This window comes from Gorilla gorilla, chromosome 14, assembly GCF_029281585.2.
Source record: "Gorilla gorilla gorilla isolate KB3781 chromosome 14, NHGRI_mGorGor1-v2.1_pri, whole genome shotgun sequence".
NCBI classification, from domain to species: Eukaryota; Metazoa; Chordata; class Mammalia; order Primates; family Hominidae; genus Gorilla; species Gorilla gorilla.
The window spans coordinates 93,455,677-93,527,765 of record NC_073238.2 but is presented as its reverse complement, the minus strand read 5'-3'; the positions used below and the strand labels follow the sequence as shown (position 1 = coordinate 93,527,765).

The 72,089-nt window shown below is 36.1% G+C and overlaps 2 long non-coding RNA genes across 3 annotated transcripts; one reads left to right on the top strand and one right to left on the bottom strand.

Annotated features, from left to right (window-relative positions):
• Positions 1-11,703: 11,703 nt before the first annotated feature.
• Positions 11,704-32,101, bottom strand: LOC129526264 (uncharacterized). Its single transcript, XR_008670894.1, has 3 exons — positions 31,986-32,101; positions 30,228-30,311; positions 11,704-11,778 (listed from the first exon to the last, which is right to left on the bottom strand). It is a non-coding gene; the product is annotated as an uncharacterized lncRNA (long non-coding RNA).
• A 135-nt stretch (positions 32,102-32,236) lies between these two features.
• LOC109029361 (uncharacterized) lies at positions 32,237-44,092 on the top strand. 2 transcript variants are annotated; one of them, XR_008670893.2, is made up of 6 exons: positions 32,237-32,378; positions 32,896-33,020; positions 34,191-34,385; positions 39,417-39,484; positions 41,514-41,687; positions 42,196-44,092. It is a non-coding gene; the product is annotated as an uncharacterized lncRNA (long non-coding RNA). The 2 variants fall into 2 exon arrangements; XR_010130683.1 differs by having other exon boundaries at positions 32,260-32,349.
• Positions 44,093-72,089: the final 27,997 nt, after the last annotated feature.

Below are 72,089 nucleotides of genomic sequence, written 5' to 3'. Positions count from 1 at the left end.
AACTCAAGGTCAAAGAGTACTAGAAAGTGCCCAGAAAGCCCAGTCTACTCCAAGATCTCACTCAAGTGAACGACCTCCAGTTTACCGTTCTGCACAAATTACAGAATATGGATACTGGATTTGCAATTGGAAAAGGTCAGTCTTCAGAGGAGCCCCAGAACCCATGGAGAAAGAAAGCCTACTCTTCTAGTAGCTAGGATCGCTACCTGGGGAGCAAGAGTTCGTGCAAATGAGCTCTCAACCAGGCATGCTTCTGTTCTGGTGTGTGTATCAGCCATGTGAAGTCTTTTCAATCTTTTGGGCTAGAGCAATTTTTCTAGCCTGGTGCATAACTATGAGTCTCACCTTTTACCTGCATCAACATGATCTCTGTAAAACTTTGATTGAAAAGAAAGAACTAGAGTGGTTGAAGACTTTTCCTTTTAGATTTTGAGGATTATATTTAACATAAACTGAAATCCCGACGCTCTCTATTAAGTCAAGTGCATGGTATAAAGGACATATTCTTATTATGTGTTGAGTCTGGAGACCCAACAAGTAAAAATAATGCATAATTACATGACATTATGTCACATTTATCTTTGCTTTTTAAAAAACCTAAATACTTTATAGAGATTGCCTGTTATTTACCTGCACATCTATTATTACCTGTCCAGATGTTTTAGCATTCTTTAGTAGACAGCAGGCTTGCCAAGTCAGGCAGCTTTCAAAGACATGGAGACTTGGAAGAGTGAGGGGTGGATAATAAGTAATTAATGGGTACAATGTACATTATTTGGGTGACGAATTCCCTAAAAGCCCTGACTTGACCACTACACAATTTACGCATGTAACAAAATTGCACATGTACCCCATAAATGTGTACCTAAAAAAGACATACCAAGAATCATACAATGAATTAAAATGCTATGTAAAATGCAGTACATAATTGCCTTCAATGATAAATGCCTCCTTATAAGGTGATACAGAAGTTAGGATCCTTTCAGAAATTCCAACTACAACTGACTTTTAAAAGCTATAAATATATTATCTCACGTAACAGAGCCTTAGGTATGATAACCTCATACCTAAGACCTTCCACAGGCAGGGCTGCAGCTCCAACTTTTGGCATTTCTCTTTGTCCTATGCCTTCAGTATATGTCAGCTTTGTTTTCAAGCTGGCTTTCTTCTTGGTTGCAGGAGGGCTGCCAGCAGCAGCTGGGACCCAACCTTCCTTATTCATGTCCCGCTGAAAGAGAAAGACTGTCTTTCCCCAGCGTGGAATGAAAGCCTTTCTTTTCATTTGATTGGTCCAACTTGGTCACATGCCCACCACAGCTGGACCAATGGCAGTTGGAGTCTCTTCAAGCTAAAGATGGATTCAGCTTCCCCTGAGTTCCACGGGCTGTCAGGGGAGAAATAGATGCCTGAACAGCCCTGGAATTCTGATTGGAGGGAGGAAGAGAGGAGCAGCCACTGGGCAGGCAATCAGCAGTATTAGTTGAAGATGGCTAAAGGTAGTCTAGCTCTAAGTCCTGAAGCAAAAAACTGCCCAAAGAAGAATTTTTAAAAACGCAAATTTGACTGTGTCTATAATACTCAACAATTACATAGTTTGGAATATTTAATCACTAAAACCAATCATTTATTCATCATTTCTGTTTGTTGTATAATTGTTTATTTCCATTTTCAATAGTCCTTTCTCTTCATTAGATTTTGAACCTCTTTTTATGTCTTCTGCTTCATCACAGAGCCCCCATGGCATCTACTCCATGACTTTACATCCAGCAGGGACTAAACCATTTGACGGACTGCTAAATTCCAGCCAATTGGCTGCCTTACTGCTTGGCCTTTTGGCTAACAGCAAGCACAGCATCAGCTTAGTCAGTGTGAAGTCTTCCATCCAGGGAGTCTTCCTTGTCCTGGCAGGAGGACAAACCCTACAGGCTAATTACTAAGCATGTGGTTTTTAATTAATAATGCCCATGATTAACATGGGGAAATTTTTATATAATACAGAATATTATGTAGACTGAAAAATATAACCATATGAAAACACACTTGATTTTAGGGAATAGAGGAAGCAAATATTGAAGCAAATATCTTCAATAGTTAAAACAGAAACACACACACACACATACACACACACAAACACACACACATGAGTTATGAAATTAAGATTTTCCTGGTGTAGTGAATAAACTTTAAAAGATTCCAGCATGATCTGAGACAGTTTTTATTCTGAAGGGTTGTGAAGGGCAATGAAGCCTACTGGTAAATAAGATTAATAAAAATAATAAGTTAATAAATCCTACTCACCTCTGACAATATCCTTTTATAATAACTGTAGTTTTAGAATACTGAATAAGCACTGTGGAAGATTGTAATTAAAGCTTATTTCTGATAGATGAAGTTACAGGAGAGTGACAGTTGCTCAATTGTTTGCTATTGACTTAATGTGCTTGGATTGGTTCAGAGAACAAAGCCCTTGCATGTTTTTGCTGACTCAAATGAAATTTCCAGTAAAATTAAGAATTTGTATATGCTCCAGTGAATGAAGTAGTTTATATTCTCCACCTGGTTTATCTATTTTGTTATTAGTCTTTAAGAAGATGATTAAGTTGTCTGATTCAATCTTGCAATTCAGTTCTTAAAAAATAAAAATGAAAAAGGTATAAATTGTAATGCCATCTGCATTCTATCTTTTGAAACACATAATGCAAAGAAAGTTGTTATAAAACATTAAATGTTGCAAAATAAAATGTATTCAAGCATTCTCTAAGTGTCCCTAGGTGATGTTTTCAAGTATTTATGTTATTATTGTTCTTCTTCTCTGTTCCAACCATTTTTAGATAATAGTATTTGGTGGCTGTGCCCCAAGGTGAATTTTTTAAAGTTCATTTTTTTCATCAAACCCTACTTTATTTAGCTACTGTAAACACATCCAATTTCCTTGAGTTAAATAACAATGTCCCCACATGATCTATATTAACCCTCCAATAGAAACAGGGTTAGTACAGATAATTGAAATCCAAAAAATAAGCCCTGACTTAGTGCATATTAAAAACTCCCTAAAGCCAAATCTTTTATCAGACTTGAAAAATATTAATAACATTAATAACATTAATAGTAATTTCAACTCTTATTTGCTTTGCATAAATCACTTTATTTATTCCTCATATCAACCTGGAGTATTGTCATCTCCACTTTATACATTAGCAAACAGGCTCAGAGGCTATGCTAAGCGCTCATAATTTCTCCTCATCTGTTGTATTAAACATGATCTAGTACTCTTAACTAATAAATGGCACAATCAAGGGGGCAGTTGTTTGATGGACAGTAACTTCTGAAGAATTAGAGACAAGTGCAATACTTCACAGTTCAATAATAGAGAAACTGAGACCAGGATGAGGAAAGCAATTTGACAGCATATGGGTTTTATCTCATGTTACTAAATGCAGGCAGAAGAATCTGAGATTCAGTGAGACTCTGCAGCAGCTTTCTTGGCAAGGAGCATCTTTCTCTAGTCTGGCAGATCATAGTTTGCTACTTTACTTAAGGAGAACAGTATTTCTTCCTGGTACTTAATGAGAATGAAATCATTCAGCACATGGATCAAATATTGAAATGTAAAATAATAATTATGAAGAAGATCATGACAATGGTTAAAACCATAAAAATACTAGAAAAATACTTATATAACCTTGAGGTATGGAATGACTTTTTAAACAAGACCTTAAAAAGAGAACCATAAAGAAACAAAACAATAACTTTGATCATATAAGAATTAAAATGGGGAGGGAGAGTTAAGATAAAAGCACCATAAACAAAGTTAAAGGGAAATAGGTTAGCATAGAAAAATATTAAGCAACAGGTCTAGACAGATGGTTAATATCCTTAATGTAGAAAGACTTCATGCAAAACATGCAGGGAAAAAACCAGCCATCCCTTCAACATACACATTACACAAAGAGCTTAGAACATAAACAGGCAAAAAATAATTGTAAATGGCGAAGAAATAGAATTTTGAAATGCCCATTTTTACTTATAATAACCAAACAAATGCACAGTCTCATAAGAATATTTTGTTTATAATAATTGTATAATAAGGAAATAATGTTTAAAACTCATTTTACATGAGATTATGTCCTTTGCAGGAACATGGTTGAAGCTGGAGGCCATTATCCTTAGCAAACTAACACAAGAACAGAAAACCAAATACCGCATGTTCTTCCTTATAAGTGGGAGCTGCATGATGAGATGAGAACATGTGAGCACATAGAGGGGAACAACTCTCACTGGGGCCTATTGGAGGGTGGAGGTGGAAGGAGGGAGAGGATCAGGAAAAATAACTAATGGGTACTAGGTTTAATACCCGGTTGGTAAAATAATCTGTACAACAAAACCCCATGACACAAGTCTACCTATGTAACAAACCTGCACATGCACCCCTCTTCTCGTAACTTGTCTGCGGGTTTCTATCAACACCAATCAAACAGTTGGTTGATCGGTGTGTTTTAACAAAATATATCAACAACAAAAATAAAAGTTAAATAAAACAAACAAAAAACTTTATTCTACCTTTTTCACTTGGAGATAGAATAAACTGTTTTCATAAAGTACTTGAAGCATCAGCATGCATAATGTTGATTTAGAAATTTTACACCATAGCAATTTGAAAATACAACACATATTAATATAAACAGAGTGCCCATGTCTAAAATTATCCCTGTAAGATCTTTCTGAAATGATATCTGTTCAGCTATTTCAACCTCACAAATTTCACTGGTCTGCTTTATAAATATCCTTTAACATATATCTCTTTAAAATATGCAGTAACATTGAAACCATAAAAGTGGACATTGGATGGAACCTTCAAGTGATACCATTGTCTTTCAGGGTACCTCCAAATTTAGGGTCTGTATTCAGTGTAGTGTTCATTCATGGATTTGATTATACATTGCTTTCTTTTATTACATATGAAGTTTTACATGTATAGCTCATCTTTATTTAGAGTGAGTCTACCACAAAACCAAATATAAGCACTTCATGTTCCCTTTAATTCATGAAGACCACACAGGAAAAAGTGTATGGGCTTTGGAAAAGGGCTCAATTCAAATACTGGCTTTGCCATTCACAAGCTTTTTGGTCTTGGGTAAGGTATCTAAAACTCAGTTTCTTTGTGTGCAATTGGAGTTATAGTATATTTTTATATAGGTTTAAAAAAGCATTCAAAGTGGCACATGCTAGGCACTCACTACACAGTAGCTATTATAAATGAAGCAGGTGGAAGTTAAGGATCATTATTTATATGACTAAAGTGGATTAAACTGTATCCCCCAAAGGGATATGATAACGTTCTAATTCCCGATACTTGTGAATGTAAATTTATTTGGATACAGGATCTTTGTAGATATATTCACATTAAATGAGCTTATACTGGGTTAGATCCAGTATACTGGGCTGTAAATCCAAAGACTGGTGTCCTTATAAGAGGAGACACACAGAGAAGGCCATGTGAAGACAAACAGATTAAAGTGATGCATCTACAAGCTCAAGAATGTCAAGGATTTATAGGAGCCACCAGAAGCTAGGAGAGGCAGGGAAGAATTCTTTCTTAGAGACTTCCAAGGGAGCACTGCCCTATTGACGCTTTGAGGACGTCTAGCCCTCAGAAGTGTGACAGAATAAATTTCTATTTTTTAAAGCCACTTGACTATGGCAGCATCAAGAAACTAACACAATAATTTAGTCAAAATTCTCACTCGGACTTTACAATATCTTTTAAGACTACATAATAGTGATGTCAGTTAACAGGTTAAGTAAATTAGAAATTCCCTTTGAAAAGTCTCTAGTACAACACAATGGTAGATAGGTGAACTGGGATGAGGCTAATTGCAATAATATAGGTTAAAAAAACAGCAGCTTTGCCGGTGACATCAAAATAATTCAAGCAAATCTCAAACATTTGGGTGTTGAATTACGCACCGAATTATCTTTATTATACACCCCCCCCCCTTTTTTTTTTTTTTTTTTTTTGAGACGGAGTCTCGCTCTTTCACCCAGGCTGAAGAGCAGTGGTGCCTTCTCGGCTCACTGCAAGCTCCGCCTCCTGGGTTCAGGCCATTCTCCTGCCTCAGCCTCCCGAGTAGCTGGGACTACAGGAGCCTGCCACCGCGCCCGGCTAATTTTTTTTTGTATCTTTAGTAGAGACGGGGTTTCACCGTGTTAGCCAGGATGGTCTCGATCTTCTGACCTCTTGATCCGCCTGCCTCAGCCTCCCAAAGTGCTGAGATTACAGGAGTGAGCCGCCGTGCCCGGCCTATTATACACCTTTTTGTACGTAAATGTATACATCATTATCACATCTAGAAAGCCATCGAAAAGATGTTCAAGTTCTGACAAAGCTGTATTCTAAGAACTGATCTTATCTTTAAAATAAAGACTAATGGAAAGAAAGAATTACAACTAAGAAAAGTCAACCCCTAAAATGTCAAATGATGCTGACTGACAGAAACTAGCAAAAACGGAAAAAAAGGAAATTGACATTACAGATTCCACTTTAATAGACTTCAAAGTTTCTTTTAATAAAGCAAAATTAGAATATTCTATTCCTTTACCTATGCAATTATGTCTATGCAGCTCCATCTTATTCTGGGATGTTTCTCCCCCTACTAAAAGCCAAAATTTTGAAAGTTCGGATATTTTAGAGTAATTCTGGCAATCAATTTCTTGTTTTTAAAAAAATCCTTTAAAGGTAACTCTCTCAAAAAGATAATCTTTGAGTCCCAGACTAATTAAGTGTCCTGCTGAGTTTAAGCAGCAACAGTTTGGACTTTAGGAAAATGTTAATACCAGCACTAAAATTTATTCTGTTAATTGCTCTAATAATCAATAAGTAATTTTCATTCTAAACTATGTTCTTTATGTGACTTAAATAAATGAACTGAAGATCATTTACATTTCAATAACAATTCCTAATAATGTCACATTATTAAATTCCACCCTGGTTCTCAATAACATTGGTTAGAGACCAATAAAGGGACTTATTACCTTGGTCAGGTCCTCAGGGGCACAGAGTGAACCAGTGGGTGAAGGATTTTATTGTTGCACAACGTTTCTGAGTGAGCCTTTCTTCTCTTTGAACTTTTGCCACAGTTTAGTTACCGACTAGCTTTTTTCTTTCCTCCTCTCTGCTTCTTTCCCTCCCTTCCTTTCTCTTTTCTCCTCCTCTCCTTTTTCTCTCTTCTGTTTCTCTAAAATAGTTTTGATCCTAGTACTGGCAGAAGATTTATAAAGGGAAGAAACTTCTGCATCTTAATTTTATGGCAAATGATTAATAGAAAAAGCAAAACAGTTTAAGAAAATCTCTGTAGAGTGAATTCAAGGTTCTTTACACTGAAAAATTTGGGAATTACTTATATATGTAGATTTATATACGTATATATGAGATAGATATATATATCCTATTTAAACATTATTTCTAAGATAAATATTTTGGACCTATATTTCTAGGTTGGTTATTTACATCGACCAAATTCAATCACTTACTTCTTCATGTTGTGCTGTGTTGTTGCAGTGAAGTAGAATCCACTGTGTATTAGTGAAAAGTGTTTCTATAGCTAAATTGTGTATGACTAAAATAATGAAAATCATTACCATTTTAAAATACATTCTTAACAATGCTTTTGTGATACCAACACACTTGCTGATGATATTGAAATTTTTCTGTTAATTAAACAACCCCTAACCACTCGGTACATTTCGGATATGTACACTTCATAATTACCTCCATTATTGAAATGGTTGGCTTGATTTATCCATATCACAGTAACACTGTAGCTTCTGTTACTTTTGTCTTTAGAAAAACATAGGTCCCAGCGAGGGAATATAAAACTATTACTGTAAATTAAATATTAAAGCTAACTTATTCCTGCATAAGAATGCTGTCAAATAATGGTGATAACTGTTGCTAAGATAGAAACTATTTTTTGGCTTTTTTTTTGGAAGCACAAATTAAAATCCAATTTTTAGTTCTTTTGGTAAATTGCATGTAGTTAGTGTGTGTGGTTTTACTGATGGTAGTAGCTTAAGGGGGAGCTATTATATTCTTAGTTTAGCGATTAAGAAATACAACATTTGTTGAAGGACTAAGGCCTTTTAGTCTAGAATGGATTAGCACTTGATCCTTCCTTAAGCATTTTTATACAGGAGTGCATTATCCTTGGAGCCACCCTGGGCTCCATGCCTCATTAGCTTGGGTGTTAGATAAATCAAAGGCAACCTCTGAGACAAAGATAAGCAAACTGCAGGCCAGCAAGATGATGATGTATGGATCCAGGAGGCTAATAGGAAAGTATTGACAGGAAAATGGTGTGCTTATCCTGCAATCACTGCATATTGCAATGAGAGCTCCCAAAAGCAGATGGGATACACTACAGGGAATGTACAACTACAAGACTGTTAGGCAGAAATGGATCCTTGTGTTTTAAATTCTAACAAGAACTTGGTTTCTTTCTAGCAGCACTTCAAATGCATCAAAATGTGTAATGGCACAGACCACGGCCAACTCTAAAAAAGAATCTCATTTTAGAAAATGGAGCATCGGAATTATTTTCAGTCCAGAATATTTTTTTTCTCACCAATATAATCTTTACAAAGCAAAAAATAAACAATCATGCATGCCTTCCATGATTATAACCATCCTATCTGTCTTTAATACATGATAAAGTTTGCTACCATTATATCTGTTTTATCAGTCTTTAATATATTAAGAAGTTTGCTTCTTGATACTTCTACAGGATTCAAAATGAACACCATAGGAGCAAATTTTAATGTGGAAAAATGCACACATACACAAACACACACACATATTAGACGTGTTTTGAAGCTAAATAACATTTTTTGGTTCTCATCCATGATCAATCTCTTTATTTATTTATAATAAATTAGACTTTGAGGATTCTGTCCAGGATTTTAGGCTTATTCTTCTACTTTTGGGGGGGGTATTTTTTTTCTTTTGGAGATTATGCATTTTGTACATTTCTTAAGCCAATTCAGCCATTTGTAAAATCTAAAATTTTAGCATAAAACTGATAATACTATGATGATTCTACCCACTCAGATCGCACATTCAGAAAAACATTCATTAATACTCATTTGACCTATGCCTATTGGGGTACTGCTGAGGGTTGAAGGTTAACTAACAGAATTGATTATTCAAATCATGATGTACTCCTTCAATCACCTCTTTCCTGGCTCAAAATAGGACTCCCTGATTTCCTCTAAATAATGGACAGTCAACTGTTCTGAAATGAGAGCAGCTATGAGCCCTCTGGTTCACTTCCTTTATTTCTGGGACCATGCATGGAAACTAAATATATTTATCCAGATGATGACCCAGGAGTTAAGAGAGTTCTGCAGCCCCATAAAGGCCTGGTTATTTCTTCACAGAGGATACATTCTAACTCATGCCCTCCTGTTGTGAAGGAGGTGGGTCTGCTTTGGACTCAGGTCACTGTATTACAATGATAAGTGAGGGTCCTCCTGCAGTCAGGAAATAAGCAAGAATCTCCCAGATAGGCTTCAAGAAGAAATGACAGGAGAAATATGGTTATGGTTCCAATCAAATACTTTCTCCAAATTTGGGTATAGGTCCAAAATACTTCTCTTATAAATAATGTTCAAATAGGATATATATTATGTATTTTTATATATTTTTATATATTATATATTTTTACAATATTATATATTTTTATATATTTTAATATATTTTATATTAATATATTATATATTATATATTTATATATTATATATAAATTATATATAAATACGTAAATATATATTTATATTTATATGTTTTATAATATTCAAATAGGATATATATAATATATAAATTTATACACTCTATTTGAACATTATAAGAGAAGTATTTTGGTTCTATATATATAAAATATATATATAATTATGTATGGTAGATTTATATATATATGAATTTATAAATCTACATAGATAAATAATTCCCAAGTATCTACTCTTCCTATTCATGATTACAGTTCCTGCAAATTAGGAACCACAATTTATTGTAATTGATATATTAATTTTACAGTTGCTGGAATGCTCTGTTGTTATTATCTAAAAATCTAAGATTTTCCTATGTTTGAGCCACTAGGGTACTTCATCTCATATACTACACACATGAATTTAGTATAACTCTTACTAATGGAACACGTAGCATACTTTAATTCATTACAACATTTTATGTAGATTTCTGAATCCCTTGTTCAAAGGCAAATAGAGAAACAGGAAGATTTTTGTAGTTTAATTGCATTTGAGGGGAAGGAGCAAAAAATCGATGAAACTCTATTGCTAAGTCTACTTTTTACAGATTAGAAAAGGAGATCTCCTTTACCCTCAAATGAAACTGCTTGCAAAGCCCAAACAATTAGCAATTGGCAAAGCAGAACTAGATTCTTAAGTTTGCTGACAATTAGTTTGATGTCTCTAATATGCTGCCACTTTAATAAGCATAGAATTTAGGGGTGGGAAGGAATATTACTATACTAAAGTTACTAAAAGTGAAAAAGCAGCAAGTAAATTTTTTTTTCTTTTTTTGAGACAGAGTCTGTGTCGCCCAAGCTGGAGTGCAGAGGCGCGATCTCGGCTCACTGTAACCTCCGCCTCCCGGGTTCAAGCGATTCTCCTGCCTCAGTCTCCAGCATAGCAGGGACTACAGGCGCGTGCCACCAGGCCCGGCTAATTTTTTGTATTTTTAGTAGAGACGGGGTTTCACTGTGTTAGCCAGGATGGTCTCTATCTCCTGACCTCGTGATCTGCCCATCTTGGCCTCCCAAAGTGCTGGGATTACAGGCGTGAGTCACCACGTCCGGTCAGAAGCAAGTAAATTTTTTAAAAATAAAACTGAATGAAAATGAAAACATAGCTCTCTCAGGCCACTAGCTATCTCTAATACAATTTCACCATTGCAAAGAAAATACTGTTCCTACTACAGTCCAAGTGACTGGTTAGACAGGAAGCTCATCACGCGGTGCCACTCAGGCCTGACACTTAGGAGATGCTCCTGGTTTGACAGAATAGAAACTGTGTTCTGCCTATTTGGCCCAGCTGGAATTAATTGTTCTACTTAGTACTTGCTTCCACCTTTCTTCCTTTTTCTCCCAAAATTTCTGACTTAAAACTTTTTCTAACAACCATTAAAGCTATTATTTTGAAAACTGTGAAGGAGATTATAAAAATCTTTCTGAATAAAAATGATTTAAACAAATCACCTCATCAACTGGGCCAATACAATTGCTATAAAAATACAAAAGAAAATGTCAGTTGGTTTACCTCCCTCTAAATCATTATTCCTGAAAGCTGTGGAGTATTTTAAGCTCATGGAAATAGTTGGGTCATATATTTTCATTTCTGCTTTTAAAGTTTTGCTGCTCTTGGCTAGAAGGATGTTCTCTCTTTCTTTTTTTCTCTCCTTTTCTGTCTCAGAAAGGAAGGAACAGTCAAGGGGAGCCACGCTAGTTAGGTTACTCTTTTTTAAAAAAATGAAGATCTATTTGATAAATCAATTAAATTGTAATTTTAAGAATAATATATAATGCATTGCAAATAAGGATTTTAAAACTATAGTTAATTATGTCACCTGTTATATCTCAGGAGTTACCTCCAACATTATTTTTTAAATTATAACCAGCCAACCAGCCACTTACTAGAACTCATATCGAGCCTGCAGTGTTGTTCCTCAAAGAGGATGCCCTTCACCCCTGAGCTGAGCTCCTTAGGAAGCTGCAAGGAAATCAAACATCCAAATGAAGTATATCCAGACCCATTTTGCAAAGGATGCTACCTCAACCTGCTACCTAATCATGCCTTCCACCTGCAATTTGTGCTCATGGTAGCTATTATTTATTTTATTTCTCCTTCCAAAAACCAACCCTGGAAACCCTCAGCTAGCAAATGTGCCCTCTTCATCATGTTCTGCCTTTGTTCTGCGGGTCCAGGCTGCTTTCTCGGCATTGCCCAGTAGCCCAGGGAACATTGTGATTAATGCACCCACTCCCTGCCCCAGCCAACAGGCCCGTCCTGTGGCTGCTCTCTGAACAGTCACCGGTGTCCCTGTGCCTTTAACTGCCTTCCCTTTATCTGCCCGCCGCGGGCCTGCAGCTGGGCCTCCCTGTGGCCTGACCGACTGCCTCCTGCACCCCGGGACTCAGGAAGGGTGCGTTCATTACTCATCTGTGACAATAACCCATCGAGTAAGATGTAGAACTCAATTCCAGCAGAAAGACCTATAATGCTGGAGTCAGGAGGTTATCGCTGAGGGACCTGCACCTTGCTCCTCGCCTCTCTTATCGAGAGCTTTACAGGCTCTGCTGGGGCCAGCATCTTGTAAAGCTGAGGGCGGCAGATTTGGCCTCAGATTAGCATACATCTTCCTAAGTGGTACTACATTTAATTAAAAAGTAAACCTTAGTTTTTGTTGTTGTTGTTGTTACTGTAGTATGGGAAAACAGGAGATGTGGATTATAAAATCTGGGCTGACAGTGGACAGAAAAAGAAAGTAGATCCCTGAACACTTCTGACCCTGGCTGTCTGTAACCCCCTTTCCTCCCAGTGGAGGCAAATTACTCATTAGTGCCTAGGAATCCTCTCCCTGAGTCTGGCAAAGCTTGTTCCAGCACTGACACCATCGAAGGATCCCAGACCACACCTGGTGCTTAGCCCTGGAATATGCTTTGCTGCTATGTAGTCAAATCCATCTCCCCCATTCTGGCCTTTTATATTTTCCTTTGAGGGCCTGTGTGTTCAAGCTAGTGACCAAAGTTTTGATGTGTGCATCATCCAATGGAACATTTACTACCTCCTGGAAGTGCTGATTTGATGACAATTAGAAAACTTAAAGAGCCAAAGTGCAAGAGGTAGAATCAGAATAGAGAAAGGGGCATCCCTGGAATATGCATTTTTATCATTTTATCATCTTCTAGAACCATTTACATAACAATATTAAGGTAAAACCTAAGTGTTAGAATCACTTCAACTTCATTAAACAGGTATTCATCAAATTGCAATAATTAACCAGACATCAGAGAAGATTTGTTATACTTGATAAGAAAATTCAGGTCACGACCACAGTATCATTGAAAACCACTCAAGCAATGAAATGCTGTAATCTTAAAATATTTTTCAGTGATTTCAAAAGGCTTGTTAATCAACAGATAATATTATAAAACCAAATGTTGGAATATTGGAGGATATGAGGAAATAAGAGAAATTTTAATTAGAAATAGTTTAAGATAGAGTATAACCAGCAAAAAATATAAACAGTATATTCTTTTGTATTAGTGTAATAGTAGTTGTGTATATCTTTTCTAAAAACTTTGTAATGTCATCATCCTTCTGTAATTTCACAAGGGCTTAACTTATACTTTCAGCATATTCCCCTCTTTTCTAAACAATACAATCTCCTACAGCTTTGCCATTTTCTGGTTCTGTACTTTATGCTATTTCACAAACTGCTCAGCTTCTACCATTCCCACCATGCCAAGCGTGTGTCACTTTCGTTAGAAATATTCCAAAATATATGCCTGATGTCACCATCCTCCATGCCTCTCCCTGTGAAAAAGAGTACTCTGGAACTTATACAGATGTTTGTTTAGAAGGTAGAGATATATCCTAAATCAGCACCTCCACAGAGTTCCACAAACCTTAGTTCTTTGAAGTATTTATTGTTATTATTATTTTTTTAATTGTAGTTGCTATTTGGGAAAAGTCTTGAGTTTAAAAAATCTCTACAAGTCTTCTTAGAACCTGCAAATGTTACCATACACTGCAGTACTCTAAGATGCAAAAGCATTACTTATTTCTCAAATATATTTGACTACAGCATTCTTTTTAGGTAGCGCCTATGAGGGGTAGCTTCCCATAGAAGAATACACTTGGAGAAGCCCATACCCTCACTTTTTCTCAATAGCATATGAGGAGATTTGCTTATATTGCAACTTCCTGTAAAGAGTCATGTGATAGGAGGCAGAATTATACAATGAAGAGAAAATTCAAAAAATATGTGAAACTCTCAGTACACCTCATGGACTGTGGAAGATGGTGTTAGGTATTATTACTCTAAAAAGCCACCTTCCCTTTGATGCCTTTTGCAGCACCCCAGGCAGAGTGTTACTTCCCTCAAGCTTCCCTAGCAGTAAGCACCTATCTCTAGCAGAGCATCCACTACATCACTTTAAGCACTGTACATAAATGTCTCTCCACTTGCTTCTTAGCAGAGGGCCAATGTCTAATTCATTCTTCCATCTCCATTTCCTAGTATTGTATTGGGCACACAGTTGGGATTCAGAGATGTTTGTTGAGAGAATGAATCAGCCAGTGACAAAAATTTTGTATTTGCATAGTAAAATATAACACATTTTAAAAATGATAACAGATTCAAGACTTGCGCTCTATAACTTCCAAAATATCCAGGGCAACTCCTCAGCAATATTACAGCAAAAACAGTATCAATAACTGCATCCACTGTGCATCAGGGTAATTTTTCTGCCAGGCATTGTGTGTTTATATATATTGTCCTCCCAATCTTTGTAACAGCTCTTGAGGTAGATAATATTATCTCCACTAGATAAATGAGGGAACTGAGGCTGGCAGGGCTAAGTAACCTACCCACAGTCATGCAGAGGGTACAAGGTGGAGCAGACGGATTTGAATCCAGGCTGGTGGGAGTCCATCCTCATATATTAGCTATTCCACCCTACCGATGAGGAAATGAAATATGTATTGTAAAAGAGCACAGTGCCGTGCGATTCTTTTTTATTATTCTTATACTTTAAGTTCTGGGATACATGTGCAGAATGTGCAGGTTTGTTACATAGGTATACACGTGCCATGGTGATTTGCTGCTCCTTGCTTAGATAGATATGCACTAGCTGGAAAACAAACAAACAAACAACAACAACAACAACAAAAACCACCACTCACTTGACCTTACTAGTCTCATCCTGTAAGAGACAGTGGAGCATAGTACAAAGTCACCAAATTTTAGTGGCAGATGCTTTGTTTTTGCAAGACCAATTTACTCAGTTTCTCTGAGTAATTTGAGTAACTAATATAATGCCCATTATAATAAAGAAAACTAGGAGGTTTCATTATTATGTTTTATAATAATAAAACTAGGAGTTTTATTACAATGGATATTACAATACTTAATTGTTTTGTCAGTTACATGTAAAAAGTCAAGTACAATACCTAGTAGATACTCAAAACATCAAGTGTTTGATATGATATGATTATGATGTATTTTCCTCCTTCCTTTCAGAGCTGTACCTTCCAAAGAAACAGAGCCTTTTGATATTTCCTCCCTATTCACTTTGCAATCCCTTTTGTTCAACTTCTGACACTGTCTACCTAAATCTGCACTCTCAACTTCTATCACTTACCTTCTAGTTCTAAAATACAATGCTCTTGTCTCAATTTTTACTTTCATGTCTTCTATATTACTTACAACTGTTTTAAGAATAATGTTTACTGGGGATTTTTTCATTTAAAAAGCAACTCCTATTCTGTATATAAAAGTTTAAAATTACAAGAAAAATGTAAAGAATAAAATCATTTACTGCTCATTATTTTAAAAATAAAGCTATTAATTTTTTGGTTTGTTTTCTTTAACATATCTTTAATTATGTATACACGCACACACACACATACGCATGTATAAATTTGGGATAACATTATGGAAAGTTTGAATCCATGTATATTTACTTAACAACATAGGCATTAACCTATGTATTTAAATTTCATTTTAAACCAATATTTAACAGCCATGGAATATATCATAACTTATCTGACTCTTCCAATTTTGTTTAGAATGCAAGTGTTAAAATACACGTTCTTGAGTAGGAATCTTTTACTATTTTACCATGAAATATAGTTCTTGAATTAAAAGAATATTAATATTTTCAGATTCTTGATACATGCCATTAAGTTGCTTTCCAGAACACCTAAGCCTATGTTTTCCAATGTGATAGTTTCCAATAGGATAGCCACGTGTGACTATTTAAGTATAAATTTAAATTTATTAGACTCAGCCAGGCTTGGTGGCTCATACCTGTAATCCTAGCACTTTGGGAGGCTAAGCTGGGCAGATCGCTTGAACCCAGGAGTTTGAGACCAACCTGGCCAACATGGCAAAACCTCATCTCTACTAAAAATACAAAAATTAGCTGGGCATGGTGGCACATGCCTGTAGTCTCAGGTACTTGGGAGGCTGACATGGGAGGATCGCTTGAGCCTGGGAGGTGGAGGGTGCAGTGAGCCGAGATTGCACTATTGCACTCCAGCCTGGGTAACAGAGCAAGACTCTGTCTCAAAATAAATAAATAAATAAATAAATAAATTTATTAGACTTATAAAAGTTACAAATTCAGCTCTGCAGTGACACTAGCTATATATCAAGTGTTTGATAACCATAGATATAGAACTCTTAATCATTGCAGAGACTTATATTGAACAATGATGAGGCAAGAATGATCCAGAAGGAAAATGGAACCATTTGCATTTCTGCTTGATCCTGCAAAAGGGAGCAGATCAAAACTGGTGACCTTCTCAAGCTATGCAGATTGAATAGCTGTGTAGCAGAAAAGAGGCAAGATATGAAAAGTTCAACTTGTATTTAACACAAAATTCAATTGTATTTATGTTTACTGATTTTTCCCAGGGCAGAAAGACTATTTAGCCCATGTAATAATACATGTATGTTAGTACATTAGTACATGTATTAGTACTAATTACTAATTAGAACTAATGTAATAATGCAACAACCAATGTACTAATATATGTACCATGTACGTTATAACCCATGTACCAATACATAAGTTAAATAGTCTCTCTCCTCCTAAAAAGTACTTATGTTGCTAAAGGCTTGTTTTAAACTCTCAGAGTCAATATTTTTTAGTCTTGCTAGGGTCTTGGACTCTGGACTAGTGTCCATCAAGCCCCACTGTGGGGGAAAAAAAGAAGCATTAGGAGGCTTTTGTAAGAGAGGAACCAGAAGTGGGTAGAAACCCCAAAGAAATTGTAAGAAGAAAGAAAGAGCCAGCCAAGAGGGCATTCACTTGCTTTGAAGTTTCAAATGCCTAAGTAAGGCCCCATCTTGCAGCATGGTCTGAGAGTATGTATATTTCAGTGAAGTACCAGGAGAAGCACCACTAAGGAGCTTCATTTCTCAGACAACATGCTAAAGTGTAATAATGCTCCCCATAGCTCAAGAACCCAGCTGTTTCTCCAGTTGACTTAGTGATTTTTATCTTAAAAGAATTGTAGATGGAATTCAGTGTGCTTGGCAGAAACATAAATAAAAATCTTACCCAGACAGTTGATAAGGCATATTAGACTAGTTGAACCTCCCACTTTGCCTCATCTATAAAAATAGTGAAACAAACAACATATAGAACAATGAAACAAACATAATGAAGTAAAACATTACTTTAAGGTGCAGGTCAAGATCTAAGCCCACTGAGACTTAAATAATCTAGTCTACTGAGCCATCTCTCTCTTTTTGTCCCAGGGCCTTTTATTGCATAACACTGGCCCCATCAATAGGAGCTCACAGTCTAGATTAGAAATATTTTAATTCACAAACACCCATGATGAACACTTATATATTTAAAATATATGAGGCTGGGCATGGTGGCTTATGCCTGTAATCCTAGCACTCTGGGAGGCCAAGGCTGGCAGGTTGCCTGAGCTCAGGAGTTCAAGACCAGCCTGGCAAACATGGAAAAACCCTGTCTCTACGAAAAATACAAAAAATTCGCCGGGCATAGTGGCGCACACCTGTAGTCCCAGCTACTCGGGAGGCTGAGGCATGAGAATCACTTGAACCTGGGAGGCGGAGGTTATAGTGAGCCAAGATTGTGCCACTACACTCCAGCCTGGACGACAGAGTGAGACTTTTTCTCAAAAAATAATAAATAAATAAATACGTAAAGGATATGAAAGAGAAAAAGATTATTAAATTAACATTTAATACCTCTAACACTTCTTGATTTTTGTTTGTCTAGTTTATTTCATGAGGAGTTCAGCTTCTTTACTCTCATTTAAACCACTTTGTCCCTGAAAATTTAATTAAGAAAGAATGATACTTATATGCTGATTTTCATTATGGTCAGTTGAGGAATACACCTATTTTTTACAAGCACATGTAACCCAAATATCAAAGTGTCAAATATGAATATGCTTAGTTAAAAAACTTAATCAAAAAAGTTTGAAAAGTTCTATTATGTTGGCATGCTTAAATATTGATATGTTAATATGCATTCTTTCATCAGCACTTAAAAATTATAGAAAATATAGAAGATGTCTGTGTATGCTGAAATAACTCATCTCAAATTTATATGAATATGTCAGAAAAGACTGTTTTCAAAATAAACTGGGGAGTTATAACAAATACAACTGAGTTTTTTTAAAAAACAGAGTTTACTCAAAGAAATAATAGCAGAAAACTTTCCAATCCTGAAGACAGATACAAATATCTAGGTGCAGGCAAGCCAAAAGTCTCCATCAAATTCAATCCAAATAAGACTATCCTGTGACATAATCAAACTGTTGAAAATTAAGGATCGGCAATACAGAAAAAGCCAATAATATGTAAGGAAGTTCCAAAATGCCTAGCAGCAGACTTCTCAGCAGAAATCTTATAGACCAAGAGATAGCGGGATGATATATTCAAAGTGGTGAGAAGAAAAAACAAAACATAGCAAAACTCTCCTTCAGAAATGAAGGCAAGATAAATACTTTCCTAGACAAACAAAAATTGAGGGAGTTCATCTACAATAGACCTATCTTATAATAAATGCTTAAGAGAATTCTTCATGGTAAAAGAAAGGCCTGCTAATGAGTAACATACAAATATATGAAAGTATAAAACTCACTAGTAAAAGTAAGTAGACAGTCAAATTCAGAAAACTCTAGTACTGTAATAGTGATACGTAAATCACTTATACCTTTAGTATAAACATTAAAAGACAAAATTGTTTAATTAATAACTGCAGGTATATGCAATATAAAAAATATAAATTGTAACATCAAAAATTCCAAATGGAAGGAGTCAAGTAAACTGTAGAGTGCTTCTTATGGTGATCAAAATGAAGTTGTTACCAGCCTTAAATACACTGCTATAACAATAAGTTGTTCTTTTAAGCCTCATAGTAACCACAAAGTAAAAACCAATAGTAGATACACCAAAAGTAAAAATCAAGGAATTGAAACATACCACTGAGAAAATCACTTAACAACAAAGAAAGACAGCAAAAGAGGAAGAAACTAAAATATACAAAACAACTAGAAAGAGTTAGCAAAATGGCAGTAGTAAATCCTTACCTATCAGCAATTACCTCAAATGTAAGTGGATTAAATTCTCCAATCAAGAGACATATAGTGGCTGAATGAATAAAAAAAAAAAAGACCCAACTACATGCTGCCTACAAGGAACTCACTAACCTGTAAGGACACACATAGTCTTGAGAGTGAAGAGATAGCAAAAGATATTCCATTCAAAATGAAACAAAAAGAGCAGGAATAGCTATACTTATATTAGATGAAAAAAACTTTAAATCAAAAATTGTAAAAAGAGACAGAGAAGGTCATTCTGTAATAATCAACAAGTCAATCCACCGAAATAATATAAAAATTATAAATATATATTCACCTAACATTAGAGCATCAAAGTATATAAAGCAAATATTAATAAATTTGAAGGGAAAAATAGACTGAGATATAATAATAGTAGGGGGCTTCAACACCACACTTTCAGCAATGGACACATCATCCAGACAGAAAATCAATTTTTAAAAACCCTCAAAATTAAACTACATGTTAGACCAAAAGGACCAAATAGACATTTACTGAACATTCTGTCCCATAGCTATAGAATACACATTCTTCTCAAGTGCATATGGAGCTTTCTCTGTGATAGATGATGTGTTAGGCCATAAAACAAGTCTTAACAAATGTAAGAATATTGAAATCATATCAAGTATCCTTTCTGACCAAAATGGTAGAAAACTAGAAATCAATAATTTCTACGAACTTCAGAAAATTTACGAAATACGTAAAAGTTAAGCATCCTGCTCTTGAACAACCAATGGGCTAATCAAGAAATTAAATCAAAATTTTAAAAGTATCTTGAGACAAAGGAAAATAAAACACAACATACCAAAACTTATAAGAACTGCAGCAACAGCAGTTCAAGAAGGAAGTTTCTAGCAATAAATGCTTACATCAAAAAAGAAGAAAAATGCAAATGAGTAATCTAATGTTGCATCTCAAAAAACTAGAAAGAGCAAAATAACTCCAAAATTAGTAGAAGAAAGGAAATAATAAGGATCAGAGCAGATAAATGAAATTCAGACTAATAAAAAATCCGAAAGATCAATGAAACAAATGGTTGTTTTTTTTAGAAAAGATAAACAAAATTAACAAGCCTTTATCTAGATTGACTAAGAGAAAAAGAGAGAAGAGTAAATAAAACAAAAAATGAAAAGGGAGTTATTACAACTGATACCACAGAAATACAAAGGATCATAAGAGACTGTTATGAATAATTATATACCAACATATTAGTGAACAAATTATTTGACACATGCAACCTACCAAGATTAAATTATAAATAGAAAATTCAAACAGACCAATAAATGAGCAAGGAGTTTGAATCAGTAATAAAATGTCTCCCATTAAAGCACAGGACCAAATGGCTTGATAGCTAATTTCTAAATTTAGCCAATTCATACCTAAATTATAAATCCATTTAAAGAAAAACTAACGCTAATTCTTCTAAAATTCTCCTCAAAAAATTTAAGAAGGAATACTCTAAACTGAACTTCATGAGATTAGCATTACCTTGATATCAAAGCCAGGAAAGGACATTACATAAAAAGAAAACTACAGAAAAATTATCACTAATGAACATAGATGCACAAATCCTCAACAAAATACTAGTAAACCAAATTCAACAGCACATTAGAAAAATCATTCGCCATGATCAAGTGAGATGATCAGGGATGTATGAATGGTCCAGCCTATGCCGATTAATAAACATGATACATCACATTAACAGAATGAAGAAAAAAACATGATTATTTCAAGAGATGTAGGAAAAGCATTTGACAAACTTTAACATCATCTCATGAAAGAAAGCTCTCAACAAATTAGGTATAGAAGAAATGTGCCTTGACACAATAAAGACGATATATTGGCAATCTCACAGCTAATGTAATATTTAATGGGGAAAATTGAAAGCTTGTCCTCTAAGATCAGGAATAAGATAAGGATGCTTACTCTTGCCACTTCTATTCAACATTGTACTGAAAGTCCTAGCCAGACCAATTAAGCAAGATAAAAAATAAAAGGCATCCAAATTGTAAAGGAATAAATTGCCCCAGTTTTCAGGGATCTTATATATAGAAAACCCTAAACACTCCATGAAAAAACTGTGAGAACTAATAAATGAATTCAGTCAAGTTGGGGGATACAAAGTCAATATAAAAATATCAGTAGAGGTTCTATACACTAACTTCAAACTATCTGAAAAAGAAATCAAGAAAACACTAATTCTATTTACAACATGTAAAAAAGATAAAACTCTTAAGAATAAATTTGGCCAAGGAGGTGAAACATTTCTATACTAAAATCTATAAAAGAGAAGACTTAAGAAAAGAAATGGAAAAAGACTCAAATATCTTAATTGTATTGCTTGAAAACCAGCAATGCCAAGTTATATTTCTCAATAAATAAAATTATCTCTAAAAAAAAAAGAAAAAAGAAAAAGACTCAAATAAATGAAAAGATACCTCATGCTTATGGATTGAAGAATTAATATTGTTTAAGTTTCCATACTACCCACAGAGATCTACAGATTCAATGCAATCTCTATGAAAATATCAAAGACATTCATTATAGAAAGATAACAATCCTAAAATTCATATGGAACCACAAAAGACCCTGAATAGCCAAAGCAGTCTTCTTTTGTATTTTTTAATTGATATATCATAGTTATGCATAGTTTGGGGGTACATGTGACATTTTTATACATGTGTACAATGTATAACAAAATCAGGGTAATTAGGATAGCCATCACCTCCAACATTTATCTTTTGCTGTGTTGGGAATGTTAAAATTCTTCTCTTTTAAACTATATAATAAATTATTATTAACTATAATTTCCCTACTATACCGTTGAGCCCTGAAATTGATTCCTTCTATCTGACAGTATTTTCATGCCTGTTAACCAACTTCACTTCATTCCCTCCTTTCCGCTTCTCTCCTCAGACTCTGGTAGCCGCTATTCTACTCTCTACCTCCAGGAGGCCATGGTGTTTAGCTCCCACATATGAATGAGAATGTGATATTTGTCTTTCTGTGCCTGGTTTATTTCACTTAACATAATATCCTCCAGGTTTATCTATTTTCCTTCTTTTTAAACACTGAATATTATTCCATTGTGTATATATACCACTTTTTCTTTCTTTATCCAGTAATCCCTTGATGGACAGTTAAGTTGATTCCATATCTTGGCTACTGTGAATAGTGCTGCAATAAACATAGGAATGCATATATCTCTTCAGCACACTGATTTAATTTTCTCTGGATATATACCAGTAGTGGAATTGCTGGATCGTATGATACCTCTGTATTTAGCTTTTTCAGAAAACCCCATACTGTTTTCTATAATGTACCACTTTACATTTCCACCAACGGTCTGTGAGCATTCCTCTTTCTCCACATCCTCATCAGCTTTTGTTATTTTTTCATTTTTTGATAATAGCTATTCTAACTGGGGTGAGGTGATATCTCATTATAATGGTGATTTGCACATCTCTTATGGTTAGTGATATTGAGGACATTTTCATATGCCTTTTGGCCATTCGTATGTCTTCTTTTGAGAAATGTCTATTCAGGTCTTTTGCTCATTTCAAAAATCAGATTATTTGTTTTTTGGCCATTGGATTGAGTTCCTTATATATTCTGGTTATTAATTCCCTGCTGAATGAAGAGTTTGCAAATATTTTCTTCCATCTGTAGGTTGTCTCTTTACTTTAATTGTTGCCTTTGTTGGGCAGAAGCTTGTTAGCTTGATATAATTCCATTTGCCTATTTTTGCTTTCGTTGCCTATGTTTTTGAGGTCTTATTCCAAAAATCTTTGCCTGGACCAATGTCCTGCTACACTTTCCAATATTTTATTCTATTAGATTCATAGTTTTGGGTCCTATATTTACATCTTTAATCAATTTTGAGTTGATTTGATTTTTGTACATGGTGAAAGATGAAAATCTAGTTTAATTCTTCTTCATGTGGATATCCAGTTTTCCCAGAAGCATTTATTAAAGAGACTTCTTTCCCCAATGTATGTTCTTGGCACCTTTATTGAAAATGAGTTGGCTATAAATGCATGGACTTATTTGTGAGTCCTCTATTCTGTTTCATTGGCCTATGTGTCTCTTTTTACGCCAATATCATGCTGTTTGGGTTGCTATACCTTTATAGTATAATTTGAAATCAGGTGGTGTGATGCCTCTAGTATTGTTCTTTTTGCTCAGTATTGCTTTGTCTTTATGAGGTCTTCAGTGGTTCCATACAAACGTTATGATTGTTTTTTCTATTCTGTAAGAAATATCATTGATATTTTGACAGAAATTGCATTGAATCTGTGTATTTCTTTGGCTGTATAGAAATATACCCAAATACATTTTAACAATATTAGCAATATTAATTCTTCTAATCAATGACATTTTAACAATATTAATTTTTCTAATCCATGAGTGTGAAATATATTTCCATTTTTGTGTCCTTTTCAATTTTTTTTCCTCAGTATTTTATAGCTTTCCTTGTATAGATCTTTTACTTCTTTGGTTAAATTGATTCCTAGGTTGTTGTTTTATGTAGCTATTGCAGTGGAATTGCTTTCTTCATTTCCTTTTCAGATTAAGCACTTAACTGACAGAGATGCTCCTAATTTTTGTATTTTGATTTTGTATTGTACAATTTTACTAAATTTGTTTATCAGTTCTAAGATCATTTTTGGTGGAGTCTTTATGTTTTGTCTAAATATAAGATCATGTCAATTGCAAACAAAAATAATTTGACTTATTAATTTTCTATTTGGATGCCCTTTTTCTCTTGCCTAATTGGTCTGGTTAGGATTTCCAGTACTATGTTGAATACAAGTGTGAAAGTGGGCATCTTTGACTTGTTCCAGATCTTAGTTAAAAGGCTTTCAACTTTTCCCCATTCAGTATGATATTAGCTGTGGGCTTGTCATATATGGTCTTTATTATGTTGAGGTATATTCCTTCTATACCCAGTTTGTTGAGGGTTTTTTTTTTTTTTTTTGTCATGAAGCAATGTTGACTTTTACTGAATGTTTTTTCAGCATCTATTGAAATGACCATATGGTTTTGTCCTTGATATCTTTGATGTGATGTATGTTTACTGATTTGCATGAATTGAACCATCCTTACATCCGTGAGATGAATCTCACTTGATCATGACAAATGATCTTTTTAATGTGTTGTTGAATTCTGTTTGATAGTACTTTTTTGAGAATTTGTGCATCCATGTTCATCAGATATATTGGCTGGTAATTTTTTTTATTATGACTTTGTCTGGTTTTGGTATCAGGATAATGCCAGCCTTGTAGAATTAGTTTGGAGGCATTCTCTCTTCTTCCATTTCGTGAAATACTTTGAGTAGAATGGCTTTAGTTCTTTAAGTATTTGGTAGAATTCAGCAGTGACTCCATCAGGTCCAGTACCTTTCCTTGATGAGAGATTTTATTTCTGATTCGATCTTATTACTCATAATTGGTCTGTTCAAGTTTTCTATTTCCTTGTGGTACAATCTTGGTGGGTTGTATGTATCCAGGAATTTATTCGTTTCTTCTAGGTTTTCCAACTTGTTGGTAGATAGTTGTTCATAATAGTCTCTAACGATCCTTCCTATTTCTGTGTTATCCATTGTAATGCCTCCTTTTTCATTTTTGGTCTTATTTAATCTTCTCTCCTTTTCTCTTAATATAGCTAAGTTTGTCGATTTTTTTTATTCTTTCAAAAAGCTAACTTTATTTTGTTGATCCTTTGCACAGTTTAGTCGCAATTTGATTTATTCTCTAATCTTTATTATTTCTTTTATTCTAATGATTTTGTTACTTTTCTAGTTCCTTGAGATGAATCATTAGGTTATTTATTTGGAGTCCTTCTATTTTGTTGGTGTAGGTGTTTATTGCTATAAAATTCCCACTTAGGGCAAGGAGCACTGGCTCACACCTATAATCCCAGCACTTTGGGAGGCCAAGGTGGATGGATCACAAGGTCAGAAGTTTAAGACCAGCCTGGCCAATACGGTGAAATCCCGTCTCTACTAAAAATGCAAAAATTAGCCAGGTGTGGTGGCATGTGCCTGTAGTCCCAGCTACTTGGGAGGCTGAGGAAGGAGAATCGCTTAAACCCAGGAGGCAGAGGTTGCAGTGAGCCAAGATTGCACCACTGCACTCCAGCCTGGGTGACAGAGTGAGACTCTGTCTCAAAAAAAAAAAAAAAAAAAAGTTCCACTTAGTACTTAGTACTGTTTTTGCTGTACCCCATAGGTTCTAGTATGTTGTGTTTCCATTTTCATTTGTTTCAAGAAATATTTTAATTTCCTTCATAATTTCTTCATTGATCCTTGGGTCACTGAGGAGCATGTTGGCCAAAGCAATCTTGAGTAAAAGAACAAAACTGGAGGACTCACACTACCTGATTTTAAAATAGAGAACAAAACTACAGTAACCAATACAGCATGGTACTGGCATAAAAAGATACATAGACCAGTGGAACAGAATAGAAAGCTTAGGAATGAGTTCATGCATTTATGATCAAGCAATTTTTGGCAAGGTGCCAAGAACACAAAATAGGGAAAAGACAGTTTCCCAATAAGTGGTGGTGGGAAAACTGGATATCCACATGCAGAAGAATAAAATTAGACCCTCATTTCAAGCCATATACAAAACTCAACTCAAAATGGGTTAAAGATGTAAATGTAATGAACTACTAAAAGAAAACATAGGTGAAAGGCTCTGATATGATTAGGCTTTGTGTCTCCACTCAAATCTCATCTGAATTATAATTCCCATGATCTCCACACGTCAAGGGAGAGATCAGATGGAGGTAATTGGATCATGGGGATGGTTTCCCCAATGGTGTTCTCATGATAGTGAGTGAGTTCCTATGAGATCTGATGGTTTTATAAGGGGCTCCTCTCCCTTCACTTGGCACTTCTCCTTCCTGCCGCCTTACGAAGAAGGTGCCTTGCTTCCCCTTTACCTTCTGCCATGATTGTAAGTTTCTTGAGGCCTCCCCAGCCATGCTGAACTGTGAGTTAGTTAAAATTCTTTCCTTTGTAAACTTAGTCTTGGGAAGTTTTTTATAGCAGTATGAAAACGGACTAATACAAGCTCCATGACAGTGATCCAGGAAATATTTTTATTGAATATTACCTCAGGCAACATAAGTAAAAATAGCCAAATGGGAATTCATCAAACTAAAAAGTTTCTATACAATAAAGCAAACAATCAACAGACTAAAGATAAAACCTAGAGAATGAGAGAAAAAAATTGCAAGCTATACATCTGATAAAATATTAATACCTGTATTTAAAACATAAGGAATGTTAAAAGCTCAATAACAATAAGTCACCCAATTAAAAATGGACAAAAATCCTGAATTGACATTTCTCAAAGAAAGACATACAAATGGCCAACTAGTATATGAAAAATTGCTTAACATCACGAATCATGTTAAGCTAATAATGGTCTTACTCTTATGTGGGATCTAAAAAAGTTGATCTTATAAAAGTAGAGAGAAGAATGGTGGTTGCCAGACACTTGGGTGGTTAGGGTGGAGAAGTTTGAGGAGATGTGGCTCAAAAGATACAAAATTACAGTTAGATAGGAGAAATAAGTTCAAAAGCTCTATTGTACAACATGGTTATTATAGTTAATAACAATGTATTGTATTGTTGAAATTTGCTAAAATAGTATATTACTATATAGTAGATAGTATACCATAAAAATGGTACCTATGTTAGGTAATACATATTTTAATTAGTGAGATTCAATTATTTTACAATGTATATATCCTTCAAAACATCATGTTGTACACAATAAATGCATACAATTAATCTGTCCATTTAAAACAAATAAGTAAATTTGAAAAAAATAGAAGAAAACAGATTGAATTTAAAATTGGGTAAAAAATCTGAACAGACATCTCACCAAAAAAAATACTCAGATAACAAATAAGGATAAGAAAAGATGCTGATATGATTTGGCTGTGTCTCCACCCAAGCCTCATCTTGAATTGTAGCTCCCATAATTACCATGTGCTGTGGGAGGGACATGGTGGGAGATAATTGAATCATGGTGGTGGTTTCCCTCATACTGTGCTCATGGTAGTGAATAAATCTCACAAGATCTGATGGTTTTGTAAGGGGTTTCCTCTTTTGCTTGGCTCTCATTCCCTCTTGCCTGCTGCCATGTAAGAGGTGCCTATTACCTTCTGCCATGATTGTGAGGGCTCCCCACCCATGTGGAACTGTGAGTCCATTAAACCTCTTTTTCTTTATAAATTACCCAGTCTCTGGATACCTGAGTTCAGAAGTTTGAGACCAGCCTGGCCAACATGGCGAAACCCTGTCTCTACTAAAACATACAAAAATTAGCTGGGCATGGTGGTACATATCTGTAATCCCAGCTACTCAAGAGGCTGAGGCTGGAGAATCACTTGAACCCGGGAGGGAGGCGGAGGTTGCAGTGAGCCGAGATCACGCCACTGCACTCCAGCTTTGGTGATAGTGCGAGACTCCATCTCAAAAATAAATAAATATATAAATAAAAATTAAAAAGATAAAAATTACCCAGTCTCGCGTATGTCTTTATTAGTGTGAAAATGGACTAATACAGATGGTTAACATCATATTTCATTAGGGAATTGCAAATTAAAACAACAATGAAATATCTCTGCACACTTAATACGGTGACTAATATCCAAAACACTAACACCACCAAATCCTGAGAAGGATGTGGAGCACCAAGAACTCTTATCCACTGCTGGTGGGAATGCAAAATGGTGCAGCCTCTTTGAAAGATAGTTTGGCACCTTCTTACAAAGCTAAATATATTCTTACCACATAATCTGACAATCGCACCCTTAGATCTTTACCCAAGTGAACTGAAAACCTATATCCACACAAAAATTTGCACAAGAATGCTTATATTAGCTTTATTCATAATTGTCCCAAACTGGCAGCAACTAAGACATCCTTCAACACCTGAATGAATAAGTGAACTGTGGTATCTATGCACCATAGATGGAATATTATTTTGCGCCACAAAGAGAAGAAGGAATCTTAAATGTATATTGTTATGTAATCCTAGCACTTTGGAAGGCTGAGAGGAGTGGATCACTGGAGCCCAGGAGTTTGAGACCAGCCTGAGCAACATGGGGAAACCATGTCTCTACCAAGAAAAATAAATAAATACAAAAATTAGCCTGGCATTGAAGGTGCATGCTTCTCAGCTACTCAGAAGGCTGAGGTAGGAGGATGGCTTGGGCCAGGCATGCAGAGGTTACAGTGAACCAGCTGAGATTGTGTGACTGCACTCCAGCCTGAGCAAGAGCCAGACCCTGTGTCAAAAAACAAAAACCAAACAAACAAAAAAACAAAGGCAGTCAGTCTGAAAAAGCTACATACTGTATGACTCTAACTACATGGCATTCTGGAAAAGGCAAAACTATGGAGAGAGTAAAAAGACCAGTGGTGGCCAGGAAATGGGGTTGTGAGTAGGGAGCACAGAGGATTTTTTAGGGTAGTGGAATTACAGGCCTTCCTTATTTTGTTGCACTTTGCTTTATTGCATTTTGTAGATACCGTGCTTTTTACAAATTGAAGGTTTGTGGTAACCCTGCCTCAAGCAAGTCTATAGGTGCCATTTTCCAACAGCATGCTCACTTCATGTCTCTGTGTTACATTTTGATAATTCTCACAATATTTTAAACTTTTTCATTATCAGTATATGTGTTACGGTGATCTGTAATCAGTGATATTTGATGTTACTATTGTAATTGTCTTGGGATACCATGGACCATCCACACACAAAACCATAAACTTAATTGATAAATGTTTTGTGTGATCTGACTGCTCCACAATAAGCCCTTCTGCCATCTCACTCCTTCTCCTGGGGTCTCTGACAGATGACAGTATTGGAATTAGGCCAATTAATAACTCTACAATGGCCTCTAAGTGTTCAAATGAAAGGATGCGCTGCATATCTCTACTTAAAATCAAAACTAGAAACAAGCTTAGTGAGGAAGGCATATCAAAAGCCAAGACAGGCTGAAAGCTAGGCCTCTTGCACCAATTAGCCAAGTTGTGAATGCAAATAAAAAGTTCTTGAAAAAATTCACAGCGCTACTGCACTGAGCACACCAATGATAAACAAACAAAAAAAGAAACAAAACAGCCTTATTGCTGATATAGAGAAAATTTAATAGTCAGAAGGGAAGAACAAAGCATCCACAGCATTCCCTTAAGTTAAAGCCCAATCCAGAGCAACGACCTAACTCTCATCAATTCTAGGAAGGCTGAAAGTGATAAGGAGTTGTAGAAGAAAAGTTGGAAGCTAGCAGAGATTAGTTCATGAGGTTTAGGAAAAGAAGCCATCTTCAAAACCACAAAAGCACAATGTGAAGCAGCAAGTGCTGAATGTAGAAGCTCAGGCAAGTTATTCAGATCTAGTTAAGAGCATTGATGAAGGTGGCTACACTAAACAACAGATTTTTGATGTAGATGAAACAGCCTTCTCTTGGAAGAAGATGTCATCTAGGACTTTTATAGCTAGAGAGAAAAAGTCAAAACCTGGTTTCAAAGCTTCAATGGACAGGCTGACTCTCTTCTTAGGGGCTAACGCTGCAGGTGACTTTAAGTTGAAGCCAATTTCCCATTCTGAAAATCCTGGGACCCTTAGGAATTATGCTAAATCTACTCTGCCTGTGCTCTATAAATGCGATAACAAAGCCTGGATAACAGCATATCTGTTTACAGCATGGTTTACTGAATTTTGAAGCCGCCCACTATTGAAACCTACTTCTCAGAAAAAAGATTCTTGAGATTTCTTTTTTATTTTTGCTCATTCATAACGCACCTGATCATCCAAGACCTCTGATGGAGATGTACAAGGAAATTGATGGGTTTTTCATATCTGCTAACATAACCTCCATTCTTCGGCCTGTGGATTAAGAAAAAATTTGACTTTTAAGTCTCATTATTTAAGAATTTTGTAAGCTATAGCTGCCATAGATAGTGCTTTCTCTGATAGATCTGGGCAAAGTAAATTGAAAACCTTCTGGAAAGGAGTCACCATTCTAGATGCCATTAAGAACATTCACGATTCATGAGGGAAAGTCAAAATGTCAACATTAACAGGAGTTTGGAAGAACTTGATTCCAACCCTCATGAATGACTTTGAGGGGTTCAAGACTTCAGCGGAGGAAGTAACCGCAGATGTGGTGGAAACAGCAAGAGAAGTAGAATTCGAAGTGATGCCTTGAAGATGGGACTGAATATGGCTGAAATATAATGATAAAACTTGAACAAATTAGGAGATGCCTCTTATAAATGAGTGAAGGAAGTTGTTTCTTGAGATAGAATCTACTCCTGGAGAAAGTGCTCTGAGAAGTGTTGAAATTACAATGAAATATTTAAAATATACATAAACTTAGTTGATAAAGCAGTAGCAGGGTTTAAGATGATTTTGAAAGGAGTTCTACTGTGGCTAAAATGCTATCAAACAGCATTACATGCTACAGAGAAATCGTTCATGAAAGAAAGAGTCCATCAATGCAGCAAACCTCATGGATATATTATTTTAAGAAATTGCCACAGCCACCCCAACCACCATCCTGATTGGTGGACAGCCATTAACATCCAGGTGGGACCCTCCACCAGCAAAAAGACTATGATTTGCTAAAGGCTCAAATGATTGTTAACATTTTTTAGCAATTAAGTATTTTTAAATTAAGTTTTGCACATTTTTAGACATAATGCTATTTCACACTTAATAGACCACAGTATCATGTAAATGTAATATTTATATGTGCTAAGAAACCAAAACATTTTTTGTGACTTGCTTTATTGAGATATTCACTTTATTTCAGTGGTCTGAAACCAAACCCTACTGAACATGCCTTGATATGCCTCTATTCTGTCTGACACCATAATGTTAGATACAGAACTTTATGCATTTGCAAACTTCACAAAACTGTATAACACAAAAAGTGAACATTAATGTCAACTATGGATATTCATTAGTAATAATAAATATCAGTTTATCTGTTGTAACAAATGTACCACACCAATGCAAGATGTTAATAATACGGGAAACTGGGGGAAAGTGGGGAAGGAGAGCATTATAGGAACTCTCTATCCTTTCTGTTCAACTTTTCTATAAACTTAAAACTGCTTTAAATATGAAGTCTATCAACTTTTTACTTCTAAAAATATTTTATCAAATTACAATTATATTAGTAAATAAAGCGGAAAGTCTCCTGGTTGGATTTATTTGGTAAAATTATAAAATTAAGTAGTGAATATTCTACAGAGAGAATGCCATGTAAAATCTAATGCTAATTGAACAGATTAACCCTTTTCCATGCCCCCACTACCCCACCATGACCCATGCACAGAGTCCATATTGTTGAGTTAAGGCTTAATGAAGACAATTAGGAAAGAAGATTTCACAAACAGTGGGGAAGAGAGATTGTTTCAGTAACCTGTTAAGGCAAAATAACAACTGAAAAGTCATTTTTTTAAATGTTTGATAGCTGTGTTAGTCCATTTGCTTTGCTATAAAGGAATACCTGAAACTGGGTAATTTATAAAGAAGAGACTTATTTTGGCTCACAGTTCTGCAGGCTGTATAAGCACGGCACCAACATTTGCTTGGCTTCTGGTAAGGCCTCAGGAACCTTACAATCAGGTGGAAAGCAAACGAGGAGCAGGTGCATCACATGGTGAGAGGAAGCAACAGTGAGAGAGGGAAGAGGTGCCAGGCTCTTTAAACAACAATATCTTGCCTGAGCTCATAAAGCGAGAACTGCCTCATTACCATGAGGATGGCACAAAGCCATTCATGAGGGTTCCATCCCCATGACCCAAACACCCCCACCAGGCCCCACCTCCAACACTGGGGATATGGATGGGGAAAAACATCCAAACCATATCACTAGCCAACTGATGCCTTTCATGCAATTGAATCTGTACTCTTTGTAAGTCATTGACACAAAGTCAGACATAAGTACGTACTCATTCTTATAAATCATTTGCGCAGATACCTTAACATTTTAGCTATCCTATCTGAGTAAAATAACTAATAAGTGGAGTCAGATCCAAAGAGAGCAAGTGGGATTCTGGGGATGTGGGGTTGGAAGAACACTATTGATTGATGTAATATTGGTCAGAGGGCCCTACTGAGAAGTCATCAATGGTTAAATTTCAGCCTTAGGGGCATATTGAGTAGTGGTCCTCAAGGGGTCAGCCCTGCACCTGGTGCTGTTTAATGTTTTCACAAATGACTCCAATGATGGCCTTTAGATTGTGTTTCTAAAGCTGGCTCATATTCTGGTAAACAATAATAATTCATAACCCACATGATATGGTGGAGAAACAGAGATGCTTAAACAGATTGCTATACAGAGGGAAAGTGTAAGGAAATTTATTTTAGAAAACAGATTCCCTGCACATACAATGCAGTGGTCCTGCACAAAATCTTTACCCAGGCCTTGCCCTCGTTTGTTTGGCTGACTTGTTTCTAGGAGAGCCTGGGCAGGTTTTCTATTCTCCTGAGTGGAACCATCAGACTTTTCTTGAGGGATTGGCCCTCTAGTGAAGAGCATGGAGTGGACTGGGCCAGGGAAAGATCCTCAGATAATCCTTACATGTAAGTTGGCAAAATCTTTAGCCTCTACCTTATTGTTAGCTATGAGTAGCAGGGATGCAGGTACCTCAAGAGACCAGCTGAGATAAAGAAAGTTCATAATGCCCACAATTACTTTGATGACACAAGTGAAAATCTTATAAATTATGATATTTAATTGATTAGCCTATAAATATATACTTTTTATGGTTTAAAACATTTTTATAGTTTTTTTACTATATTGCATTACATAGTGTAATATATATTACACTATACTTATTAATAGGATAATGATAAGTGCCATAGGAATTCAGAAAATTTAAAAAATAACTATTATGAATTAGGAAGGACAAAGAAGGCCCCACTGTACAGCTGAACTTTGAAAGAAAGGAAGTACTTGGATAAAACAAGATAGGAAAATTTTCTATCTTTTATTTCTAAAGGTAATAAAAGTTATACTCTAAAATAGGATTTCTCAAGCTCAACACTTTTAACAACTGGGGCCAGATAATCATTTGTTGTTAAAACCTGTCCTGTGCTTTGTAGGATATTTAGTAACATCGCTGGTCTCTACCACTACATGTATTGGTGTTCTCTTTGCTATAACAACCTAAAATATATCAGACAGTGCAAATGTTCAGGGAAGTGGGGGTGGAGGGGGAGAGAAAGTGCGGAGGGAGGAAATCATCCCCGACTGAGAACCATTGCTTTAAAGGAGAAATAGTTGACATCCAAAACTTCATTTTCTCAATGAGAAAGTTAAATTACAGTAAGATTAAGTAATTTGGTCAAAGCAAGCAAGTAAGATGCAGATTCAAGAGTAGAATCCAGGTCTTCTGGCTCCCAGTCCAAACTCTTTTATAACTTAATTCTGCTGCTTTGAGTTCTGGAGACCTGGACAAAGTCCAGGAGAGCAGGTTTGGAATAGTCTGTTCGCAACAATACCAGGCTCATGGATTATCTTTGAACATACTGTGTATGACAAAAGCAGTAGTTCTCAGTAGGGGGTGATGTCCTCCCTCCCCGCTTTCTCTCCGCCTCCAGCCGCACTTCCCTGAACATTTGCACTGACTGATACATTTTAGGTTGTTACAGCCAGGAGAACACTAATACATGCATTGGTAGAGACCAGAGATGTTGCCAAACATCCTACAAAGCACAGGACATGTTTTAACAAATGATTATCTGGCCTAGATCCCTCAGGAGGCAAGCAGATGTTATGTTCTGAATCTCTCAGGACGGAGTGCTTACTGCTTCAAGGATAAGAGCAGGATAGCAAGAGGAAGAAGTAGAAGTTTGTGAAGGCGGTGAATCCCCAAAGCTGAAAGTAATTTCTAATTCACTGTTGCGATTTCAGGATATCCACAGTAGATCAACTGATGCTTCAGGGTAAGCAGGCCCAATCACCTTGCAATTAAGGTGATAGAGGCCTCCATTTGTTATATAATCATAAACATAGGAAATAGAGTTTTCGTAAGTTAATCTGACCCACACCTCAGAAAAAGTGGGTGAACTCTGAAAGCACAGCAATAAAAGAAAAAAATGAACAGGTTAACTTTTGTCAAAATTTTTAAAATTGGTATTTCAAAAGACACTATCAAGAGAGTGAAAAAATAACCCACAGAATGTGGGAGAATGTTTGCAAAGCACATATCTGATAAAGGATTCGTATCTAGAACGTACATAAAACTCTTCCATCTCAAAAGGACACATAAGTCAATTAAAAATGGTCAAAGCATCCGAATTAGCATTTATTCAGAGAATACACAAATGACCAAAAGCATATGAAAAAATTCTCCACATCATTAATCATTAGGGAAATACAAATCAAAATCACAATAAGATAGCATCACACTAATTAAAATGGCTATAATCAAAAGGACAGACAATAACAAGTATTGACAAGAATGCAGAGAAACTAGAGCCCTCAAATACTTATCTCAGGAATCTAAGATGGTGCAGCTACTTTGGAGAACATTTTGGCACATTCTTAAAGGGTCAAATATAAATTTATCATACCACCTAAAAATCTCACTCTTAGGAATCTACTCAAAATAAATGAAAATATGTCCACACAAAACCTTGTACGCAAGTATTGATAGCCATATTATTCACAATAGCCAAAAAATGGAAATGACCCAAATGTCCATCAGCTGACAAATAGATAAACAAAATGTGTTATATCCATATAATGAATTTTATCAGCAATAAAAAAGGAAAGTACTGACAGATATTACGGCTGGATAACCCTCAAAAAATTATACTAACTGAAACACACACACAGAAGAACACATATTGTATAATTCCTTATATAAAGTGTCCAAAAAAGCAAATAATAAGAGAAACTAAGTAGATTAGTGGTTGCCTAAGACTGGGAGGAAAAAACAGGAAATAACTGTAATTAGGTACAAGATGTCTTTTTTAGAGAATTGTAAATATTCCAAAATTATATTATGATAGTTATACAACTCTGAAAGTATACTAAAGTCTACAAAATTGGACAATTGAAATGGATGAAGTTATGGTATATAGATCATGTCTGAATAAAGCAGCTTAGAAAATACCTCCTTCAAGATAAGTGAAACAGCAAGACATAAACTGGGAGGAAAGAGTTGTGATATATATGTCTGACAGGACTTGTACTGCACCACCCCAAAAGTGAATGAAATCTAAATCTTTGAATTTAAAAAGAGTAAGATAAAAGAAGCAAGATGATATTCCCAAGAGAACATTTCTTGGTGTGCATCATTCATATGACACAACAGATATTAAGTAGAGATTATAATATTTAAATTAAATGACATGTAGCAAGCTAGAAAGTTTTGATAAGAATCCTTTCTTACAGTGAATATACTTGCAGAACAATCTTTACCCCAAATCAGCTTGTTCCTAGTAACAGTGTCCCAAAAGCAACAACAACAACAAAGTATGGCTGAAGTTTGAATAGCAAAACATTGTGTCAAAAGATTGAGTAAGGAAAAAAAATAGCATAACTTAGTGTGGTTAGAGAAGAAGGTCTTTAAAGAGAAGCGATAGCCTGGCAATTTCTTTGCAAATGCAGAGCATGAAAGATAAGGGGAACACGATAAGCTGCTGTAGGTAGATAATAGCAAAAGGAAAGAAGGTTCACTGCCCTATTCAAAAGCCCCCAGTGGGCCTCGGTTGATGGTGAGGCATTCAAGGGCTTCCTTAATATGGCCATCATTCCAGTTTTCACCATCCTGTAGGACTGCCACCCCACTCTCTGGGTGCTCTGTACCCCTGTTCTCCATACCTTACATATTTTCTCCACCTCAACCAAACACCCTTATTTTCCAGTGTGTAGTGTCCTCTCCCAATCATTACCTGTTGAAATCCTAGTCAATTTTCAAAGCTCCCTTCTTCTATGAAGCTTTCCTTCGATCTCCTTACCGGAAATAAGTCTCTGTTCTCTCCTCCCACAGCACTTCATCTTTTTCTCCTAGCATTTATCCCATCTCAGTGTTACAGCTCTCTGTATAACTGTCTTCTCTTCCTTCAGTATTATAAACTCCTTCAGGTAAGCAGCTCTGCTTACTCGTCTCATACTCCTGCCTACTAAGAGCCCAGAAAACCTTCAGCTCTCAATACATTCTGAATAAAATTTCCAACGTAAAGAGTAAAGAAGATTCCGTCTTGAAGTAAGCAATCAAATCTACCAAATCTCATCTCATATCAGTTTCTAATAACAGTGCCCAAAGGAACCAAGTGAAATTACCAAATTAGAAGTGATAAGAGGTTGACTCTCTCCAGAAATTTATTGTAATTAGCAAGAGGTAATGGTGTCTAAATAAGATGAAAGAAGATATTTTAAAGATGATAATAACAAAAACTGTAAGTATTACTTTAAAAGGTATTGTAGAAATTGTTTTAAAGATTTAAATTCTAACTTTTTAAGGTGTTATCTATGTAAACAAATTGAAGTAAATAAATCTTGGGTGGGGGAGCAGTGATTAGAAAGAATAGGAAGCAACCTAAAACAAGATAATTATTCTATATAAATTGTTAATTCCATAACAGCATTTAGCAGTAAAGACATAGGAAAGACTTCTAATAATGAAAAGGAAACAAAATATAAGAACATATTCATGATAATAACAGAAAATTATTCAGGAGTACACATTTATTCAATCTGTCAATCAAGCAAACAACCAAAATATTTTTAGTATACTCTATGCCAGAAATGGTGCTGGGTGTAGAAGAAACAAAACACTCTTCATAAATAGCTATGGATATATTAAAATGTCAGCAAAATAAAAGCCATATGTGTTTTAGGTTCTAATGAACACAGTAGAGCACACGTTCAATTCTACCCTCGAAATGACCAAATTTCACGGTAGAAATTACTAGAGTGGTTCAGGAGAGGCTTTACAGAGGAAGGACCCCTTGAGCTGAGCCTGGAACATCTTGAAGGGTAAGTAGACTGTCATTGGTAGGGGTATGAAGAAGGAGAAAAGCTAAAGGCTTCATTTTAGAAGGAAGATTAAGAGCAAAAGCACAAAGCTGAGGAACCATCTATGTGTGCTGGGAGCTACAAACAGATTAATATGTCTGAAATCCAGGATGCAAGGAAACACACAGGAAGAAGGTCTTAGAGTGGTTTGCTAAGCTGAAAAGTTTAGAGTTTGTTAATGTGGACTCTTTGAAGAGTTTTAAGCTGGCCATATACAGGCAGATTTGCATTTTAGAGTAACACTTTGGTGGGAAGGAGGAAGAAGAAGTGGAGGGAAGCAAGACTAGAGAAAGATGTCATTAGAAAACTCTAACAGTACTCTAGTCCAGTGATGACAGAGGCCTGGTATGTGGTAGTGAGGATGAAGAGAGGTGACAGATTGGAGATATATTTAGAAAGCTGATTCAACAGGACACGGTGATTAATGGCAAATGGAGAGGAAGAGACAATGAAGAGTCCAGGTTTTTGGCTTAGGCAATTGGGGCATGTCATCTTGTATGGCAGGAAAAATGGAAGGAGGAGTGGTTAATGGGAAGATGATGAATTCTATTTCAGACATCCTAGGTTTGAGGAAACTGTGAGGACATCTAAGTGGCAATTTCCAAAAGGCAGCTGAATTAATGTGTCTGGAGATAAGAAAAAGGTAGGGCTGGAATTAGACATTTAAGAATCATCTCATATATTGGTTAATTTAGTCCATCAGAGTGAGTGGGATTTCCAAGGTTAATGTATAGAGTCTGAAGAGAACTGAAAATTCTTTTCAGAGGAAGGAAGGAAGGAAGGAAGGAAGGAAGGAAGGAAGGAAGGAAGGAAGGAAGGATCAAACTTCAGACAGCAACCAACACAACATGAAAGAGATGGCTACTTCAAAGGAAATGCTTTTGCAAGTTCATGCCTGCTGTATAATTTTACTCATGCTATTTCCCATCAGTATTTTATCCCTCCTAAATCTAAGTCTAGTAGAACCCTTCCCAATCCTTCCTTATCAACACTTTAGCAAATGCTGCCATGAAAAAAATCCTCTTCTTGGGAGTCTTATTCTATAGGAACAGGTTATGGACAACTTTATCTTTCCCTAAGATGAGAAAAATTCTTTAGAAAATCCCCTGGTGCATGAAAGAAAAAGTGCAAACTCTTTTACCCTCACTACAAAGATTAAGAGCATGCCTATGTCTTCTTTATTCTATGTCACAATTTTTTAAGTACTTCACCCTGTTTAATTAATTCATTAAAAAGCATTCATTAAGAGTCTGCCTTTTGCAATTAACATGCTGATCTGTCTGTATATTGCACTACAGATTTAAGCAGATGGGAAGCCCTAGAATTATATGATTGATAATTTAGGGCTTAGAGGTAAAGCATCATAGAAAAATCCTTAGATCAGTCCTTCTGAACCACAGTGGTTGTTGGAGTACATTAAAAATATCAAGAATGCCACAATCAAATAATCAGATCAGCAGGCAGATAGAAATGTAGGGTTTATCTGTAAGATAACTATGATTGATCAGGTGAAAGTAAAGAGAATTTAAGATTGATGCATATACAGGGTTTGTTATACCATTCTTTTACTTTTGTTTGCTTGGAATTTTCTGAAGAAAAACCAAAAGACAGAAAGAATCCCAGATAGAGAACACAAAAGATAAAAATCAATTTGCCTATTAAATCTAGTCAAAGAAAGAGAGGCAGGATGGTTGAAGGAGACAAAATATAGAGTTGAGAATGTCAGCTCTGAAAAAACTCATGCATATGAATTGTAGCCCCACAATTTTTCCACTGTTAAATGCTCTTAGAGGATTTGCTTAACCTCTCTGTGCCTCAGTTTTCTTATTGGAAAAAAATGGTGATAATATCCATCTCTTTGAGGTGAGAATTATATGAGATAAATTTAGCACAGTGTCTGGCACACAAAAAACCACCATTAAATATTAGCTATTTATTATCCCTAACAGACAAGAATGAGGTGAAGCCAGAAAGGAAGAGTCATAATCAAAGAAGAGAGTGATCAAGAATCCAAAATGTATGTTTCATGTTCCACTTGCCATTCAATCCATCCACTAACTTATTTCATCTTTATTATCTATAGTTTGAACCTTAGTTTTGATATGTTATTCCCCCATTTGATGTTAGATCTCAGATTAACCCCATTGGACCTGATACAGCTATTAATAGTTGCTCAGAGGATCTCGACATAGTGTATATAAACTTAGCAAGCATTCTAAGAGAATCCCTGGGTGACTTTAGTATGCTGCAGCCTTGTGCAAAGGCAGCTGGGAGCATGTTGATCAGTAGGGAAGGGCCCCAAAAACAACTGTGTAGGGAAGCTGGGAGGGTTGGGTGAGACTACCTAAAATAACTGTACCCTTTAGAAGACAGGGAACATTCTTCTGTAGTTAGTTGTTTCATTCCCAGAATCTAGCACAGTGTCTGTCACTCAGTCGACACCCAATAATAATTGACTGAATAAACAAATGAATGAATAAACAAACTTGTACTGAGATCCTATGATAAAGAGGTAGGAAACTGTTTCCCAGTATTTTTATTCTGAATGAACTTGAAATTTTAGCTAGAATGAATTTGCTGATCAGTTCAACTAAAGTCCATGAACTCAAAGTTAGCTGAGCCCCTGACTTGCTTGATTTGGATCTAAACTCACAAAATGGAGCTTTTCAAGAACCAACAAGGATGACTGACAGATGGCAAGAATCTGTGGAGGAGACGTAGGCCCTCCCCAAAGACACTGGACAGCCACACTGGTAGAAACTGCAGCCCCCTGTCTTCAGGGTGACCAGAGCTGCTCAACCTTTTAGCTTCTGTTTACTACAATTTTCATGCTTCAAACTTCTTCATCCCTTCATCAGGAGGGCAATTTCTCTATTTCGTTTCAAGCATCTGTTCTCCATAATGAGCTTTATTTATTCATTTAGAGATGGGGTGTCTCACTCTGTCACCCAGGCTGGAGTGCAATAGCACAATCATAGCTCACAGCAGCTTCAAATTCCTAGGCTCATGTGATCCTCCTGCCTTAGCCTCCTGAGTAGCTGGGACTACAGGTGCGTGCCATGCACCACCATGTTTGGCTAATTTTTTTTTTCACTTTCTCAATTTTTGTAGAGACAGGGGTGTCCCTTTGTTGCCCAGGCTGTTCTCAAACTCCTGGCCTCAAGCAATCTTTTCACCTTGGCCTCTCAAAATGCTGCGGTTACAGGTGTGAGCCACTGCCTCTGGCCAGAAACTATTTTTAAAACACCAAATTTCATTCACTTTATCTAAACCTGCAATGGCATGACATGCAGTTTTTATTTTAGTCCCTGACTTTTTCTAATCTTAACTTAATTCCCATAATTTTATATTTTTGAGGCTCTCTCTCAGAATATTCTTCTTATTTACTTGAGCGTTTTAATTTCTTTTTTCCTTTTTTCCCCTTCCTACTGTTTTGTTTTTGAATTGTTCCTTGGCCAACAATATTTTTGGTGTAACTATGTGTTAGGGAATGTAAAAAAATGTTTTTCAAATTATCTTAGTTTATATTTCATCCCCTCATGGTAGACATGATTATTCCCATTTTGCAAATGAGAAAAAGGGACCTAAACATTAAATAATTTGTCCAAGGCTTTATAACTGGCAAAGTAGGGAACCAATTCACTGTCTTCTAAAAACATAGGCAGGTTCTGTTTTACCTAGTATCACTGTGAATTGGAAATAGACTTGGAAAAAATAAAATCTATCTTCCATATGCGATAACTCATATAGACAGATATTTAGAAAAAGAAACCCAAAGTATTTCTTTTTGGCTTTCTGGTTCTTTTTCAAAGCAGAAATAGAGGGCTTGTAGGAAACAAATAAGTATTCGAAAGCCCTTATTTCTCCCTCACTGAGCCAGGGCTTCTTTAAAAAGCGATCCCGTGCCAGAGTTGGAGCCTTCAGTTCACTCAGCAGTGACAGCTTTTATTTAAACTCTGTGGGTTCTATATTCCCTTTTTCCTAAGAGCTCTATGTCTCTCCTCATTTGTAATGGTCCATTTTTTTTTTCCTCTCACTTATGCCAGAGACAGAGAGAGCAGGCTCTTAGAGAAACGGGAGAACTACCGCACTGACTCTGCACGTAGGAGGCAGGCAGGAGAGGAGCGCCCCAGCCAGAGCTCAACATGCGCAAACAGGAAGTGTGTCCAAGGTTTTCTGGAGCTCACAGGAGCCAGGGACCGACAGCCAGACGTTTATCTGTATGTGTCTTAAATTATGTTTTTGAAAGACTGTAGTCAGTTGTGTGACAATCTATAGGAAACCAAACATTTGCACGACTCTACTCTTTTTCCCAATTTTCAAATATTTTATTTAGAAACTCATGTAATTAATAGTTTAACTGTGAACCAGAATAACCAATACATATGTATTGTACACATTTTTATCTCTTAATTATTCATAGCCTAAATAATCTAGATCTAATGACCATTTAGAACCAAAACTATACTGGAAGTTTCCCAACTACAACCATCGCTGACCCAAGTATTGGTCAATTTTCCTAGCTGCTTGCTAGGACATTGTATTGCTGAGGCCATTTTTTTACAAAGGACACAGATTTGGCCCTTGAAACATGCAGATAAAAAAACAGATGGATTTTTATCTATTCATTCAAAGTGGGGGGGAGGGGCCAAGTGATTTGTGTGTTTTGTGTATCTCTATTGGAGAACAATAAACTGATTGAGAGGGTTTATTTTATTTTTTTTTTAGGAAAGAAAAGCAGACAAGACAAACTAAATCAGCAACCATCCCTTTGGATGCCAGCTGACCTCGGATGGAGATTTAGTGCTAGATGTAAAAGGCTTTGTTTACAGACAATTAAAAACCACATAAATTTAAATTGTCAAAGAAGAAATGGTTTCCAAAGCTTCTAACAGCCTGGTACCCCCTCCTCAGCCCTGTGCAGGAAAGGCCCAGAGGCAAATACAAAGCCACCAACCCAAATGCCTGTGGAGTTTGCCAGAAAGCCAGATCCTGCTGCTTCTGCTGCTTGTTACTGCTGTTGAAAAATAAAATCTTATACAGCTTCAAATGTAGGTTCTTTGAGTGCTAATCAAACAGCAAGAAGGCAACAGATGACCACGGAGGAGGTGGCTGCACGAAAGTACACCACAAAGTATGGAATTACTGCAATTAGGCCTTTCGGCAATCAATGTGTCTGAACCTTTTGTGTGCTCTCCATTTTTTCCCACCGAAGGAACTAGATGCAAAGATTAAAAAGTGACACAAACACAAACGATCGTCAGACTTAGAGCCTGAAATATTCTGAATGTTCTTATCTGTGTATTTTACTTCTTCCCGTCAGCCATCAGGCAAAAGGACTGAAGCTCCAGACAAGAGCAGCTCCATAGGAAAAAACAAAAACAAAAAAACACCCTTCCATGTTTGCATCAATATTTGGTGCTGATGTTGATGAATAAGTAATGATGTGTAGGTGTTGATAACATTTATACACAGCCCTGATTGGTTCTGACACAGGTGCTCCATGGAGGATGAGGTTTACAAGCCGAAAACGGTCAGGGGAAAGCCATGGTTTCGGGCTGTCCCTCACAGATGCAGGATTTTGCACCTGTGTTTGAAGTTGCTCTTTCATTTAGTTTCTCTGCAGAAAAGCCAGGCACAATGTTCAAACTGGGAGCACCTGTGTTTGGGGCCAACTTGGACTATTTTGTGGCCTGAAAGTGGTCTCTTAGATTCATTACTTAAACTTAACAAGAAAACTTTTTTTTCCCCTTGGAGTTTTAAAATTGGAAGTTAAAAAAATTAAGTTATGGATACACATATTAGTCTCATTACAGGACCAAGCATATGCAAAGCATTGTACAGCTTACTTACATTATTCAAGGACTTGAGTGATAAAAGACAAATGCCATTAAAAATTGGATGAGCCCTGAAACCCTGCTCATCGATTGAAATCTTTGTTTAAATCACAAGGCAATTTTCCTGTTAGGGATGCGACATTTAGGCACCAGAGTCAACTCAAATTTAATACAATCTTATTCTATTCTAATTTAAAGGCAGAAATTGAACATTGTTTACAGCTAAATTAAAATTTGGGTGATTTTTTTCCTCTAATAAACTGACAACAATATTGATAGATTCTTCACTTTCTGTTTAATTGGGTTAAGAACATTAAAAATTCTCCAGTTTAAAATAATAAGTCTTTTGAAACCGTAACTAATCTTTCATTCCCTAAGGTTTGGCCAGTGACAACTGGAGGCAAATCAAGAAGAATTTATCACTTGGAATCATGGCCACAAGTCTCATTAAGAAAATTGCAGGGAGAACAATTAAATGGCATGTTCAAATTCTTTGGACTTGGCATTGGTAAATCTGAAGGCTAAGCATACGCATTATGTAAATCTATTGGTTGCTTTTTTAAGTCAAATTTGTAATGTATGTTATATTTCAAAATAAACTATTTTAATTTGTATTAAAGAACAAATGCAGGGGAAAATGATATACTTATCATCAATGTAAAATATAACTGTCTGACCAAAATTCTGCTGATAAATTATGCTGGTAACAGCATTCTGAAGAAACAGATGTATTATTTAGATATTATATCCAAGTGCAGGTGTCAATAAAGTAATTATGTATTAAATACATATTGTGTAGTTGGTATCATTAAAGAGGTATGGATAGATAAAATATTATATTAACAGTTTTCCACAAATAGTAACTGAGTACAAAAAAATTGTCAGATTAACACTTGTTTTATTTTTTATCAATTAGCTAAGCCTTTGATTTGAATTCTCCACCCTCTGGCATCAAGGAAATGCCTTTTCTTTCTTTTCTTTAAACAAAGGATTATTCTTCCTCAAAAGGGGCTTGTCTAGTTCTTTTATTGTTTTATGTCACACAAGGGAAAAATGCTTTTGAGGCATCACTACTGAATTTAGCAGGGATGAGAGTTTACTGCTATATAATCATTAGTCAATGCAGTAGCTGAAACCTTAAACAAAAGAAAACAAACTACAAACAGGCAAGCATCCCCTAAAGGCACATCAGAACACCAGAGAGGGGCAGCATGGATTTCAAACAAGGTTGCCCAAGCATGTGCTAAATATTGCTGCTTTTGACTTTAAACTGCACACCAAGGAATACAGTTTCACCTTCTATTCTGAAACAATACTGAGAAGCACGGGGAACAGAATGTAAAGGGTTTAGAATGTATTTTACTCTGATTCTGTGGCAACTTTGTGAAAATTATATTTCAAACCTAATAAAATCTCTCAATATGAAGAGATTTTATTATAAAGCTATTAGAAATGGTTGCTTAAATTGCGCGTGTCTTTTTACCCCGAGCCATGCTTTGTTACTTCATACCAACTACCACCGTATACAGTTACAGGTCTATAATGTAGCTGTGCCTTGTTAGAAATCTTGGGAAAGCATTTCAGCAGGGCTTCTTGCCTTCAAACAGACTGATGATCTTCACATCAGGTGCTTAACAATCAGGTAAGTATGAAAACTTGTCCATTATAAGTTCCTAAAGCAGGCTAATGAGGAAGCACTGCTTTGTGAAAACACACACACTGAAAAAAAAGTATAAACAAGAAAAAGTACAAAGGAAGTAGTAATGCCAATTTTAAAAGCAAGGGAAATGCATATGGAATACATGTCACAGATAGAAACCCATGTGTTGGGGGAAAAAATATTGCTACTACCATAGAAATACTTTTTATAACAAATTTTTTAAATTTAAAATATTTCTTTATTAATTCCAATTTCCAGATTTTTATGTGCATGTGTTTTCTTTTTAATTTTACATTTTGGTAGTGTTGTTGTTATTCAAACTTGCTAATTAAAATAGAGGTAAAGTTAATTTCATAAAATGAAAACCAAGCTACACTGGTTGATAGTCAGGTTTTAACAAGCTATTTCAGGACAGGGCATGTTAATCAATGGTAATATGTGTTTTTGCTATACATCCCCAAGTCTTATACATACTTCCTCACTCTGCTTCTCCACCCAAAATAATTCTTACTTTAAAAAATTTATTTTTCAGATAACTACAGGGCAATCAGATACCATGTAGCAAATATAACAATATATAAGATTCTAAATTGCATTGTTTTTCTTGTTTTTTGATGTTATGTGACAAGAACTCAAGACGACAGAGACAAGGAGGAATTTGATACCATTATCTACACTACCAAAATAAGCAATCTAAAACTCTTGACAAGATAAAATTATATCACTGATTATAATGTTGATCATTTTGAAAACTCATGGATTGGGTTTCCACAGTAACATATCTTGCCTGTGCTTGAGATTTTCTTCCTAATTTCATTTCTATGAAAATACATGTGTATCCTAGAACACCACAACAGACTATTCCTTTCCATTCATGTCATGTTTCCTTACATTTGTTTGGAAAAATTGCATAAAGTTGTGTGACTATGAACTGGATTAAACAAATTGAGATATGGTAAGACGGTTATAAGTGGCTTCATTTATACTTTCACCCCAAATTAGAACTCATAAGTTTATAAAAACACTGCCTACTTCAGGTTTTATCAAGACTGTGTAGCCCCCATTAAAGTCCTTGGGGGTACTCAGCTTCTCATGTCATTCCAAACCAAGCCCCCACTTTCCCCACTCCCCACCTGGCTCAATAAAATTTGTTCAGTGAATGAGTGAATAAACATCCTGCCCAAGAAGAGATGAATATCAAGAAACATGGGTGAAATCATTGAAACTCGGAAAGACTCAGAAGATTTAGGGAAGGATTTAAAAAAAAAAGCCTATAGCACATATTTTCCTAATATAATCAATAAATAATAAGTTTTTCACATTTGAAGAGTTTTGATGTAAAATTGATAAAATTTATTTTGAGTTTAATTCTATGTTATTTATCAAGTATAGATATTAACAGAAGATAGTAATTTGATTATAACAAACTAGAAAATGAAAATAATGTTCAGAATTATTGTTTCCCAAATGTATTTTTATTTCCTTGGAACTCTAGGTGTTAACACTGTGTCTGGGCATGCACAAAAGAGTGAGAAATGATCACACATCAGCTAGTTACCTGCTCCAGATAAATATTTAAATTACCTTTCTATCCCAAATCACCCTTTCGACCTACAGAAAAAATTTTTGCCTTCATGATTTGGATTGACAAAACTCTATTTTATCTGTAGACATATTTATATCATGATGATTTTTAAAAGTTTTATGTTCATTTAGAAGTGTTTTAATCTTGATTATTTGATTTTGTCTAAGTAAAAGTCATTTATCATCAAATTCAAATTAGGGCTTTTACAGATAAAATTAGAAATCAACTTTTTGGTCAAAAGCATTTTTCTTGTATATGCTAAATGTCTTTGTTTTCAAAGTGTCCTTAAAATACCATAAAAGTACTATAACAATGCTTTCAGATCTGGGTCTTTTTTTTTTTTAATAAGTTAATGATGTGAGATGAGAGATATTTCATCTTTTATACAGTTATTTGACAGTGATGAATTTAATTCATTCTATCACATTGAATGATACATTTATATTCAGTATGTAGTTTAAAATTTCATAAATGATTAAAGTCCCTGTCGTTTTAATTATAATATGCGGAGAGCAGCCAGAAATTATTTGCAAAGAATAATGTACAAGTCAATAAATTTGGTGAGTACTCCTGACAACATATAAATAATGACTTTAGAAGTATAACTACCTGTGGTTGAAAACTAAATAACAAGAGTCCGTGTATGGGTTTTTATGAACTAGCTGATTTCGTTTTCTATAGGAGCTCTTTGTGGTTATAATTTGCTTTATTAAATTGAAAACACAATAATGCAATGAGATTATATTACTAGTGAATCCATTTCAACCTAGAGTCTGACTTGAAATAAACCAGTTCTGGTCACCTCCCTACCCCTAGACCTTGGTCACTGTAAAGGGCTTTGGATATCCTGAGCCCTTTGGATATCCCCTGGGATCATTTAAACCAGAAATTATCAACAACAGATCTTGCCTACATGGATAGTCCAACACTCAGGACCACACTGTCCTCCATCCCAACAACCTACTCCAGATTATACACTTCCCTTTATAGCTGGAGTCATCGCCACTAAAAAAAAAGAGCCCACATCCATCCATTTATGTATTCAACCAACAAATATTTACTGGTATCGACTACATGCCAGGCACTACTCTAAAGTGACAGTAGTGAGAAATACTGGCAAGGTTTGGCCCGAACCAGATTAGCCTGTATGGGATGAAAGATGAAATAAATCAGATGCCATAGAATTATGAAACATAACCAGCTCCTCTTGGAACTTACATTCCACTTGTTTTGTTACATTTCTCTCTACCTCAGAATTCCATTTTAACTCTAAAACTAAAGCTATACTGACAAAGCAGATAGCACTTTCTTGAATCCATCTTTATGTTCAGTAATAAGATAATCTAATTACTTTCTAGCACTTGCTGATTAACATGGGACAGAACACCATCTCTCTTCTCGGGGTATCTGAAACTATTCCCCACAAAAGATCCGGTGGAGGAGCAGCCATTTATGTTGCTCCCATAAATCTCAGCAGATGATCTCAGTACAGGGAAGGCTGATATTGGCCAAAATATCTAGCTACTCAACCTTCTTGTTAAGATTACAAGCCCAGTATCATCTTATAAACAGACCAGAAGTGAGGTTTAAACTTGTGCCTGACATAAATCATGTCAGGACAAACACAGTCGTCATTCAAGGTCTCCACTAAATTCCATGAGAACAGAGGACAGAAAGAAGCTGAAGTGATAATATCCTATCACCTTCGTTTAGTTTCAAACATCTATGGCTCAATTCTATGATTCCATACCAGCAATATCTTTCAAGATTATTGCTACTCAATTTATGAGAAGCTTTGTCTGTACTAAAATTGCAGGATTGCATCTATGGTTTTATTGCAGCTGGTCCTTGCAATGTTTGTATTTCTCAGAAGTAAAAAAAAAAAAAGAAGGGAGAAAGAAAAGTGGAAACAAAATAGGAAAAGAAAAGGAGGGGAGAAAGGAAAGAAGAAGAAGGGAAGGGAAGTTGGGAGGGAGGGAGGGAGGACAGAAGGAAAAAAGGAGATTATGAATATGGACTTCAAGCCTCCAACAAGTGAATTTTGTACACAGAGATGTATTGTTAACATCTCAGGGGCCATGGGGACATTTTTTAAAAAGTTTTCTCTGTGATACTCTAAATAAGAACAGCTATACACATTTTGACCCAGCTCAGCTTTTTTTTTTTTTTTTTTTTTTTTTTTGACTCTTCTGTCTTAAAATTTCTCACTCCAACTCTTCCACTGTCAACAGTACCACTGAAATACAGAAGTCCTGGTATCTGGCTGAGAACTGAAATACCAAAATTACTCTTAGCCTGTGACCAAAATAGATGCATTACCACCACCCCTAAGCTGGATATCTGGTAGAAACAACTGCAGACCTTTAACTAGATTGCTGCTGTGGGGTGATAGCCTAACGAACTGCCACCTAGAATCTCTTAGGGTTAATAAGCCACCTGTCTTGAAAGTAGCAGTCATATTGGTCTTTGAAGCCTATCCCAATACTTAAACTCCTGATGAAGTTCTTACCGTGCCAAAGGAACTTACTAACAAAGCCACTGAGTCAATTTAACCTAGGGAAACTGGACCCAGTAGACTAGGCTATCAGAGTTTTGTGTTGAGATAATTACTGCACTAAAGAGAGCATATGGGCTGTCAGAGCTGGCACATGGCCTGCACCAGCTGTTACCTGGGTGCTTTGGAAAACCTACTGAACAGCATTTTGGACACAGCACAGCTCTGTGTAAGTTTTCCAAGGCTTCTACTGCGAGTTCTTCATAATAAATTTATTTCCTGTATAAGGGAAGATTGCACCCAGTAACGTAACTGGAACAAGCATGTTACATTTTTCAGGCAGATAGAGTATTACTGGCCAAAAAGGGAAAACAATCTGGGGCACAAACAGGCAAAAAACCTATGAAGCCAGGAATAATTGAAACATGAGCCAGGAGAGGTTCCCGTCTTAAAAAAAAAAAATTAAAAAGGTAAATTTGACACTATGAGAATTTCTTTGAAAATGATCGATATATAAAATCAGGCATTTAAAACATCTATCACAGCATCTAGCACACAAGAAATGATCACTGCTATTCTTATTATTGTTACTACATGATGACTCCTACCTGCTAAGTATACCCAGGATTCCTGAACTGCCACAAAGTACACCGTTCTTCTGTCATTGATGCTAGAACTGTTTTACCTTAGGAAAATGGTTTTCCAAGAATGGATATCAAAGTGGGTTAGCCAATGAATATCTCATAATGACAGCAAATTTTATTTATATGTACCACACTTTCTTTTAAATGACCTGATCCCCAAACTTCACAACTATAGTGTCCGTGACTTACGTTATTGAAATTCAGCCACCTCTTAAATACCACACAGCCACGTACTACATGTAACGAAAGATCTTTAGACAAACCCAAGGAAACAAGGGGGATGGAAATAAAGTTTTTCATGGTAGAGTCTATACAAAAAGAATTTCAATAAACATGACCAAAAAATATGTCATTAATCATTGAGCTTTAATTCCAGTAATAATGTTATCACATTGCAACTTAGATTAAACTTTTGTATTCATAAATGATTTTTTTCCCCTTCAAGAACATTAGGAAGGGTAACTTGGGGCAACAGCAGATTCCCATTACTGGAAAGTCATTAAAGCATTGATTCAATGTTGGTATCCAAGCTCACAGGAGCCTGGATTTTTACTTGTGAATTCAAACTTTGCAACCTCTTTGAAACAGAAACAAAATGAACATGACAGTCAGAGCTTTTCTCCACCTGGTTGGGAAAGGAAAGTCAGTTTCACTTCAAGGAAGTAATTTAAAGCCCAGTTTACTTACAGAATAGGTCTTGTTCAAGGTTTTCTTTTGAATCAGACCCTACTAGTCTCCATTAAGTGAGTTTACTTTGAGAAAATACACAGCAGTAAGGACAAGCTTTGGAAGCGTCAAGTTCAGCCTCTTTGGTACTCTTTCCAGAAGGAGAGCTGATTTGGGATCCCAGACAAAGAAAGTCATGTTTCAGTGAAATGACTGCATGTCCAACTCAGAAAAATTCCGTCATTAGATTTAAATTTTTAAAACGTATGCCTTGAAAACACTCAGGACATTTAGAAACTCTACCGCATTACATCACAGTAAGTGCATCACCGCATTATATTTTGCAAGCTTTAGCAAATAAAAAAATCCCCCAGAAGAATCTTAATTCTTATCTATGGAAAACATTAAACTGCTAAGCGCTAACAACTGGAATTAGTCCTTAAATCTCTAATGAGAATAATAAAACATGAGTGCAGTTTGTGCTGTAACTTGATAAGACCTGAATTTACTTGCTGTTAGGAAAAGTCACTGATCCAGCAGTATGGCTTTTTACTCCCTGAGGTACAGGAAACAATATCTGTCCTCTAGGAACCTTCTCTGCGGTAAGCACTTCTTATCTGTGCTATCAGAGGACGGAGATAGCAGGCTAATATCTAGTAACAGCAGCTTTATGAGATGATCCATTACTGATTTATATCAGTCTCAAGCAGGTAGTTCTCCTTAACCCATTCAGAGCATATCTAAGCCCCGCCACAGAGCACCCTCAAACTCTCTCTGGAAACTGCCAGTCCTGAAACTTAACGTGCAAGAAACTGCAAAACACTGCTTCTCATCTTCTATACTAAGCATCTTTTTAAAAACTTGCTGCTCTGAAAGATTGTAGAATTGAGGCTACTGACCAACAATTGAAATCCAGTTTTAGTAACAATTATCAATTCCATGTTCATTCAGTAGATGTACATAGCAGGGGCTTAATGAGCCTATTAGCAATTTGCAAAGACCCAACAACTTGCTGTGAGGAATGTGAAGATGAAACAACTCGCTCTTTCTACACTAGGGGAATTTCGTTAAAGACATATTTGCTGGGAAGCAAAGTCCCACTGTTTAGAGGCACAGATCAGCATAAATGCGAATGGAGGAATGTTCAAGAGCAAATTAAGCCCTGCATTTCAGGAATTAAGCTAGCAGAGACTTCAGATGTTAAAGTCCCAGTGATATACAGGCATACAATATTAGAGTTTCATGTTCTAAAGGAAAAATGTTCTCTAATATCTTAACACTTGGATAAATAAATGCTAAAGGCAGATTTCAGGCTTACTTATACAGTCAAATGAATATATATACACATACAAACATAGATGCAAAATAATAGATTTTACTGTGTGAAGGAGTCTTAAATATTATCAATTTGCTCCACTAGATTTACCGAGAGAAAACAGAGGCTTTGAAAGGTTCAATAACTTATTCAAGGTCACAAGTAGAAATTGACAGAAATGAAATCTCCTAACATCTGCTGATGCTTTTTCTACTGTGGTTTGCTTCTTTAAAAGAGAAGTCTTTGTGAATGTGTATAACTCCGCGTGCATAGGGGATTTCAGCACTTTCTGAATTTCAGAACTCATTCAAACGATGAATGAAGCAGTATTCATATATTAAATATTTAATATTACTTATATTGACTCTCGGTTGAAGTTTTATTTCCATATCAATTAGATTTGAATACATTCACCTTTTCACTCAGTATCAGAAGTGTAAAGTGTCAAAGATAAACTCAAAAAGAAAAGAAATCCTGGTACCAGCTGTGCATGATTTCAAATACTATCCCTACTTTTTTCCACATGACGTTACCTTCAAAAAATGGAATAAATATTCAGTCTTCTCCACTGATATACCATTATTAGTTTTCAAATTCTGTGAACTCTCTGAAGTTAGTGATGACACACGGAATTATCATTACATTTTATTAGAATAAAAATTAACAACAACACATAAACCACAATGCTTCTGACAGTTACTTGGTAAAATGGGAGTACGCTTTTTGATTTTCTAAGATCAGCATTTACATACTTTTCACTTATGCTACTTTTTAAAAGTTTATTAACAGCTTATTAATTAGTCACATCTAGCACACTATAGCACTCATAATTGATTTTTTTGTATTTTGTTGTTTGGAAATATATTACTACTTAGACACTAAGAAACTAATAGGAAAAGTACTCTTTACCAACTTTTCTGCTAGTGATGCACTTCCTTCTCCTTCACCTCAGCCTCTGCTATCTGTCTGTGTCTTTCAGCTTCCAAACTGTTTTGCCTGATCATGTGCGATCGCTGAAGTGCCGGCGACCACCTAGAGAACCACAATAACGGGCTTCCCCTTGAGAGAGCCGCGTGGGACTTCTGTTCATTCCTTTCATGTAGAAACGGCATGCAGGATATTTTATGATTCATTTTTCCCTTTTTGATAAGTATGAAAGAAATATCAAAAGAAATTCAGAGATATTTCCATTTTCTCAGAATGAGATGAAGCACAGGGAGCTTCTACTTAAGAAACATGCTTTTTTCTCCCTGACATTCTCGGTTCATAAAGTGAGAAAATTTTCTTTACTGCTTTTTTTCTTTGATGCCTGAAAACAAGATTCTGTGCCTCATTGCATTTTTAACACTTTCAAATTAAATTGCCTATCTTAATTGATTTAGTTAATGTAAGAACTAAGAAGAACAATGCCTAGCAATTGTGATTTTAGTAAAATCTAATAACCATTTGCTTATTAAGTTAATAGCATTCAAAAATGCAGAACATATACAAGGACAGAAATCTCTAATGTGTCCCCAAATTTAAAAGTACTGTGTTCATAAACCATAGCATATTCTAGCAGTATATTTCAATGTCTTGGATGTTTAGTTAATATGAAAAAAGAATTATGTAAAATACATAATTATCTAAATATTGTGTCCACAGGCTATAGGTTTGTGGAAAAAGTCAAACAGCCTTCTCCCTTTGTGTTATTTAACCACATTTTCTAAAAAATCATGAAATGTCAAGGTTGTTCCTAAGATTAGAGAGATTATCATTTTTATGTATTGAGTGCTATAATCAAATCACTGTCACTTATTGCTCTATCATGCTTTGGATTTTCAGTGATTTTATGCATTCAGATTCCTGGATGTTTTAGCAATCTTATCAAATCACCACTTTAAAGAAAAGCAGGATCAATGGATTTAGTATCACATATACTGTATTTATTCAATGGCCTAAAGCTATAGTTCTTCTCTCTTCTCTTTGCAATACCAAATTTGCTTATGGAAGAATATGTGCCCCTTATTAATATGTTTAAACCAAAATAACATCCAACCGTATGATTTTTTTAATCACTCTGTATCTGCCTGTTAAATGCATACTGACAGGATTTTACCTGCTTTGCCAATAACCTTGTTTATAAATGACCTATTATCCAATTCAGAAAAGTTTGCTGCCAAACTACCATTGATTAACTTTACAAAAAACATCATTTCATTGAGGTGCCATTAGGACAATTCCAAGACATCTTTTAACAGACACCAATTTAATATTCCTCTGCATTGGACATTATGATACCAGAAATTCAGAATGGCTTTTAAAAAGGAACATTTGAAATTTTAGAAATAAACCCAAACATGGTATTACATTGCCGTTGTGCTTCTCAATTCAGTTATACTATCAAGGATGAAAGGGTAAGCATTCTAGTGCGATCAGAATATCTGTACACCAAATATAAATTTAAAATGGATTTACTTTTTGCTTATCATTTATACTACTCTTGGAAACCTGATTTGAACAAAAAATGTATTTCCCTCTTAGTTTTGAATCATTTCCCCCACCCTAAACAAGTATTGTTTGTATGTTCACACAGAAAGTTAAGTAAAAATATAGTGAAGGCTCCAAGCAAAATCTAGCCCAGTCCAGACAGCGTAATAATGATGTCATTAAGACTCCTAGCTGAATGGGATTCAGACAGAACTGCTGTATAGCTGCAGACATAAATCTGAAAGAACTTTTTGGCTACATTCTCAGACTTACCTTGAGAGATATTTAGGAGCTCCAGCAAAATGAGTTGAGAGAAATGCACTCAAAAGAAGGTATGCAGACTGCAGACAGAGAGGTAGGCCCTAGAAGGTGCATCCTTCTGAGATACAGGAGGAAACAGTTTGTTAATGGACAAAGACAGAGAAACAATCTGAAGAAGAAGAAAACAGAAAACAAATAAACCTTAATTCTAGCACAAATAAATGAGAGAAAGGCAGTTGTGGGGCTGCTCAAAGCCTTTTTGCCTCGCTGAATGAAAGCAATCCCTAAGACTGAATGGGTAATGAGATCCTGGCTCCTGAGATTTTAGCTTTCTTAATCATGTTCATAATTAATTCAAGAACATTGATAATTTCATTACATTCTTTTTGTCTTATCAATAAATGATGTGCCTGCACTTTTGGTCCTGTGTACAGGGAGAGAAGAGATGCTTTGGGTAATATTGCACTAGGAATAGTGGATATATATGATCCAAAAAGGTGAAGTGGTAATTATTATCCTTGACCAGACTTCTATTATCAGAACACGATGACAAGCAGCTACAAATAATTAATAAGCTTTTTATGCGAAATGCAAAGCCTTTGAAGAAAAATATGCTGCAAGTAGAATTTCTTGCTGAAGATTATGTACATAGCACAACACACTTCTACAGAGCCAGTTTGAAACGGAACATGCTAAAATGCCTGCATCACAAACACATGAAGAAAATCAATAGCGTGTTTTTAAAGTACCATTTTAAAAAACTTTTCTTTGTCTTAATGTTTCATTTCAAAAAAAACAATCTGTGTCCTTCTGATTGTCTTCCTAAAGTCCTTTCCAGGATCAACTTACAAAGATATTAAACTGAACTACCCACTCAGTAAAACCTCCTTTTTAAAACCAAGATGGAAAGCTCTGTCACTATCTGTCAGTCATCATCAAAGAAGCCCTTTTCCTTTATGGTTTTCTGTTCACCCCCATGTAAATTTTCACAAAGCTATCACTCATTAGTTTCACGATCCATTTTCAAGGTTTGGAGAGAATGTTTAATGCCATTTAATAGCATGAAACAAGGAGGCTGTCTAGTCTCCCAAAATGTTTAGATAATTAACATCAAATTAAAAACTGGTCAGCTAGGAAGAGCTGCAAATGTGAAAATTCTCCTAATTGGAAACAAGAATAACATTTCAGTTTTAAATACAGTGTGTAGCAAATAATCCATGCTCAATTACACACGGGTGATACACAAACTAACATTTTTTAAAGAATTAGACCAATTTGGTTTACTTAAAATTTCAGCAGTGGAAATCATTTCACAAAAGTGTCTCAGAACTAATTGTGCTATTAAAGATAAAAACAATTCATACAATGCTAAAAAGTATTCATGTTGGCACTTTGATCTGATTACTGAACAAAATAGTCTTTGAGAAGACACTGCAGGATCACTTAGTAAAGCAAGCTGTTGCCAATGACATTGATATATGGGACAGAAATGATGTATATACTGGGTGGATTTATCAGTAAATCACTGGCTCTATTTACTTCCCTAAGGAAAAAGACTGGTCCCTGAAAGAGAATTCTTTGTTAGAACCACCAGTAGGGGATTGATATTGGCAAAACATTCAATTTGGATATAGTCTTGCAGAAGATTCATAAAACAATAATTGAATAAGTTAACAGACAAAGATTTAGCACATTGGCAGCATACAATTGCCTAGAGAACATTAAGTTTCTTTATTAATTTCATCAAATTATTTCTTTGTGACCTCAGTTATACAGGATGTAGCAATCTATTTCTCAATGAAAGAAGACAATTTTGAGAAGTTTTAAGTCCCTAAAAATAACTCTTCCATAACATACAAAATATAAACACCATACAGACTGATTCCCAGTTAAAAGACTATTAAATTACAGTGAAATTTAAGCCTTAGATGTCAATTTCCACATGTTCCACACATTTTTTACATTCCTATCTGCTTTTTAAAGTTCCAAATAGGAAATAGATATTGCAAATCAAATATGCTGATCAATATTTCAAGTTAATGCAGACCCAGCTGAATTTCAGGGACAGAAGATGGAATTGTAAGTGCTTTCGGTGCAGTTTCATAAGAGGAGTTAAATTAGAAAGAAAAACAAATATGTATAATGGAATGTAGCCTGCACTAAAGTGTTTTCAATTCTATAGCTTTTGCATATTTACCATCAGCCTAAATCTCTTCCCCAGTGAGCTTCAAACCCTTGTGTATAATTCCTGGGCATTTCCACATGGATGTTCCCTAACTAATTGTGTCCCAAATTATTCATTATCTCTTTCTTCCCCAAACCTGCTCTTTTGCTGCCCCATCTATGGGAATGGTCCCCCCATTTACCTGGTTACCCAAGGAAAACACTAAGGCATTGTTTATGAAATATCATTTAAATATAACATCCAATCAGCCATCAGGTTGTCATGCTTTGGCCTCCCAAGTGTCTCTGCAACCTGTCCTCTTCTCTCCATTCTCATGCAACCCATCAGCCCCCATTGCCTGAGTTGTTTTTTTAAAAATGTCTTCTGCCTCTAGGTTCACCCTCTCCCTTTTGCTCTCACACTGCTGCCCATCATCTTTTCAATCACAAATATGATCATGTCATTCCTCTACTTAGGCCTTTAGTGGCTCTCATTACCCACCTGTAAGATTGCTTAGAGGCCCTTTTGATCTGACTTCTGTTGATCTCTCTTAGCCTCATCTTTTAACCATACTGTTCCCCTAATCATATGGAATTACTTTCTGTTCCACAGACTGCTCTTTTCACTAAGCCTTTTGTATATGCAGTGCCTTTGCCATTTCTGTGATCAATGGCCAATTATTTTTTAATTAGGCTTTATAATAACTTTTGAAGATTTTTCAGTTGCTCTTTGCAATTTCTCAAAGTTCACGTTAAAATAGAGCCTTTATCAGTGGAACTGGTAGTTGTACTTCAGTTAATTCTTGCTGCAGTCTATCAGTGGGCTTTTGTGCCACTCAGCCTCCCTGGCAGTCATACTAATCACTAGTCTTATTATCATAATCTGTAACCTCTGCTGTTTACTTCCTCATAGAAATGAAGGATGTGAAGTATAAGCATAGTCTCATCTGTGTTTAAATTTAATCAACTGTTGTCTATTCTTATAAAAGCAGGGTATTTCTCCTTTCATCTCAGAGTGATATTCTAGGTCTTTGCTACAATTATTTTATCAGATTCAGTTACATTTTCCACTTTCTTCTGTTTTGCCTTTGTGTTTGATCTCACAGAAAGGTGAAAGTTGCTGGAACCAAAAAAAATAAACTTGCTTGAATACATGTATAGATATGTCAAATTTTAGTGCATTTTGACTGCATCTTTTTTTGTAATTTTTGTCTCCTGTTTTCTGAAAATTTAAAAAAAAATAGGAAAAATGTATAACCCTTTAATCTTATATGTTAGATTTTGTGTAATTTCAATATCATGGTGATTAGGAAGAATATAATGCTGACATAAGAGAATGTATAAAATATAATGATTTCTCAATAAATCTTTGTTGAAATAAATATTAATAAAACTCAATTAATCCCATAAGCCTCAGTTTCTAGGATATCATCTATATTTCCACCAGACTGCTTTTTAAGCAAAATTCAAATGTGGTCAATTCATTGTTAACTAAAGCATGAAAATTAATGATATAATTTGCAAAGATTTTTATCAACAGTATATTTTTTTAAAGTTACAGTGTTTCTGAAATTCCCTTATTAGTAAGAACTTACTTCCTGGTGATACCAAATAAACATAGTCTAATTGCAAAACACACAATGTCTAAACAGAATAAAAAGAGGAAGCAAAGAGGGCAAAGACATTGAGAATTACAAGGAGTTAAGAAAGCTGTACTAAACCAGTAGAGGGGTAATTATTGGAGTCCAAGTGAGAAAATAGCCAGAGGATACTAGAGAGCTGGAGCCCTGTGATCCATATGGGAAGAGCTGGTCTGCTCTTTGGCAAAAACAGATTAGTGAATTTCACTCAAGTATCTTAGTCTGTTACTTGATATTAAAGTGATTTAAAATTTAAAATTTTATGAGAGCATTAACACTTAAAAAATATTTTAGAAGAAATCAATAATATTTATGTTGCCAGTTAGACATAAGAACAAAAGCATTCAAGTTTTTACCCCTTTCTCTCCCCTTTTCTATATCAGAAAGTCACCTGCTTTTGTTTTACATCTGAATTTGAGAGATCTCTGCCTTCTCTAGTTGGAGATTCAGAGGCTCAAGTTCTCCAAATACAAGTAATAAAAGTAATAGATTGTCTTTCCATATTAATTTTTCTTATGTGAGATAATATCAAAACTTGAAAATTAGCCTCTTTTAGGACTTGAAAAGATCAGAAACTAAATAGAAAAATATCTAATTTAAACCACATAGGTTAACAAATACTCTACAGAAGTGATTTTTTTTTCAGAAGCATATTTAAATGCTTTACTTCTATCTTCTCTCCCTCATTTTTTTGGAGGGGGGGATGGTGGTTGTGTTAGTCTGTTTTCATGTTGCTATGATGAAATACGTGACCCAGGGTAATTTATAAAGGAAAGAGATTTAATCGACTCACAGTTCTGCAGGGCTGGGGAGGCCTCAGGAAACTTACAATTATGGCAGAAGGGGAAGCAAATACACCCTTCACACGGTGGCGGCAAGAAGTGCAGGATGAAGGTGGGGAAAAGCCCCTTATAAAACCACCAGATCTCGTGAGAACTCACTTACTATCATTAAAACAGTATGGGGTAAACTGCCCCCGTGATTCAATTATCTCCACCTGGTCCCTCCCTTTACACGTGGGGATTGTTACAATTCAAGATGAGATTTTGGGTGGGGTACAGCCAAACCTTATCAGTGGTCATCTTTAAAGGCTGTTTCTTTTGGAAGCACAGTTCTTATGCTCCTCTATATCTAAAATAGCAAATATTGACTATCTGGCCTTTTGATGATAGCCAAATTTGTAATTGCTCAGCGCTATTGCTCCATAAAATCGTGACTTCAGAGGCATGGGCATCTTATCAGTTTCACGTTGTAGAAAACTGAGGCTCAGGGAAGTTAAGTTGCCCTGGGTCACAATTCTTGTAAATGGTGAAATTAGGTTGTTCCCTTCTCACTCTGTGGCCTCCAATACAGTGCAGGCCATCTAAGTGGCAAAACTCAATTGAATTAACCAATAATGGCTAAGCTGCCTTTGCTTTTGACCTACTGTCTATGTGGTCTTTCCTCCTCATATGGTCTTTGTCATTGATAAACAGAAAATATCAGGACCCCAGGAACTGTGAATTTCCTACCCAAAAACATTCCCAGAAAGCATACAGTTCCAAGGGCCAAGAGCAAAGAGATGCAATCTACCTTGTCTTCAGGGTTGAGAAGGATGGTGTGGTCTGAGTCTCCTCTGGGGAGAGAGTAAGCACGCTGAAAATACTGGAGCTTACAGTGGGGCAGGGCCTCCATTAAGGCAGAGGACAGCACAGCTCAGGGTAGCCTGCCAGGCCTCAGCCTCTATCTAAGGTGGAGGTTTTTCTTCCAGTGGAGGTAGGGGCAAGGAAGGATTTACAGTTAGGGAGTGCAGAATTTGCTCCTCAGGAGACATATGAGAATTCTGGAAATACTTCTGGTTGTCACACAGGAAGAAGGTGCTACAAACATCTAGCAGGTAGAAGCCAGGGATGTTGCTAAACATCCTGCAATGCCCAGGACATCCTTCCCCAACTCCAACAAGGAATTATCTGGCCTAATGTGTCAATGGGGCTGAGGCTGAAGAACTTCAGTTTAGGGTAGGACCTCCCTGTACACCTTTCTTCTCCAACTTCCCTCAGTTTTCTTGAGGATGAAGTTGGTAAGAGAGACAGCACATGATTTCCTTTTTATTCCTTTCTCATTTAGGCAGCTGGAGTGAGCATACTAGTAAATTGGTTTCCACTCCCATTCCCCTCCTTCAGCTGTTCATTAGGAGGCCTTGTTGCGTATGGGTTAGAACCATGGACTTTGGAGTCACACAGACCTAGTTTGGATCCTAGATTTGCCATTTACAAGCTATGGGACTGGCTGGGCGCCGGTGGCTCACGCCTGTAATCCAGGCACTTTGGGAGGCCGAGGCAGGCGGATCACTTGAGGTCAGGAGCTTGAGACCAGCCTGGCCAATATGGTGAAACCCTGTCTCTACTAAAAATACAAAAATTAGCCAGGTGTGGTGGTTCATACCTATAATCCCAGCTATGCGGGAGGCTGAGGCAGGAGAATCACTTGAACCTGGAAGGCAGAGGTTTCAGTGAGCTAAGATCGTGCCATTTTACCCCAGCCAGAGAGACAGAGCGAGACTCCATCTCAAAAAAAAAGAATTAAATTTAATTTTAAAAGAATAAAAAAACAAGCTATGGGACTAGCAGCAAATTGTTTTTCTTATTTAAGCCTCAGTTTCCTCATCTGTAAAACTAACAACAAATAGTATCATCTCCCACACTGAAGGTCAGCCTATTTTCTCAATTCCTAGTTCCATGCCTTTGTGTAGATCAATTTTTTTTTTTTTTTTTTGGCATGGACTATATTCTCTTCATGGGGCATAACTACTAGTTAAATCTGCTCTGTATCTCTACACTTCTTTTCCCTTCCGGGGAATCACTCCCTTTCTCAATCTGTCATTCAGTGATTCTTCCCCCTGAGTCCAGGTGTGGGTATATGACTAGGCTTGAGCAATTAGAATGCTCCAGTTCTCTGGCCACTGTAATTCATTTGAGGATGATGATATGGAGCTCAAGGCAAGCCAGTGAAATTTATCACAGGGCTTTTGCTGGAGCTCTTGAGAAATAGGTGTTCTTTTTTCTGGGATGATTTTCTGACAATGATGGAAAATTAATGTAGCCAGGGAACTGGCTATGAATAAAGCCAACCCAGAGAGAAGCAAACGACAAATTGCAAGGAGCAAGAGAGAGACAGGCAGAATCCTGACAACACCATAGGAGCAGCTGAATCCAGTAAGCTCTGTAGCAAGTTCTGTCTCCAGATTTTCAATTATATAGGACTTTTTTTTTTTTTGCTTAAGTTTATGTGAAGATATGTGAAGACATTTTTTCATTTACAAAAACAAATAACTTAAAAGAGTCTGATCTCTCCTAATCTTTTTGCCATCAGCTTCGACGCACTCCAGGTGTCACTCTGCCACCAAAGTTTGATGACTAATATATAAATCTTTTAAAGGCATCCACCTATTTTGAAGCTCCACTGGTTCCATGTTGCCAACAGGAAAAAAAAAAAAAGTAAACTCCATGACATGATACAAAAAAGCCTTCTCTGGCATCTCCCAGCCTTATCTCTCTATTCTATGGCAAAATGAAATTTCTTATTGTTACACCAACACAGCCTAGTCAATCACACCTTACGTTTGCAAGCACTGTTCTTTTGCCTTTGCAAGTACTCTTTCCTCTCCCCATGCCTTGTCTTTATTTTACAAGACCCGATTCAAATTTTACCTATTTTGAACAGTGTTTTCCCAATACCCCTAGGCAGTGTTAGCCACAATCTTAATTAAAATATTTTAGGCTGCAATGAAGAAAATATCCACTTGAAAGGTCCTAACAATAAGGAAAACATATAGTCTCACATAATAAGAAGTCCGGCTTTCAAGTAGGTTAACCCGGGAGCTCAATAACAACATCTAAGATCAAGGATACACACTGTCTCCAGTCTCCCCCTCTGCAATCCTCACCACTTGGGCTTTTTCCTTTTTAAAAATGAGACTAGAATTTTAAATTCTCAAATTAAATAATGATAATATAAAAATAAAATTATAAAACCATTTTCACTTATGATCATAGATGTAAAACAAAATGTAGCTAACAGAGTCAGTAGTATACATATTAATATATCATATTTTTACATATTTTTTATTCAATAGCTTTTGGAGTACAAGTGGCTTTGGTTATATGGATGAAGGGTATAATGGTTCAAAGCAAGTTTTTCAAAAGAAAAAAGAATGTTTCTTCCTGAGCATCTTTTTATCACTGAGGAAACATTTTTCAGAAATTATCCCGTAGACTGCTCTCCATATGTCATTGGCCAAGATGAAATCACATGCTGAGGCCTCCACCAGTCATTGGGAAGGGAACTGGATGGCTGACTTTAATTGCCTTCCCTAATCAGGATTTGTGCCCCTGGGGCTGGAGAGAAGCTCTTTCCATGAGCAGACTGTACCCTAAGAGGTAGGGCAAACACCCAAATGAAATTTGGTTCTGCCAGCCATGGTTTTGAGAATCCATTTGGCCTCTGGTTAAAAATAAATATATACATAAATAAAAATTAAAAATTGGAGTCGGGCACCCAGCAAGGACAGATGACTAAACATCTTTACAGGTGTTTTGCAGCCTCTCTCAGCTTGTAAAAGACATTTGTACCCACCTCCTCCCCTCTGAGAGTACCTGCTGCCAACAAGAAAGAAGAAAGGAATGGATTTGAATTGGACACCTCATTACTCCCCTTGGTATTTGCACAGCCACACTTGTCTGCATTTGTCCCTTTACCTAATAATTTATCTCGTTACACATCTATCTCCCTGACTAGAGCTATAAGATCAAATAAGATGGGGATAGTTCTCTTTTCCTTTAGGACCTGACAAACAGATACTGTATATCATAGAATCCAAGATACCGTCTATTGCAAGATGCACCATTTTTGTAACACTGAGAAGGAAAAAATGGTGCCAATTAAACTATGCAGTGTCATTACCTCTAAGACAGGTCTCAATTTCAGAGGTGAAATTGTTCATCATAGAATTGATGAGGTGTTGTTAATACCAGTTTGTTCCCGTAAAGAGTAAAGGAATGAAATTTTAACACTTCATTGCTTTTACTTAGGTTGTTTCAAGGTGTAATGTTCTAGAGTTTATCTTTTATTCATAGTATATTATAAACTTTGTTCAAGATGTTTTTTATTAAATTGATACATAAATAATAGTAATTTCTTCTATCTGGAGTCTATTTTTCATCAGTGCTTCCTTCACATGAAAAAAAAATCACTAAGCTCTCAGTATTCAAACAATATTAAAGAAAAAAAGTGAGGTTAGTATCGTTAAATGGAGCACGGTGGAACACAGCCTTGTCTTGGTGATGGGACAGGTTTCAGGTTGGTACCAGAGCACCGTCCCCTTTGGCTTTTCATTTGTATAAATTTGGGGCATTTGAGAGCAGAATTAACTAAAGAAAGAGTGCCTGCACCTTAAGTGCCATATATAGTAAGAATAGGGGTTTTATTTTTTGTACTTCCCTTAGATGGTAATTTTCTAAGAGTAAAAGACACTGCCTCCATCTTTGTCTTCCTCATACAGCCTATTGCGTGTTTTCCACAATAGGCTCTCAAAAACGTCCAATTAACTGGAATCTAATTCCATTGAGAAATAGGTGTTATAAAACTAGGAAGATGGTATGTGGAGGTTAGAGGTGAAATGGGAAGGAAAAACCCAAAGGCTAAAGGCACAGGGGTCACCACAGAAAATGGAGAGCCATGAAGACATTGGCAGAGTTGTTTAGTGAAGTTAATAAAAGCCTTAAGCCTCGGGGCTAGTGGGGAAGAAGGTGTTCTGGGAAAGGTAAGTCAGGGAAGGGCGATGTAGCAATGGCCATTGCCCATTCTGAGGTGGTGGGCCAGAAAGGCACAGACTGTCAGTAGGATGCACGAACCAATTTTGTAGCAGACAGTGAGTGAAATCGGGGCGGGGGCGCCTTAGTGCAGGGGGGAGTACACAGCTCTGTTGTGCCCCCTCTGTGCAATATGGCATAGCAACGAAAGTATCCACAGCCAAGGGTTAGCTCCGCTGTTTGCTGATGTCTTAACTTTCAAATTACTTAAATCTCTGAGTTTATGCTTCATTAGCTGCAAAATAGAGAGATAATCCTTATACCTCATGGTGGTTCGGAGAATTAAATGAGATAGCATTTGTGAAAATGTCCGGCATGGTGTCTGCCCAAAAAGTAGACCCTTAAATCCTTCGGGGAAAGAGGCAGAACATAAAGTGCCCAAAGTCATTGAAAATGTTTATTAAGGATTTAAGTGCACCAGACATCATACTAGGTGCTGAGGAGACAAAAATATGTAAGACAGTCTCTTCCCTCAGGACACAGTTTAGTGGGCAGCACAGACAATTAATCATCTTCATGAAAATATGCTTTGGTAACAGCTACAATAGAAAGAAAAACAAACTGGAACCGAGCAAAGCCAGAGATTCATTTTGCCTGTGGAAGCCAGACAAAGGTTTAATTAACTAGGCTCGAGAGTTGAAGATGGCTTCAAAGAAAACAGGAAGTTTAGATGGGGTGTAAAAGATGAATAGGAATTGTCCGCAATTTTTTAAAATTAAAATAAAAAGAAGGGGAAATTACTTGTAAGAACTGGAAAACCTCTAAACTTCTTTAAAATAAAAAACAATATGGTTATGATATGCAGATATAAAATAAGCACTGATAAAGATGTTCACCTTTATTAGCCACCAGAGAAACGCAAATTAAAACCACACCTATTAGAATGACTAAAACAAAAAATAATGACAGCATGGAATGCTGGTTAGGATGCAGATAAACTGGATCTCTCTACGTTGCTGATGAGAATGTAAAATAGTACAGCAGCTTTGGAAAACAATTTGGTAGTTTTTTATAAAATTAAATATGTGATTTCCATATGATACAACCCAGCAAATTTCACTCTGTCTTAGACATTTACACCAGAAAAATGGAAATTTACGTTCCTGCAAAAACCTGTATATGCATGTTCATAGCAGTGTACTTGCAATAGCCAAAACCTGGAATCAGTCCAGATGTCTTTCAAATGGCAAATGCTTAAACAAACTGTGATATATTCATATCATGGAATTAATATATCATGCAATAAAAAGGAGTGAACTGTTGATAAACACAATAACTTGGTTGACTATGCAGAAAATTATATTGAGTAAAAAAAAAACCAACCACTAAAGGTTACAATTGTATGATTCTATTTATATAGCATTTTTAAAATGACAACATTTTAGAAATAGAGGAAAGAAGATGGGTTGCTAGAAGTTAGCAGTGGGGGAGAGGTCCTTGTGGTGATGAAACTGTTCTGTATCATGTGGTTCGGGGTGCGGAACTGATAACATAGATAGAAATACACACATACACACAAATGAGTGCAAGTAAAATTAGGAAAATATGAATAATTTGAATTATTCAAATAGGGATCACGTCAATGGTGGATTTGATCAATGTCAATATTCTGGTTGTGATATTCTACCATAGTTTTACAAAATATTACCATTAGATGAAACTGGTTAGAGTGTACAATAAATCCTTTGTATTATATCTTACAACAGCGTAAAAATCAACAATAAAAACGTTAAAAATTTCAACTAAATGAACACTATAGTTTTTTATTATAAATTTCCCAAGGTTTCATTTAACCTAATTTAGGAATACTTTTAATTCTATTTATTCTACAAGGATTTATTGAGCCTATGACCGCAATTGCAACTTGCAAATGCAACTTGATAGGTGCCCTTAACTAATTTCTATCCTGTGTGAGCTTATCCCAGCTGAGGTCATTTCCTCCTTCCTTTGACCTCCACCACACGATGCATTCCAGCTCTGTTATAATAATGAACACTAATTGTGATCCCTTTTCTTCACATAGTACAGCAAACTGACACGTTTCTCCCACCTCCTGGGCACAAAATTGGCCCATGTTCCCCAGTCTCCAGCTTCCACAGCCGTTATGTATGACTTTGTGACCAAGTTCTGGGTAATAGAAGGTGTGCAGAAGGGATGTGTATCACTCTCTGTCCTTACCCATGAACTCCTCTGGTGCAATTCTCCACACTCTCTCTTCTAATTGGATGCAAAGATCCAGCAGAAGACCCCACAGATCTAGGAGAAAGCAAGCCAACAATGGGAGAAACTCAAGCCTCTGAATGACAACATAGAAGGCCACTCACAAGTAAGAAGTAAACTTATGTTATGTTGAGTCATATGAACTTTGGGTGTTTGTATATTACAGAGAATAGTGTTTTCATCCTTACTAATACATGTGTTTATCTCCACAGTAGACTTCCGGCTCCCTGAGAGTAAGAACTGGGTTGTGTTCACCTTTATATTCTTAGAATCTGGTACGGTGCTTGGCACAGAGTATCTACTTCATAAATGTTTTGACAATCATGTTCCTGTCAATGACAGATGTTGACATTATCTAGTATTTCATAGCCTTTGATAAAAACCTATTCCTTCTCTTGCATGTGAAAAGAAAGCCTAGGATCTCATCCCCCAGTCCAGTCTGACTGCTGGACTTGAAAAGGGACAGTAGTGGTTGAATGGGCAAAAATCAGAACTATTACTTGGTGACTTCATTTCCTATTCTTAAGCACATATCTACTTTCTATTATTTTGTAAGTTAAAAACACATTTAGTTTGTCCGAACCTCACTCATTTTGATGTCATTTAATTTAAATTTGGCAAGTTTCACTAAACAAATGTTTCTGTAAGAATTTCATAGAAAAGTGCTCTAGTGAGAGCTTATCTTTAGACACCTTCATTAGTTTTTGGAAAAATAACACAAGACACTTATTCCTGCACTATGAAATTGTATGAATAATTAAAATCAAACCTCACATATCAAAATAAATCACCTAAATACTTGTCATGATATGTTATCCTTTTACTTTGTGTGTTGGCTTCTTACTGGGTAATTCGCAAAAAATTTGCTCATCAAAAATAGGTCACCAGGTCATAAGACTGAATTTATGACTGTGGAATTCTAGAATTTTGCTACAGTAAAAGACTCACATGTCTTCTTTGTATCTTATCTAAGTATACACATGCATCAAATTGTCGAATTCCAAGCGGAAAATAAGACTAACTTGTTTAATACATGCTTTTTTTTTTTTTTTTTTTTTTTACAGTCCACAGGTCTTTTTTTAACACCTATTATGCCATGAATTCATAGAGAAGAGGTTCCAGCAGCTCAGGCTCCTCCCCATGGGTTCTCACAAAGTGCACTTCTCTGGATGGAGCAGGCTGGGGCTTCAGTTGAACACAGGTACTTTTCTCTTTGGCTTCTTCCTTTTTCTGATAATTTTCCTTCACGTGCTTCAGGAAACTATCTCAGCTCTTAGAGTGCTTCGTGTGCTCAATACGCACATTAATTCTATTGGCAAGAATCTTGCCCTTAACCTGTTTGTTTACAACAATGCCAACAGCATGCTGGGTAACATTGTAGACTCTCCCAGTTTTGCCATGGCAACACCTATGGGCATTCCTTTTTGAACAGTACCCATTCCTTTGATGTCTACAGTATCACTTTTCTTATAGATTCATATGTACATGGCCAAAGAAACAACTCCATGTTTTTTAAATGGTCTAGAGAACATATATTGGGTGCCTCTCCTCTTTCCCTTTTGTTTATCATTTTGGCGATTTACTGGAAGATGGTGGTTCTGGCTGAAAGGCTATGCTTTTATAAATATATGCTTCCTCTTTTAAGCCAATCTGTTTTGTGTTATTTTATATCTCCTTTTAACAATATTTTAAAATATTTTGATTGCTGTGGATAATTATATTATCACAGTATTTGACAATTGGAAGGGACTTTAAGATCACCTGACTCAATGCCTTCACAGAAAAAGAAGCTGTCTTCAAGAGGTTACATGACTATCAGAGCTCACATCTCTGACAAGCAGAAAAGCCAAGTTGAAAACCCAAGCTCTAAGTCTGGCCAATGATGCTTTGGGATTCTCCAAGATGAATTCAATGTTGATTATAAGATCTTATAAGCTAAATTATGAGTTTTGCTAAGAAGACATTACTTGATTTTATCTTTGTGATTGGAACTCATATAATTACTGTATTTAAGACTTGAGTGGCAGCGGGCTAGGTTTTAGTTTCTTAATATTTAATTTAACATTTATTAGTTTAAATTTTATGAGACTTTCTTTGGAGTTAGCTTTTTTTCCAGTTCCAAATTTTTTTAAATCCCCTCGAAAGCCTACAGCCCTCTTCAGAGTTTCAGTATTCACCCTCATGATGCCTTTTACTTTTATGTCTTGACTTTTTCTTTTCTTCTATGGTATAACATAAGAATCAAAATCTCTATTTTTCCATATAACTAGTTATCTCTGTGCCTTCCCACTTATCTGTGATGCCTCATTTATTTATTTACTTTTGTTCGATTGTTGTATGTTTTTTGAGACAGGGTCTCTCTCTGTCTCCCAGACTAGAGTGCAATGGCACAATCATGGGTCACTGCAGCCTCGACCTACTGTGCTTAACAGATCCTCCTACCTCAGCCTCCCAAGTAAACAGGACTACAGGCATGTGCCACAATGCCCAGGCCCAGCTAATGTTTTTAATTTTTAGTAGAGATGGGGTCTCGTTGTGTTACCCAGGCTGGTCTCAACTTCCTAGGCTCATGTGATCCTTCCGGCTTGGCTTCCCAAAGTGCTAGGATTACCAGTGTAAGCCACGGCACCCAGCCCCTCTTTATTGCCTATTATATTGTTTTAGATAATCGGGCTGTTTTCTGGTTATTTATTCTACATTGTTGAATATATTTTTATATCAGTGTCAGTATCAGACAAAATAGGTAGTAATAAATAACTTCAAGATGTCAGTGACCTAACAAAACAGAAGTTTATTTCTCATTCACGTTATATGTTCAGCGTGGGTCAGTAGGGGGCTCTGCTTATCAAAGTCTCCTAAGGACCTTGGCTGACAGTTGACAGAGGACCCATGTCCACCTTGCTTCAGAGGTTAGTGAAGCCGTGCTGGTGTCTACCCAAGCGCGTGTCACTTTTGCTTTGTAACTTTTTTTCTCAGTAAATTTTGCAGATAATTTTAAAATTGTTGATTGTACAAATACCTTGGGTAAGTTTTTTTAGATTTAAAAAACTATTTATGCAGATTTTCAATTGTTAGGTCGATTTTGAGCATATATAGTTTCCCCCCCCCACAAATAATCATGTATTTCATTTAGACTAAAATTATTAATATAAAATTGTACATAATATGCTCATGTAAGCAGTTTTTATAACTTTTATTTCTAATTTTATGTATTTTATCTAATTAATTAGCTTTGCTAAACATTTATCTTGCTGAATTTCATGAAAATTAAAGCAGTTCTTAGATTCACTTTTTTTTTTTTTTTTTGAGATGGTGTCTCACCTTGTCGCCCAGGCTGGAGTGCAATGGCACGATCTTGGCACACTGCAGCCTCTGCCTCCCAGGTTCAAGCGGTTCTCCTGCCCTAGCCTCCCAGCAGCTGGGATTACAGGTGCGCTCCACCACGTTCAGCTAATTTCTTGTGTATTTAGTAGAGACGGGGTTTCACCATGTTGGCCAGGCTGGTCTCGAACTCCTGACCTCGTGATCTGCCCGCCTCGGCGTCCCAAAGTGCTGGGGTTACAGGCGTCAGCCACCGCGCCCAGCCAGATTTACTTTGTAATCACACATTTTACTTTCTAACTCACTAATTTCTGCAGTTAGTTTTGATGCCGGTGGGCTAAGGGAGGTCTCCAAACGTTGGTGGGACCTCTGACCCTGGCCAGTGTCCAGGCTGTTGACACTATCTTGCAAGGAGAAATTCAAGGACAAGTTGGAAAATGGTGAAAGTGTGGAAATTTATTGTAGAATGAAAAGTACACATTCAAGAAAGGGGAGTATGAGTGTACTCAAGAGATTCACACAAGGGGGTTTGGGGCTGCTACCTTTATGGGTTTCTTTAACCAAGGGGTAGAATATTCATAAAAATTCCTGGAAATAGGTGGAGGTTTCTTGGAACTGTGATGCCGCCCATTTTTGCATCAAATATGTGCGTTCCCAGAACTGTCATGGCACTGGTGTGTGTGTGATTTAGTATGTTTGTGAGCATCTAATGAGGCCCTAGGTGAACCTAAGTCAAATCCAGTGCCATGTTGGGTCCAGTCAGTCTTAGCAAATTTGGCCCACGCCCTGGTTTTTCAGGTCTTGTCAGCAACTAGCTTCTGCAGCTATTTCAACCATTCCCTTTTGCCAGACATGTGAAACGGCCTTCAGGAATTTTCCATTCTCCTGCGACCACCTTCTATTGCTCCTATCTCAGTTTTTTTATCTTCTTACTTTCTTTCTGGGGTTTTCTTTGCTTTCTTCTAAATATTGAATTTAATGATTAAATGGCTTACATTTTCTATCTTTTAATAGTTAATATATTTCTTAGCATATATTTAAATATGCCATACATTTTGATGTATAATATTCTCATATTTGTATGTTTAAATTAATCTACAACTGCATGGTTGGTTTCTGTTAACCAGCTTTTAGGACGGTATTTTTTAGCTTTTAAGGGCCTGAACATTTCTATCTAGATTTTTAAAAATAGAATTTCTCATTTATTTTGGTGAGAAAATTTGGCCTATATAACCTTACAAATTATAGTTTCCAAATTCTCCAAAATGTTACCAAGGGCACATGTGCACAACCATATATATATATGGATGTGGTGTGTGTGTGTGTGTGTGTGTGTGTGTGTGTGTGTCTGGGCTTGATCTTTACCTAATAGCAAAATATGGTCTAGAATTTCAGTATGCATCTGTTTACCACCCAACTCAGGATGATTGGAGTCTGTAAGTAACAGTATACACAAAATAAAGGCTTTTTCTGTTTTGGCCAATGCAAAAGATGTGTCCTAAACATAGGTGATAACTATCCAGTTACCTGCCCCTACTCTTTCATCCAAGAGGCTGACTGATGAGTCAACACGTCCTCCATCCTGCATGCCAGCCAGCCATGCTGTTCAGGTTCAAATGCATGTGTAGGCTACAACTGGGTTCTTCAAACCAGTGCCTCCAAATCACAGATGGCAAACCCCTTCACACCTCAGACTCTGCCATACGGTTTAGTATTAGCTTTAATTTTCAGGAGCATTCAAACCTTTTCATTCCCTTTAACATACTTTTAATTTTACAATATATACATTTTGACCTTCTTTCCCTTGCTTTCTGAAGCATCAATCAATGGTTATTTTCTTCAGTAGCTCTTCCTGTCTGTACATTTCAATCCCCCATGAGACATTTTGGAACTTTCCAAGAGCCTCTGTTTTCTAAAAGATGTTGAGCTGTTTGCGAGTATTTTCATGAGAAGCTGCGAAAGGTTATATTAGGGACTATTTCTAGCTTGTCATCATCTTACTGCAGAATGTGTGTGGGTTTTTTAAATGAAAATATGAAACAAATACAATATGGTATGCAGATATTGTTCCTGTACTTGCACTTCCAAATTCTCACAGCTAAGAGGAGTAATTACACAAATAAACAAAATATGCTCAGGGGTTAGCACATGATCAGAAAACTGTGTAGCCTTTAAATAATGGTTTGACACTATCCCTTAGTAAATTTAGGACCTGGGATGAAATGAGCCAGTACAATCCTCAATATTAGAGACAGTAACCAAGTGTTCATGAGAATTCAAGCTGTTATTCTGTAGAGTTACTGAAAGATTTATACCATTAATAATTTTAATTATAGGTTACATAAAAACATAAAAAGCTACTGCTAAATTCTTTGCCTGCTTAAATAGCTTTTATTTTGAATGTTAAGCCAATCTTAATGCTGATGTAAATTATTAAATTGCTGTATTAGTTCTACCTATACAAAGTCTTAGTCAAGTGACATTATCTGAGACATTTT